This window comes from Onthophagus taurus, chromosome 1, assembly GCF_036711975.1.
Source record: "Onthophagus taurus isolate NC chromosome 1, IU_Otau_3.0, whole genome shotgun sequence".
NCBI lineage: Eukaryota > Metazoa > Arthropoda > Insecta > Coleoptera > Scarabaeidae > Onthophagus > Onthophagus taurus.
Genome location: NC_091966.1, coordinates 26,973,393 through 27,033,943, shown reverse-complemented (window position 1 = coordinate 27,033,943; position 60,551 = coordinate 26,973,393). Strand labels below are relative to the sequence as shown.

The following is a 60,551-nucleotide window of genomic DNA, read 5'->3' as shown; positions in this document are numbered from 1 at the left end:
TAGTCACTATTCTACTTGTAAAACGTCTCAATATCCAATCTCTTGTATGTTTTTGTTCTTCAGTTTCTGAAATTAAACCGTTGTCAACATACAACACGATTATGCCACGTATAATCTACATAATACTCTTTTCCACCTACATAATACAAAAACGTCGTCGAATGCACGAACTGTTTCGTATCGTGCAACAAGGATAACAATTCGCTTTAATGATTCCTGGTATCAAGTGACAGTAAAGTCCAGACTTCTATATTACTTTTGATGTGGAGTTCATTGAGTTCATTGAGGTTCATCGAAATATAATTCTTTTTAATATGAATGAGTATTCTGACGAAAGAAAAGATTTTTTGACAAAAGATGATTTGCATAGGACGACTGTTGGAAACATTTTCGCGCGGGTTTCTATTAATCAAAATATTTCACCGAAAAAGGTCTTTCGACTAGGTATTTGTTCAGTAAGTTCAAAAGTACCGAGTAGGTATTAAAATATGGCACGTTTATCTGAATGACTGCGATAAGTGGTTAAGGATCAGATCAAGGTTGCTTGCATAAATTATCTAGATAATGATGGACAGTTAATTGCGACTGATAACAAAAATGTTTGATCAGTTAATGGGCCAAAGCGTATGCCAAGACGTATGCCTAGAGCCATGAAACTAAATGTTGTTGTGTTATGGTGACCCAATGATATCTGTAAGTATTTGGCGATGACTTAGAGGGGTCGCTGTAATATTAGTGGGCAGTCCGTGATTTGGAGAACAAGATGACTGCTTGTCCTGATCTGGTTCCTGCTTTTTTCTGATGAATTGTTTTCCGATATTTTCTTATCCGCTGTCGGTGAATTATAATTTATCTATTACTAATTGTAAATTTCCAGAAAGATGCTTGCCATACATAGCCCAGAATTCAAGGGTGGTGACTCTAATAATGTCTCCAATTAAAAATGGATTTTGATAGCTCGTGTAAAGTTACATCTCTCTATCACAGCATGTGGAGAAGCGGTCACCCGTGACGTTATGTAAGAAAGGTTGATACAGTTTACACTGATATGTGTAGTTTTAGTACGGCTTTGTCATGGCATATTGCTGGACAAACATAAATAATGCAGAGGTTTCAGCCAAAACTTACTAGCTGTTATGAAGTGCTACGTGGAGAAGCGGCAGTTCTTCTTGTGGGAGTTCTTCAGAAGTCCAATCTGAGATACTTGTTATCTTTGGACTATGAGTTTTTGTTGATGACATAAAATTATTTGAATGTATTGACTCGGTTTTTGGTTATAAGAATCTACAGATCAATGTTGATGTGTTTTGAGGCGGTCGTAAAAACCACTTTGTTAATATAGCCAAATAATGTAAATTATAGTCGAGTGTAATTTTAACCAGCGATAGTTTAGATAAACGCTAGTTTCCTAGGATAATAGGATTTGATAAAGACAAATGTTTGTTATTCTGCCAGACAGGTACTATTTGATTAGGAAAGTTAGTTTCGGAGAATTTCTTGTTTAAAATTTATCTAGAATCTGAAATTTAACCTAGATAATTTTTTCCTAACTTAATTTGATCTCTTAGATTAAGTTTGTATAAATCACGTCCTTATTCTTATTTTCAAATAAATTATTTTAGAGTACTAAAAAAGCTGTTCTTTTTTTAATAAAATTGTACGAGTGATCATCTGAAAATTTCAAATCATCGTTTTTAAACGATTTTTTTTAATAAACTGGGTGTAGCCGCACATGCGATGTAATAATACACTGTACGATCGAGTATTAATTCGATCGAAGATTTATTTCGCCGATTCAACGCCCAAGTTGTCCGTTGGACCGCCATAAATAAGATTTCCTGCTGTACAAGCCTGTTTAATATCAATTTCGCAACCGGATCGCTTATGATTCCGTTGAAAACGCATCTCTTTAAAATAATTAAAGCTATGGAATTAACGTTGATTGAACATTGTGTTGCAGATAAACAGGCGTTTGTGCGTCTACGAAATGAGAGAAAGTGAGCGTACGGATTAAAACGCAGGTGGTATTAGCAATGTAAATTAATGCGCGGGCTGTTATTTTACTTCCTGATCTTGGCGTGAGTTTCTTTAGTGGTGGTATTCTACCACCTATCGGTTAATATCAATTAGTAAACGATAAAATAAAATGCAATACGATTAACATCTTGTAAATTAACGCGATCATTGCAGTGTGGTGTAAATTTATTGTGACGTAGATGTTGTTACAAGGAAAACCTTTTAGAAATTTGTAATTTAGGTTTTTGAAGTTCTTTTATTCAAACCTTTTTTCAACTGCGATAATTAAATCTTAGCTTTATGTTGATTTACTTTAACCAAATAACTTAATCTATTTTTTTTTGAAAGTTAAATGAATAAATTCATTGCTCATTAATAACTATCAAGTTGGTAACGTTCAAAGTTAATTTAACCATTAAGAATTTGTCACGTACTCTTAATGGTTTCTTCTAGGGTCACTGGGTGTTACATTTCAAAATCGGTGTTACGCCAATTACATACGATATTAAAACATCAATTAACGTGTGTTGGTCGAGCTATTGGCCTACATTATTAATTGTCAAAATAGCATCGGACCAATTATGGGTCATTATTTGACGCAAGCCACTTTTTTTCTCATTGCTCAACGACCGGATTAATAAAGTGAACTCGGTAAAACTCAAAGTCTAAGTAAAAATTTTCCAACTATTAATCTTTTTTTTTTAATTCCTCACCTTACAGATCAACAACTGTAACTATTAATTACGCACATGGTTTAATCTTGAACAATTAAATCACTTTATTTTTTATCTGTTGTAAAAAGGTCGTTAAAATTTAATTTTTAGTAATTAAGGGCAAATTAAACATATAAATAAATTGAAACTATGTTTTCAAGAATTCAATAAGTATTGAGATAGTTAATTAAGATTGCATTTATTTATAGAAATCAAAGCAATTAGTGAAATAAGACCACAATACACTACAGAAATTTTGATATGTATAAACACTATTACTGTAAAATGGGGTGAAATTGTGCCTCCTATGGTGAGAATGTGCCACACGGTTTTTTAATGTTCCAAAGTAACATTACTTTCTGACATTCTTCATTACTATCTGACAATATCATGTCCGAGGCGCTAAAATCAAAGATATGTAAAAAAACCGTGTGGCACATTTTACGGTATAGTCTTAATAAAATTGTTTTATAAGAATAAACAGACGTTTTGTTACATGCCATATTTTAACATCTAGATCATGAAAAATCAGGACATAATGGCAAAAACCATAATGGAATATAATTAAAAAGAATAAGTTAATCTTCTTTGATGCTCGAATAACACTTGGTAGCGTTAAGATACTGTAACCACATTTTTTGGACCTAGTGCTGTTTTGAGCTCTACAGTTCCAGATATTAGAGGAAGTATTGAAACTTAGGGAAACTTCCCTGTTGACCATTCTTAGACACATAATCCAGTTATGTTCGTGACATATCAGCAAATCACTAACCACTTTTATGTCATTACATCTTCTTAGAAATTCATCGCATGACCAATTGGTGTTATATAACGAACACAAGAAAGCTTCCGACTATTCTGTGGGATGGTACCGAAATTGATACACTGACATGTGTAGCCTCATGTCAAGCGATCTCAGCTTATTTTAAAGCAGTGAAACACTAAATACCTAATTAAGAGAGATATCGTGCCAACAAACGAATGCTTTATCTAATGTTTTTTTTCATATATCGTTGAGGTTAAACTTTAGCTACTCAATTCTGGTAGATTCAATTTCTGAACGACTGATAATTGTTCGATATAAGTCCTTAAATGTTGTTCTTGTCATCTTCAGATAAGAATTAAAAGTTACAATCGGAAGTTCTTCATAAGTAGGAGTAGATCACTTTGCAGAAAATATACTAGCATAGGAAATTGATAACCGCTTTTCATTCCGATATCAAAACATTGCTATTACCTGTGTGATGTAGGATCTCGCTCATCTATGAAAACATTTCCTTTTTTCTAGTCACGTTGCTAATAACACAAGCTAATTCATTAGACAATAGTCACTTTTGTTGACGATCAAATTAAAGCAAAAGTTGCAATGTGCAAAAATGTTTTTTAATTTTGTTTTTAAATATAGTTGTTTTGCGATATTGCATACTTCGAAGAGAAAACTCACCTCTTGTATTTTTGTGTCTTACTTTTGTAGGTATGTGACGGTATTTGTTAGCAATACCCAAGCAAAGACATTTGCAAACACATTTTTGAACAATTTCCTCAGATTTATCAGTCTTTATCAACAATATCATCATAAAATCTATCTCATAATCATTGCCTTCTAGATCTTTCATAAGTTCCATTATTCTGAAGTTTTTCATAAGATAGACATCATCCGAAAGTGATATTGTTTGATAAAAGATCGCTGCTTCTCGTCGATTTACCTCTCGAGTTGCTAAACCATATTTGGATTAATTAGTATTTAATCCTTTGTAGTATTTAAAGCATCAAATTATCTCTCCATCGAAACCTGACGACCATAAAAGCCTTCGCAGAGAAATCAGTAAACACTTATCAGTATGTAAGTTCTTCATTAAGTATAATATTGGCGATATATGGCTACACTGCTAACTGTAGACCGTTGAATCTATATCTACTACAGCATTTAAACAGTCAGCGGCTAAATTATTAAAGTTCAAGATTGAAGAAATAAGGAAAGATAGCCACAACTCCTTGAAGTTGTAAACAGGATCAACAATAGTTAGAACTAAACACGAAGTTTATCTGAAGAAACTGCAAGAAACCCACAATATTAAAAAATATATTCGACATCGCACTGCGTAATCTTTCGATCAGTTTTTTTGCGGTAACAATTTACCCACCCTTTATTTTCTTTAGTATTAACATTTTGATCACTACTCTTCAGTCATGCCTGATTGAAATCATTGTTAATAGATTGTAAGCACTAATTTTGTATTTTAAAATAAAGACTTTTTGGTGGTTTTCAAAGAATGTATAAACCTTTGCGAGAAACACAGTCAATATGCCTAGTTAATGTACCATTGGATAACGTGGATGATAAACTGGACTTACTGATTTCTTTTCGGTATTTATTGGAAACTGATCTGCTGGTTGAGTGAACCACAAACATTTCTGAGACATTTCTAAGAGTTATTTTAGAAGAGTTTGACTACCCTGACTGTATGATGTGACTAACGCAACGTGATTGACCTTTGATATTCCCAAAGTAGACGTTGGCTTCTTAAAAATAAAAGACACATCCATACAACTCCAGGATATGTTTTGGCCTTCGTAATCCTGCACAGTTTTGTTATCGAACAGCAACGAAGTATTGCAACGATAGAATTTTGCTAACGTAAATATTGATATCATTGTGGCTTCGACTTACCCAAACCGATAAGACTGCACGAAAGTATTCATGGTTCATTGGAATATCAATTTGTTAAGGCAGATCTAGAACGGTATAAAATTCTGAACTACGTAGGCAGTCGCAATTGCAAAAGAGCTCTGAACAAAATAATAGGCCTGCATATGGATATGGGTTTGTTGGAACAAGTTGATGGAATATAACATATGGGTTTTGCAATACAAAGCAAATCCTTACTTTCGATACATGGTATCAACTTTCAATTTACAATAGATGTACGTCATGCAGCAGGAATAGATAGTATCCTGGCTAACTCACTGTCACGAATCAAACAACTATTATTGGAATACAATCTTCGCGGCACTGTCTCGAGCCCAACAAGATGTGATGAATTAGCTCGATTTCCTGAAATAGAATCGGTAAACTTACCAACGTATTAATTCTAGGGACTAAAGAGAGTTTGTACTTCGATATCTTCATTTCCAATACATCTTTTGTCATGAAAAAGCCTATTTAAAAAAAGGCTTCAGAGTGTCATTACAAAATTATATTCTATCGATGACGATGAACTTTTTGCGCGTTTTTTATAATATACGTATTCCAGATGGAGAAAATCTCTTTCACTAATCCCGGAGGCGCGGTAGTGGAACATAAAACTATATGCAGGGTCTGGAAAATGATTGAAAATTGCTTTATTTTAGGCAAAACAAGTAGGTATTGCGTCATTGGGCGCCTTTTTGTCCATTATTTTTTGCATCTGGTTGCAGATCTAGAAGCCTTTGGCCTATTCTTTTTATAGTTAAATCTGTAGGTAAATATCTATTATTCAAGTTATCTGGTTGGTTGTAATGAGTTTGTCTGGTGGAAAACGTCTATTGAAAATGTCTGGCGATTTTGTTTGATCGGATATTATATTTTCTTCTATCATCTTTACGAGACCTAATGAGATTTTAGACAGGTATTCAAAGTAAAATCTTTTCTACATCCTCGGCTACATTTTGGACCACTCCGAATTAGATAGAGAATTGAAAATCTTTCAGATGTTCAGATGAAATGTTTACTGTCACAAAACATATTCCATTTGAAATATTTTCCAGTAGTACGAGTTGGTTATTTACTGATGTTAATGCTTTCCTTTCACACCTGAATTTTTTCGAATGTCTCTTTTCCAGTTAGCTTCATTGGGCACTTTCCTTTTTCGCAATACTTTCTTCACTTCTACCTTCAGTTTCTGATTCACTATTATCCTTGTCTATAGTCGGATGAACCCGAATTATTTTCTCTTTATTCTTCAACTCCTTATTTTTTAACACACCTAATTTTTTTATAATCTTTTATCCAGCTAAAACATAACCTCTACAGCAGGTGGTATCGCCAGGGTTTTCAAGAGATGTCTTGTTCTTGATCCTAAAAAGCTTGTATTTTATTTGTGAAAAACGTGGGCCTAGTCCAAGATTTAAAAAAAGTGGAGCTATCTGCATTGCTACCGATCTATCAATTGTAGAACATATATTCAAGGGTTGAAGAGTGAATATTCACTCATTCTGTACATAGAAAAATAAAATTAAACGATGATATTTTAAAAAGAGAAATTAATATTATAAGCACACTCTATTTAATCCGGCATAATTAAAAACGTTTAGCTTCCGGCGATATTTTCTTTTTATTTCTAGTGGCGTCTGTTACAGATCGTGATAGTACACAATTGTATGACGGCTACTGTAATTCATCATTTCGATTTTTTAATGGAGTATCGTTTTGGGTGGTCCCGACTATTTAATTGGAATGAACCGAGTTGTTTGCACTTCATTAATCTCGTTCGTAGAAATAATAAAGAAAAGAAACCGATCGGTAATTTCGACCATTTTTAAACCGGTCACGACCCGTTCCCATCAACATCCTTAACTAGTACGACTTTATGAAGAAAGTACTCATCTCTCTCGACAAATTTGATTCGGGTTCGAAAGCCTTCGAATCGAATAGAAAGGCATAATATCCTCGTTGCAATTGAATTACGGCTAAGGTGCAAGATTGGCGACGGTAGCAAAAGTAAATTAGTATCCGAGAAACACGATTACTTAAAAAAATTGTTGTATCACGAACGATAAACTACAAAATAATATGATATATACTCAGGTGTAAAGAATTCTTCTGGAAAGTGTTGTACAAGAGAAATTTATTGCAAATGTGTGTATACAACAGATTATGTCAACTCACGCCTGTACAAGTGAAAATTTTCGAAACTACTCTGACAAAAAGGCCGATGTGCTTTGCTCCACAATAGAACGCAATCTGTATCAACATTACAGATGTGTGAATTGTAATGTTTACTTTGTTACATCATTTAAAAAGTCGACCCACATTGGTTATATAATAACATTTGAGATAACGAAATGATTTTACTTATTGAGAAACTTACCTTTTTGAACTTAGAATAAAATTAAACAGATGCTAAGAATATTTTTTTTTAATAAAAAATTTCATCATAATTCATAATATTACTTAAATGTGTAAAGTGGTGGATTTAATTTGGTGTATAAATCGATTCTTAATTCCAACAAATAAACCGATAGTAATATTTTAATTTTCCTTTTTTTTTTGTTAATAGGTAGAATGTCCAAGTAATTAAGGTATACTCAGAAATTATTATTTATTTTTATTTTCCTTAAAATTTGTTTATCAAATCTCAAGGTAATCATAGGTTGGGCTTTAATACGATCTTTTAGCTTTAATTTAGTGTATAAATTATTTCCGTATGGTATTAATAAGCAAACCTTGAGCGATTTATTTTTAATTCGCACTTTTTTTGCAGGATTGAAAATCTCTTTATCCTAAGAATATTGCCTGTATATTTATCCTTCAAATTTCTTCTTCAATAAATCTCAAGGTAAGTTTGTAAATATTATTTTTATTTGGTAAAATTATCAACTCTATTTGGGAAAGAAAATACATCGAAGAATGAAGAGACAATTCAGCCAGAAACAGATGGAGAACACAGAGGCGCTGAACAATCAATATGGAATGAGGAAGTTTTTCAAAGAATTTAAATCTAGAATTAAAAACTGTAGAGGCATAGATGACAGTATAATGAATCAAAAGGTTTCAATTCTGAATAGATGGGCACACTATACAAGAAAAGTGGAGAAAAGTTGGAAACGATACATCGTTTTCATATCGATATAAATTGATCAGATCGATATCGGATAAGGAACAAATGCCTCAAGAATGGCGATGTGGAATAATATGGCCACTACACAAAAAGGGCAACCTTTTCAATTGCGATAACTACAAAAAATAACTCTTCTGGCAGAAGCATACAAAATAATAGGCAATGCACTGTAGAACAGACTTCAGTCCTATGCTCAGGAAGTGGTCGGCGAGTGCCAGTGTGGATTCGCCCCCATGCCGCAACGATACAAAGAATATAAATTTGGGTGCCAAATCCTCGGAAGATCCATATGATGGTTACTGTATGGTACTACACACGAGAACATGGGGAACATATCACAGTCCGGGCAATGGTATCGTGTTTCGCGTCTAATTTGATTGTCACAACTATCGCGCATCATACTGCGCACCACACACTGTCTAGTGGGATTCTATTTCTTTTTAGTTGCTGGAAGATATTCAGGAAAATGCCGTCCGATATGTTTCTGAGGAAGAAGAACGTTGGAAGTCGATCCACCCTAGTTAGGGATGCAGAATTGTCATGCTCATTTTTGCATGGTTTCCCGAATTATATCCATCCTATATTCAGTGGCGGTGTCCCCTCTCCTTTTCGGTAAATTACAAATGAGTTCCATAACGCTAAATGGAAGAAAATCTTCTTGTACTACTTCTTGCGCTGTTTTTTTGAAATTGGAACGAGTGACTTTGAGCTTAAACCAAACGGAACGTAAAATTTAGATTTACCCAGCCGCTGAACATATTCTGTGTGAATGCGTTGCCAGACGCCGCCTAAGACATAAAATTTTCGGAAAGGTTCGCCTGACACATACTGACATAAAGAAACAAGACCTTGGAGCAATACTAAGGTTCATCAAAGACTTAGATTTGCCTTAAACCTTTGGAGGGCTTAAGTTACAATAGATCTTATAGGTCGCTGTGGCGAGAGAGGCCGCTCCCCGCAGCCCGACAGCAATAATAATAATAACTCAGATAAGCGCCAAAAATAAAATAAAATTTGTCCGTACGTTTTTAATGCTATGATAGAATTTGGGATACTAGAGAATCTCGCACGTCTAACCCAAATGACAATAACAGACATGACATCATCTATTAGTATATAAACAGAAGTCTCCAAGAGCTACCAAACAATGCATGGCCTAAGTCATGTGAGACAGGGAGACTCACTGTTATGCATACTGTTTAATCTCGTACTGGAAAAGGCAACTCGAGAAATTGGAATAAGAAGGTACTATCTTTTATAAATCAAAACAACTGCTAAGAGACCCACCAAGTAACCCTTTGCTAACAATTCAGTTTGGGGAATACTTCTTCGAGCAACTTGATAGTTTTGTGTACCTTGGAAATCAGACGACGTATCAATATCGCAAACTGGTGTCTTCATGGTCTTCAGATACATTTGCACACGAGCTCTCACTCACGATATAAAGATAACTATATACGCTAATAGATAGGCGTATGATTCGGCATCAGGTCGATTCTCACATACTGAGCAGAGTGGTAGACATTAAGTTAAATGATGAAAAATGATGAACGAGCACTAGATGTATTTGAATGTATTGTCCTCAGAAAGATTTTCGGACCCGTAATCTAATAGGGCTATTGGCATAGATAATATAATTTGGAGTTATATTCGATTTACGAGGACTCCGATATAGTTAAAACCATGTAGATAGACTTGTGATAAGCGGGTTATATGTATCATATACCAGATTCGGAGGTCACCAAGATAGTCACGACAGGCAAATTGGAGGGAAGAAGAAATGGAAGCTGCCGTATGCGCGTTGGTTGGATGGTGTCGAGTATTACCTTAAGAGTCTGATGTTCTACTTAGTCATACCTTACAGTCCAGATGATGGGAGGTTGCTAGAGACAGGGCGAAATGGAACAAACTTTTGGAGAGCTTGCCAGGACCCATAATGGATAATCGAGCCGACTACCTCAACTAAACTAGGAAAAACTGCAGCATACAAATTACTAGGCAATATATTGTACAACAGACTTCAGTCCTCTGCTCAGTAAGTGGTCAAGTACCAGCACGGATTCGCCCCCGAAAAGTCGTCTATCGACAAAATTCCTTCATGGAAGCAAATTCTGGAAAAAACTTTGAACATAACATCTCCACGCACCATCTATTTGTTGACTTTAGAGTAGCGTACTACAGTGTCACTAGATTCGCCCTTCCTAAGGCGATGATAAAATTTGGGATAGCAGAGAAACTCGTACGTCTAACTCAAATGACAACAATAGACGTAACGTGATCTGTTAGGATACAAACAGTCTCGGAGAAACTTCCAAATAAAACAAGGCTTGAAACAGGGAGACTTATTATCATGTGTACTTTTTAATCTCGCATTTGAAAAGACAATCCGAGGAATTTTAATAAGAAGGGTCGGCACGATGTTTTATAAATAGAAACAATTGCTAGGATATGCCGATGATATTGATATTGTTGCAGTAAAAGAGACGTGGAGGAATGCTTCTTCGCTTTGGAACCAGCTGTAAACAGAGTAAGTCTGATTGTTAACCAGCAGAAGGTAAGATACTGGCGAATACTACCTCGAACAAGTTGATGGTTTTGTATACTTTGGATCTCTCATGAACACTACCTACAAATGCAGGAATGAAATCAGACTATGCATCAATATCTAAAACAGATATCTTCATGGTTTTCAGACACACTCCTCACGAACTCTCCCCTGCATGACAAAGATAACAATATACAAGACGCTAGTGAGGCCGGTCCACACATACGGATAGAGATAGGCGTGGACATTGAGTCAAAACAATAATCTTTGCACGTAAGACCCTCAGAAAAAATTTTCGGAATAGTGATCAAACAGGACCAGTATCTTGGTGGTGGAAACCATGAAGGTAAGTCGCTTAAGATGGGCAGATCATGTACATATATCGTATACCAGATTCAGACGTCACCAAGAAAGTCACGACAGGTAATCCGGAAAGAAGAAGAAATGGAAACCGCCCCTGTGCATGTTGGATGGATGGTGGCGAAGATGTCCTTAAGACCCTGACGGTGTCCAGATGGTGAGAGGTTTGCTAGAGACTTTCAAGAATGGAAGAGACTTTTGAAGCAGGATCCACAATAGATTGTGGAGACGATGATGATGATGAAAATTTTCATCTATATCAACACTTACCTTTTAGTCAACTAAACTAGGAAAAATCCTGAAAAATTATTAAATAAAAAAAAACAATTTTATATATTTTAAAATAATAAATTTTGTTTATTTTTCTCTCTTTTCAATACACGTTGATTTGGATTTTTTGCATTTTTCTAATGTGACTTAATATCGACTGGCCTATTAGTCCCTCACAAGAGGAGCATCAAAACAAAAAAAAAACTCTAACAAAATACAATAATATTATTAATAATAAAAATAATAAAAATCATATTTTTATAATTATGTACAACGTCTCGTCAAAGTAAAAAGTTACCTATACACTTATTTAGCGGAACTCTTTCAATTATTGAGTACATTTATTGTTCATCAAGCGTAGTATACACCTTGTAAAGGATGATTAAACGAGCGGTTGTATACTCGATTTTTTAAGGCACGTTCATTCACACTTTTTTGACTCCGACAGAATCGAAAAAAAAAACGAAAACGCAGTACGGCGAAAAGAACTATTAATTAAAAAAAAGTACTAAATATAATAAATAGCGACCATATCCACAAAAAAACGAGAGCTATCTACAAAGTGTAAAAGGACTATTTAAATTATTTAATAAAAAATAGATGTTATTAGGAATTTCTTTGTAACTGGCCAACGAGTTCATTAAAACAGTAACAACAATGGAGCAGATCACCTATGAAACTAAATTTTTTATATTACAGGTTTGTACAAAACTTTAAACATAAACAAGGAATAGAAAAATAGACTAACGACGTAGAAAAATTATTAAATATTTTATAATAATAGGTTCTTTTTTTAATAAATCTGTTTTTGTTTTATCGTATGTTCAATAAAAGATATAATTATTTTATTATCTTTTTATTTAAGTTGGTATTAATTGAGATTCTTTTATTGAACATACTATAATATACGATATGTATACTGAGTACCTTTAGTTCATACTCTTATAATCGTAATGGTAACATTTTCATACAGTAAAAAGAATATTGTACTTAAAAAACCGTTTTATACACTTCATTATTATTTCATTTAGTTTGGGTTTCTGTTTTCTTAGGGGTACTCAGAAATTGAGAAGAAATGATTTATATTTCGAAAGGAAGAACACAGTGGTGGTTGATCCAGGTTAGTATCACACCTTAGTGGTCAAATCCAAAGGATTTAATCTAACTAATTTGATCCTTTTAATGGGTTTTTCAGAATCACAGTCACTTTCGTCGGCTTCACTTCCGGCTCCTCGTTCTGTACTATCCGAAGCCGATCTATCACTCGGTACTGGTGACGACCCTCGGTCACTGGCCGGTTTCATGCTTAAGTCGATAGGATCTTCTTGTACCGCTGGTATTGAAATGGGCGAAGTACGTTGAGATGATTTCATAATGGCTTCAAGTCCAAGCACTAATCTTTTATTCAAAGCGTCGGTATCGGCGTTATGGTTCGGTATTAATTTGTTGTTATTGTTAATATGAGGTTGTAGGAGACCTGGATAAACGGGAGGGTACCCGGAAGGAAATAATAATCCAGGAGGTGTTAATAAAGGATTATGAAGAAGTGTATGAAATAAAGGTGGAAACCTCCTTGCTTCGTTTACTTCAACAGAAGAATCCGAATTATGAGATTCCGGTGGACTAACAGACGGAGATGCTGCATGTTTATAATCATCTAAACCTAAGAGCATTAATTCCTCTTTCGTTTTAGGTAAGTGGAGGAACGAAGTATGGAAGGGTTGACCAGGAAGTAAACTGAGCGGTAAGGGTTGTCTTTGAGGAGGTGACATTCTATGTTCCGGTTTCATTCCAACACCCGTCATAGAACTACTTTCGTTGTGTTGAGCTTGTTGTTGCTGTTGCTGTTGTTGTTCTTGAAGTAAACAGTGAATTTTAAACCAATTTGATCTTCTACCATATCTCGAACCGCTTTTTGACATTCCCACAACCAAACATTTTTTTAATCTACATGCTTTGCATGCTGTTCTGTTCTTTTTGTTGATGACGCATGTTCCGTTATTTTTACATTCAGATATCGTACTTAAATTGTTGTAGGAGCGCCCAAAGAATGACTGCAACAAAGAAAAAGGAGGAATTAATACGTTTTTAAAGACTTTTAATTTTGTAATATAAAGCAATAAAAGAATTATCTTAGTGAATTGTCAGTTGGTTTCTAGACCATCAAGTACATAATGGTAATGTTACTAAGAGAGGAAAATTGCAGAACAATGTCGGTTACGTGGGCATAAAACTTTGTTTCGCAAAAAAAAACTGTTACAATGTCACTTCTTAGCACAGGCCAGTTAGAAAAAAGTGAAAAGGGCGGCATTGGAGCTCTGGTTAGTTGGGCATTTGGTGCAGTGGGTCGGAAGCAGTGACGTAACGTAAAGAGTCGGGTTCTTTCGCGCACTTAACACTTTTCCCTCGGTCTTCGCATCACCGCCCAACTGTGTAATCGCCGGCTAATTGCATGCAATTATATTCAAATGCGGCTCGCGTCCCCAGAAGTTATGCAAATCGGGCCCCGACGACACAATGCCCGAAGAACACACCGCGAACCGCTCCGAATGTGGGTACGCTTCTCGGTTTGAACGAGTAATTTATGTCCCGTTTTGTAACGTCTAACCTTTTATTTTAAGCCGTTAATTAATTTAATCGGGAACAAGATTTATGGCCTGTTAAGTAAAAAACGTTGTGGCCAATTATATTTCCCCTCTTCTGTCTCTCTCTAACCACGGGTATTTAACAATTACATGCTTTGTTAACCGCGTGGCCTATATTACCTTTTTTAGTAGCATATAAAAACCATACGGAATGCAACAAACATTATTAAATTATAACCCATTGTTAAAACCGCGAGAGAATCGTAACATTTTGCATTCCATCGATGATTAATTAAATTTATCCTGAACGCTTTGACGTCACACAACTAAACTCAGAATAAAACCAAAACCAAATTTATTCCAATCGCGCATCCTTATGAATACCGGCGATTATACACTGGTCATACACGTCATTAGGTGCGGAAAACGATCAATTTACATATATCCAATTCAAATAAACCGGAGCGATCGATGTAAAGGATCGGCATTTAATCGGAACTGACGTGCTTCAATGCAACCAAATCAACTTCGATTAATAAACAACGCTTTTTTAAGGTTTACTAGCCGACAAAATGAATTCGTCATGCTTAGTTGCCAAAGAAAAATGGTCTTTACTCGCTCTAGATCCGAAAGCTTTATTAAAAACTTATTTATGTTCAATCATATATCGTATTATAGTATTTATTCTATAAATTAATTAATTGAACAACTGTTTAAGTTATAGTAATTCAAATTTTCAGTGTCTGAAAATTACGTCTTTTAGATGTCATTTAGATATGCATTTCTTCAATCTGCTGTTGAGGTTTCAAATTGATCGTTCCATCATCTCAGCTGAAATACCAGTACTAATTGGGTGATTTTGTGGACAGGAAATGTTATGGAATCCTGTTGAGATAATATAGATACTCAACAATCCTCTTACAGTTACTACTGATTCACCACTACTGTCTTGAACTGTGCGATATCCATCATCCTATTGAAACCATATTTTGTGAAATTGTGGTCAATGGTTTCATGTAGGTGCAACAAAAATATGACAACATCTCAACATACCGTTACGAAATGATAGTCACTAAACTACTCTTCATTACCCTGGTAATTGTTCACGTAGCCTGTAAGATAAAAATGCTCATCCACAACTTGTCTAGCAACTCATTGACATCATTTATATTGCTGACAAAATTGCTGAAGCTCTTATTGCATATTCTGTTGCTTGTTTATGGAAAAAATTTTAAATCAAAGTAGAGCAATAAGCTAACACTGTTAAGAAGCATCATATTGAACACCTGCTTATTTCTATGATTCGTTGTTAGGTTTTCTAGCTTCCTTCCTTGACATGCTACGTTTTTTTAGCGTCAACTTACTTCTAAATGAAACACAACCAGAAGGAAGGACACCTTTACACGTTAAGGACAGGAATAACTGAAAGGAAAAATTAGCAGCGCCGGGACTCGAACCCAGGTCTCCCGTTTGCCGGACGGTTGCACTGACCTCTATGCTACGCCACAAGGTGTAGGGAAATTAACAGACAAGGATTCCTTTCAACCTGTACATTTCTGGACCGCATTAATGTCATTCACATGCACAATTAAAGGACCAACGTCACAAGATTTTAATTCCGGAAAAGCCGGTGAAGCCAAATTATTTAAACAATAAGTGGAATTAATATAAACGTGTATGTAACATATAAATGAAACACAACCAGAAGGAAGGACACCTTTACACGTTAAGGACAGGAATAACTGAAAGGAAAAATTAGCAGCGCCGGGACTCGAACCCAGGTCTCCCGTTTGCCGGACGGTTGCACTGACCTCTATGCTACGCCACAAGGTGTAGGGAAATTAACAGACAAGGATTCCTTTCAACCTGTACATTTCTGGACCGCATTAATGTCATTCACATGCACAATTAAAGGACCAACGTCACAAGATTTTAATTCCGGAAAAGCCGGTGAAGCCAAATTATTTAAACAATAAGTGGAATTAATATAAACGTGTATGTAACATATAAATGAAACACAACCAGAAGGAAGGACACCTTTACACGTTAAGGACAGGAATAACTGAAAGGAAAAATTAGCAATTCCTGTCCTTAACGTGTAAAGGTGTCCTTCCTTCTGGTTGTGTTTCATTTATATGTTACATACACGTTTATATTAATTCCACTTATTGTTCAACTTACTTCATTTGTTCATGTTAAAAATGTGCGGTTGATATTTTGTAGCCAAATGTTACAAACATTCCACGCAGCATTTCTTCTTTAAAATTTAGATGTGGTAAAATTATCAAATCATAATAACTTGAAAGATACTGCTTAACATCATTTGTCCACTGCAATTTTTGAGTATATTCTGCAGAACTTTAGCTACATTATGTTTCAGTTACAAAAGGTTTATTTGCGTTCCTCATTTTTTACCTCTTTTCCATTATAACAAAAATCCTTACTGTAGGGTGCAAAATCAATTAAATACTTGGCTGTTTTCGTATGACCGTCACTATTATAACTTTCATATTTCACATCGTATTCTGTTTTTATCTTTGAAATATTTTATGAATTATCAAGTTATCGTCATCAAGTTTTGTTTCGAAATACAAAGAAATTGTGCTCAACGATTCATTATCATAAGAAGAACATAAGCAAAGCAATATGATTGAAAAATGAGTTCTAATTCGATCCCCTACAATATTGCTCTCATCTACATTTACTCTAAAATGTAAAAGAATAGAATTGTTAAAGATGAAAGGTTCCCAAATTTTGCAACATTTTGGCAAGAAACGAAAATTCATCTTTCCTCCCTAATAAAGCAATATTCTTTTAATATTTAGGGAATGTTCTATGTATTTAGCAACACTAGCGGAGTGGTATCATCAGTAGAAATTGTGTCAAGTCACACTCAGTTCTAATATGCGAAAGTTAATCAATTTTATGATTCATAAAAATTCTTACACCTTTGCGTTGGAGCATTCACTATTTTTGTAGCAATAATACACATATACCAGTATCTTTTTATATAATATCAAGAATTTAAACAATCCTAGTTACAGCAATATTTATACGTTAATGCATTTTTCTTGATTACTAGTGCATTTTTGTTTAGACTGTTTTCTTAAATTACTGCAACTTGAATTTATCATGTACACTTGTATAAAAGCTATGGCCCATATTCTTGTAATATTCTTGTTAAAAAGAAACATCTATCTATACTAAATTATATGTCAAAAGTAGATTGAGTGATAGAGTGCCGCATCAAAGAGCATAAAAGATTAAAACCACATAAATTAGAAAATTGGAATATTCGATGTACGCAAACAATATGATACCTCAATCTGTGGTTGATTATTGATTTAATATTACCAAATTACGTGGTTCTGGAGTGTAAATGTTCTTGATGAGCTTGGCGATTGTTTGAGAGCTGTTGTGGCTGTGCTGACACGGTTGAGTAAAATGCATACGCATTCAAGCATGTTTAATGTGTTGAGGTGATTTTTCCTAATGAATAGTTTTAAAATCAATTTCCTTAACTCATAACGTTGTTAGTATTCTAAGCATGACAGCACATTAAGTTTTTAGAGTAAGCATATGTATTGGGTTCAATTTTTGTATTATTTGGTCATGACGAAATATGAATGGTTTTTGATGAACGATTATGATCAAAATAGCGTTGATGAAATACAACACGAAGAGCATACAAGAGCAAAATCACCAAATACCAGTAAAACCAGCATTTCTGTCTTCTTAGAAATGCCTTGTATGATGCAGAGATTATAAGATTGCACTAACAAGAATATCAACAACGCTGCTTTACGCAACGGAATACAACGATAAATTTAGGATAGTAATAGCAGCGCAGAAAATAAGGAGAACTTATTTTTGTATACCTTCTAGTAATCTTAGATGTGGAATGCAAAATTTGGTAAATGTCAAAATATTTTACGATACATCACTACTCCAAGTTTGATAGAGATCATACTAAGTTTCTACAGAGTTCGAACAATGCAAGATATGTTTCATGCCTTTGTCGGTATTAGTACATTATTCTCTCGAAATATATATCACCAGTGTCGAGATACTGTAAGCCGTTAATGATTTGTGTCCAGATGAGATTAGAGTTTCTAAATCCGTAAGGACAACTACCATCGTAAAACAAGCTGAACTAAGCAATATTAAACTTTCCAAACTAAATTGTTAATGTAATAAGCGAAGTAAGAGTTTTACTATTTTTGTGTTGAGCTTTACCGGCACGTGGGGTGTATACTATTTGAGATATATCGGATATATTTGTTGGAATTTGCAAGGTACATTATTGTCTCTGTACATAATCCGTATTTTCACGTTCAATATCAATGCTAATAGAGTATGGCCATAAAATTTATAGTATGGAGAACCATTTTTTTTACAACTCCAACTTCCAAGGGTGGTCAGTCAGATTTACCTTTAGCCTCCAAGGTGAAATGATTACAAGTTTATAACAGTATTCAAAATGTAACTTGGTAGTCATAGGATAGAATTTTTTAAATTTTGATTTTTTTAGAATTTTCCTAATCAAAAGTTTGGCTACAAAAAAAGCAAGATGCTTACTACTTGAATAGCCAAAAAATGTAAATGCATCATAATCTCGATAAATTCACCAATAAGGAACAAGAGCCTGATACTTTATACGATCAATCTAGAAATTGTGTTAATACCATTATCATTTTTTCATTCATGGTTTCGTACTATTGATATTTTCAGAAATAGTGGCCGACGAGGTTTTGCTATATTCTTCGCAATACATTCTTTATAATACAATTAAAGTTCAAAAGAACAGAATGAGCAAATTTTATTGGGAACATATCTGTAATCCCATTACTATTTTGTAGTAATGGTGATTGTAGAAAATTCATCCGTATGGAACGATTAATTCTAATATGCAACCAAGATGTCAAAAGTTTCGAAGGTATGCAAGAATAGTGCATGGTTAGGTGTTATCATTTATGCCAAATATTGTTGCTTGTGTTACCATATTTTGATAACATTTAAAATAGTTTTTGATTATAATTTCACTATAAATATAACTGGGGTACAATAGATGCCAGTGGCAAGAATTAAGGAAATTCAGAACAGAATTAGCGATACTCTGGCAGTGATTGGGTTGGGTTGTTTAAAAGACTATTTGTGTTGGCGTACTCGTGGAAAAGTTTTGTTATAGCTATTGAAAAAACTCTACGTTCATTCAAAAAATGTAAACAAAACTACGATAATGAATAGCTTATCTTAGAATAAGAGCACATTTGTGTTCTTATTCCTTGGTTGAAAAGGAGATGTCTGATTATTTTCATGTTGCGGATTATAATAAATAATTTGTAAAATGACTACTTGTTTTATAAAATGTCAAATAGGTATATATAAATGTTAATATAAAAGAAAACAACTTATAAAATAAAATATGAAGTAACAAAATGGATTTGAGTTTAAGAGAAAACACGCTTATGATCAAAGAACACCAGAGACTTAGTTTATTGAACTGTACAACTTGCGCTTAAAAATATCTTGAGGTTCATTGATGAGATGACATTATTAGCATTGTTTTATATTTTTGTGCTAAATAAAAGTTAAGAACATCATTAAAACTCAAATCCAGAAGGCGATACGAATGTGACACGTAAATAATAAATTGACTTCTTAATTAGACCTATTTGAAGACGATTTACTTAAAAGGTGCTAAAAAAAGTAAATTTTTTTAAGTGATATTATCGTAGACACGTATCGTGTGCGGCACGCGTGACGAGTGCCCCATTTGGAGACATACACATAGAATTACGTCATACGATTCGATTTCCGACCTGCTGTTGCATGAAAAGTCGGTCGGATTACGAGTTTTCAGACGATCCATTGTGTCCGAGCTTCGACGGCGACTAAAGCAGCGCTTCTTCGCGTCCGTTCCTTCGTCCGTTGTTGTTGTTACGTTGACGAGCCACATCGTTTCGAATTGCGTGCTCCGTTACGTAATGGGACGTGCCGTTCGATAAAGGAAAAGTAATCAAAATTTCACGGTACTCATTAATGGATTACCGTGGTTAGTTCGTTCGATAGATGATACGCTTTGCAATAAGAAAACAGGTTAATTGAAGTGTTTTGCATGTACCTACTCTTATAGAATGAATTGATCCGGTTTTCAAATCGGCAACTCTAAAAGAATCTCTCCTTTCTATTTTATAGATAGTTACTTAGATTTATAATCAAAATAAATCCTGCTGATTGTTAGGGTTTCTCCTCAATTAATCACGTTTATTGAATATTAAAGTCCTACTACAAAAGATTAAAACACTCTGAGTGATTCAAAAAGGGTTTTGTTGGGGTTAAGTAAAATGTTTTGTTCAAAATAATATATTTTCTAGTAAAAATAATGTTGATGTTAGTCAAGTGACATATACCGTTCTAATTTTTTTTCTTTAAACCGTATTTCAACGATTTAACGTCCGCTTTTCATTAAGTAAATTTACATCAGAATTTACTTAAGTCTCAAATGCATTAACATAACTTTTATTTTAATCGCTGTCCATTTGCAGTGTGCTCGAATAGAGGCCGATCCGAAGTTGCTATACACGTTGCGTTGTTGTCGGTCTTCGCGTCCCCGTTTAATTAATTAATTTTGGGAGCGGTCGGATTCGTTTAAAAGACGAAGAAGAAGTAGATGAGAAAAAAATCTTTTGCTTACCTTGCATCCTTCACATGTGAACGCCCCAAAGTGAAAACCAGCGGCCGGCTCTCCGCAAACTTTGCACTGTTGGTTCATCTGTAACGTAAAAGAAACAAAAACGTTACTTTCGACATGTTACGTTCACTAACTAGCGATGATATTTTTTGTATTGATGTATCGACTTTGCCTAATACTAAGTTACACAATAAAAAAAATAAAAATAAATTAATGGTATGTTTGTGCATCGTTTTTTTTTTCTATCTGAAATTATCTTTGAAAATTGGTTGAAATTGTGCTATATAAAAAGGTCGTCAATCAAATATTTACGACTGGTTGTCATCTAATGGTCTACAATTATGCCACTACTTAACTGGGTTTTAAGTATTTACAGTAAAATTGACGTTTTTACGAGTATTGAGTTTATAAATTAGATTGAATATTGATGGGTAATGTTCTTGTCATTACTGATGATGTGGTTATTTCCGAGAAAATCCTATTAAAATTTCCTTTAACGATTTAGGATTCCCAAGTTACTTAACTGTTCATTTTTTTTCAATGCTCACGGTTTTATTATAATAAAGAAAAACAATTTGGAATTTTAAAACAGCAAAGTAAATCTAAACAAACGGTGCCATAAAAACCAAACACCTACCGTAATTGCGAGCCGAGCATAATTGCAAGTAATTGTGCCGCAACCGCTATTACCAACAACGTTTTTCCCTCCTTACTGTACCTTTTGTGGACTCTCGTAATAAAACGTTAGATAATAGCTCTATTGCCACCGGCGGAGATCCCGTACATAAACATACGCACACTCCATCATTATTGGAAATTCGCAGCAGAACTAATTCGAATCTTTGCTCTTCAAAATGCTTAAGTATTCCTTTATTGTTTTGCATCCGGGGTAAAAAAGCCCGGTGCGATTCCCGTCGTGTATACCAAAGCAAATCTCCGTTACAAAAATGAATTAACCAAACGCAATGGGACACAAAGCTCCTCTTGGGACTGCGACGTGACTTGCAAGGTTCAACTCTTTGTGAACACTAACGGGCGTGATGATACGTGTTAAAGCAAACATCAAACTATGTAATGCGTCGTGAAATCGCGACACGAGATACACACCACATCATCTAACAGATGAGAAAGTAAAAAATGGAAGTGTGTGTTTGCAGCTGTTCTGCTTAGAAAAGAAAAAAAAGATTTATAACGGTTGATATGTTAAAAAAGTTAAAAAGGTTTAGTGGAAGAAATAGGTATTGTTGTTGAGTAATTGAAGACAACACATTATCGTTCGAAAATAGTACGGTGTCAACACAGAAAATGATAGGTTCTTAAGAATCCAGTGTAGCGGAACTCCACATGGTTGTTGCAATTGGAAAAATAGGTAGAAAGACGATATACAGGAAAATGTTGTAATCGACATTATCGGTTTGGAAATCAGTGGGCCACCAGATGCTTCGCCGTACTGCCACAGTCCGAATGATACATAAAACAGTCTCAAGGAAAGTGAAACCCATTGTTTGTTCTGGTGACCCAGCTGGTTGTTGCCGCCGCCGATGGACGTCGACGCAATTTCCATGCCGGACGCGTACTGGACGCGACCAACATAAACTCCGTCATTATCGCGTTTGCAACACGACGAAGCCGCCGCGTCGCCCGAAATTAACCTAGTGCAACCGCGCGTTATTTTGCAACGATGACCGAGTATCTTTGACCGATCGACGTTTAAGTCAATTGCTTACGGGTTAATTGATAAGGATAATTGGTAGGCGATTCGGGTAATCGGGTAGGCCTTGGACCAACTTAAAATTAACTTTATATGGAACGAATATCGAGGTTCAATTATACATATTTTTTTATACCTCGCCTATTCAATGTTAAAAAACGCAATTTATTTCAAACTCACGATTTTAATTGTTATTCCACGCATTTATAATATAATTGTTTAAGTAATTGAAACTAATTATTATTATTTGCTTACAGCTAAATATCTTTGAATATTCCTTTTATCCAAAGAGAAATTATGTTGTAGTATACGGTAAAAAATCTCTGAAGTTGCATTTTGTAATTTAGATTTTTGTCTGATCGTACTGAAAAACATTACCGAAAAAAAGGTACCGCACCGCATCGAATTCTGCACAGATTCGTCGGAGGCCGAAGAGTTGCCCACCTATCACATAATGAGGAGATCAAAAGTCGCCGAGGCGGCGATCGTAGCTACGATCAAACGACTAAAGGTGTTGAATTGAGCTTTCATGACGACGAAGGAGGTGGAACCGCTTAGTGGTCCGCGAAGAGAGGCGTCCTCGTCGGGCCCCATCAATCACAAAGCACCTGATATTTCGATCCAGATATCCCTTTTGTGCGTGCCGCCTCCAGATGCATATGTGTGCCGCCCCAGACACAGCGATAAACGCTTGAAGAACTCGAGGGCTGGAGAATCAAAAAAGTAAGAAGAAAAAATAAAATTGTTATTTTTTTGAAGTCTTAAGGTTGTTTTCATGCCTCTCGATTTTCTCGTACGGTAAATCTAGTTCAAAGTTAATCGGTGTAATACCGTGAAACCGCACTTGCTCTTAGTCATTAGAGGTGAAGCGTGGAAATTAAGCAACGTATTGTGTATAATTTCGCGAGGATGTTGCATAATTTTGTTTGCCGGCGAAGAGCATGGTCAAGAACGCCATTAAGAGATACACGAATAGGGACGTTCGACCCATTTAACAAACTTTTTTAAAAATAAATCTTATTATGAGCTAATAATCTCTTTGTGAATGAACATTTTATCGAAAAATTTTTCGTTGAATACAAAGTACCTTCGTCTTTAATTAAATCAAACTTGGACTTCCGACAAACTGACAATGGATCAATTTACTCTCGGCCCGAACGCGTCAGTGAAGTGGATTGACGTCTCGCCAATACTTAATAGCGCGAGGCGTTATATTTAAAGGCATCGTCTCCATCACGGTCGATTAATAGACGTGGGTGCAAGAATCAGACCGTCGATGACTAGAATCCTGATACCACAATGGCAAATTCCTAGACGTTCTTGTACCGTTCACTTCTTCGGTAATACCGCGAAAAGTACACCACCACCACGTTCATGTCGATGTCGTTTTGTATCAGAACCTTCAGCCACATGTTACCATTGTGCGGTTGCGCTCGTTGTGTACGCTTCGGCGCATAAACGCTTTTCATCAAACTGGCAATTTAGAGTGATTTATAGCGGATGGCGCCTACCACACAAAAATTGTTGAGTCAGGCAAATTGACATCTCGCTGGAAGTCTTCGTCTGCGACCTCGTTGCCGATGCCCCGTAATTGTAACAGTGTTTGCGAGATTACGGTGTCAGTCTGGCACAATGCCGTTTAATCAGCGAGTAAATCTCCTCCTCCTCCTCACCATCATCATCAATTTGATCATCATCATCATGGTCGTCGACAAAATTTTATCGCAATTAATAGGAAACGCGTCGCTCGAAGAAGAAGAAGAAGACGATCGGCGTCGACCACGATGCTCGCAGCTGATGAACCTTATGGGATATTCAGGTCGTCTTTGAGGTCATGACCCGGATGCTGGCTCATCCCATTAGATTCACACGTGGTTTAAGTAGCGGCTATTATTTTGTGTTTTCTACCGCGCCGCGATCTTCGGTGAAATTCGATGTTAAGTCGATTGAAGAACGGTGTAAGTCGTAAAAACGATTTTAGTACCGAATAAGGACGTTTTAGTGTTTCTATTATTTCAAATCGAACAGAAAAATTCATTTTCAAGATATTCTTATACGGTTTGGTTTCTAAATGTTAAAGTGGGAATGAAAAACGAATTGGGTAATTAATTTCGTGGTGTAATGAAGAGAAAATGTGGTATCTAAAGATAGATTAATTTGCCGTTTGCAATTTAAATGAAGAAACCAAATCCAGTCATAAAATTTGTTAATGAAAGTTTTTAAGATATTTTATTACACGATTTCTTTCTAATAACTTGAATTAACCTCCTGTTAGTATCCAGCACCACTAAATTAATTTTTTTTTTGACTCATGACTTCCTGTAAGATTATAAAACAGAAAGCAAGTTTTTATGACTTGACATTTCACTTCTAAGACCTATTGTCATCATTTCGCATGAATTTACGACCACAAGAAGACGTCAAAAAAAGAGAAAAAAAATTAGTTTACCGCCGGTTTTCACACGTCCCATTTGCCAACTCGTCGAATCAATAAAGCGTTTAAGCTATAGAAAGTTAAATTTGGGAGAGAATCGTAATGACACACCAAGTTCGCCGGTTGTTTCTCGGAAGCCGGGTTTATAGCTCAACTCGCGGTACTCCTATTCTAATAAAACGTTCAAGTTTACAACGAATCGCCCGTAAAGACCGCTTTTAGTACGGTCTGGGTTAACGCGGCGAAGAGATCTGGTGCGAACAGACCGCGTTCATTAAGCAATAAAGTGCTTAGGGTTTGTTACGGACAGCGCGCGGTTTTCAGTTTTAATTTTCCGGATGGAAAAAGTCGTTCGGTTCGAGACCGTGTTCTCGGTTTATGGTACCGCGGGAAATTTCGCGCTGCGAAACAAATTCGTCTTTAATAGACACGTAAGAAGCGAACGCTTTTTGCAATTAAACTTCACTAGATTTTATCGTTCTTAATTCGAGGCATGTCGACGTTGAGATCGTCGCAATTACGCCGTTCGACCGCGATGGAACGCAACATTTGGGCTACTATTTCCTATTTAATTTAATAATTACAACTAGAAACTTTCATATCAATGCTTGTCTGTACTCTTCGCAATTTCTATATAGCACGATTGAAGAGGATATTAAAGAAAATTGTATTTAAAGAAAATTGATGAAAACGTGGGAACTAAGATTTTAAACGGTTTTAACAGAAATATCAATTTTAGAGAAACGGTATTTTTTTTAACATTAATCATAAAAGATTTGATGTTTAATGTCAAGATTCTTTATAAGTATGTTCCCAGTATATTTGAACTGTTTTGTTATGACGGAACAAAGATAGTATAAAGGAAATACTTTAGCTTAATTATATGACGTAATTACAGGAATCAATCTTCGAGGTGTTCACATTCAAAAAATGAGCAACCTGCTAGGGAAATTATTAATCAATTTGGAAGGTCTGCTAAAAGGTCTACCACAAAGTTTTGTTGCGTATTCAATCACAACATTTGTACCACTTGTATACTCCTTGAACTACATCACAATAATTAAAGCATAATCTAAAGCAATTCAAACATCAAACCAGTCAGTTCCTAATGCTTAGCTTTGACAATATCGTTAATGATAATACTCAATCTTTTAAGTCGTCCATGATTCAGTCGCTTACCAAGTTCTGATTCTATTGATTAAGGTGGTCAGGGTGGTATTGTTTAGGTTTCCACAAAGTCAGACACGAAATCAAAATACTACTTAGTGTTGTTTACACATAAATGATGCGACCAGCTCTTAGCCTTTGAGAACAAATTAGAGTCTTGTGGTACTTGTGAATCTTTCAACTTATGAAAAGGCTTGGGTTATAAATAAAACTTACCAATATGGACTTTTGATATCATGGATAAGAGAATATGCTGCACAAGAATTGCAATGGCAATATTCAGGGAAGTGTGGCTAAAGTCGTGGAAAGTTACGATCAGGTGATTGCGAACAAATGTTGTCCATATAAAAGGCGATGCCACAATAACTTTTCGTTTTTTTTAAGACGAATAACACTTTGAATTTCTTTGAACGCAGATTATTGAAACTAATATTTTCCTAACATTAATAATAATCTACGGCAGAGTTCTTTTGAAAATTGTAACATCAAATAAAAAATAGAATTTATCCAAGTAAATATGTTCAACTCTAAATATAGAAAGATCGCAAAAATTACCAGGTAGGTAGAGGAACAAAAAATAATCAGACTACAATGAAATACAAATAGATTACTTACAAAGTTGAAGATCTTAGAAGGAACCCCAACAACATTACGCAGGATAAAGATTCGCGACATTTAAACAGAAAGATTAGACAACAATCATTAACCATGGCGGTCTCATAAACGAGAGGATAGACTTCGACGAACGATGTTGGGTGTCTCAAGATATAACTTCAAGTCAAAATTCGGACAGGATTCCGAGAGTTGCGTGTTATCTACTAAATTTAATTAAAAAGGCAAGAAGGACTAGAACCTACACCTAAGTTACTAAGCTACTTCTAACTGAGTTCATGTCAACATGCAGAAAACTTGTACAGGATTCCGAGAACTGTATGTAAAATATTAATTTCAACTGAAAAGGACAACAGTTTTCCAGAATAATGTATCTTAAATAGGAGATTTTTAGAAAAACCGCTAATGACCAGGTACCTACAAACTTTATCTCAAGCCAGATGTTCCAGATAAGCTTATAAGCAAAGGGTATAAAGGGTAGGCAGTGTAGCACAAGTCTCTGTAGTAATCAGCCAGATGGTTGGAAAACTCGCAAGATATCTCAAAACGCTTCTTAGTGAGTTCCTAACGTGATCAGTAAGGTTTTGCTATGACAACATCGATAATTCATAATCAAGTTCTTAAGTAAGTCTACCACTCACTTGCACACATAGCATTTTAATGTCAATATCATTCCCATTAGCAGATGAACAACACTTTTTATTAAGTAAGTTGCTAGGGGTACAATCAAGACCTTGAAGAACTTAGTTGATTGTAAATCAAAATACATATCTGTATCGTTAGCGCGTAAATGGCGAAAGACAATTATATTCGACAATATATTGTCGAACATAAGGTATAATTTTGGATGTTTCACAAAATGTTGTAACTTCAGTGTCAAAACAAAGATGTGGCACAATGAGTCAAATAATAAACATAAATATAACGATGATGATGATATATTCGCAAAATATTCGAAGAATTTCCATCAGAACCAACACCAATGAAGTGTACTGTAATTAATTAACACTTGTTCAACAAAATGCATAGATACGCTTCTAGGTCTATTAAATTTGTGGTCAACTCGGAGAACTGATGCTATTTATCGATTAGTTATTTCAACAGGAAAGGTATCATTGGTACATGAAGTTGTTCGAGGAAGTTGTATAAGCGAAGAGACTCTTGAAACCCAAGTTATGGATGCGACATATTTACCATATGGAAACACGGCAATCGACTTCAGTATTTGATGTCGAATGTCAAAGACAAGAACATGTAAAGTATATCAGAATGGGAAAAACAAGTAATCAGTGGTCGCAAAGCATTACCAATGTGGAATTTAACTTGTCAGAAGCCGTTGCGACAACTAGAAGATGATCACAGAAGCAATTAAAATTTATCACTACAAGATTAACATCATAAGAGAGAATAGCATAAATTTCAACGGAATCTTAAAAAGTATTGTCAGACTCGACAAAGGAAGTTGCAATTAGCAAATAGTAAGTCATTAATTAGTTAATAATTAGTTAATTAAGTAAATATTGCAAACTCTCTACCACTTCTTGTCTATCTCTACCACTTTTACTTGGTTCTTTTACTTTTATTGATGTGGTTTATTATAAAAATCGACCTTACATGTTTCGACTACAACTCAGTAGTCATCTTCTAAGGCTCCCGTCATTATTCAAAGAACAATCAAATTAAAATAGTCATTACAAACATTCTATTTTGATAATAAAGGCATAGAGCATGAAATTAAATTTGGAGTTTTTATCTGTTTTCTTAATCACTTCACACCCTTCATTTAATATTTACTTATCTTATTAATTTTTATTTAAATCTTTTTCCTAAGATCATATTGTACCAAACATTTATTTATATCTCTCACATTATTTTTAATAATCTTACAAATTCATTGCCGATCCGATTTCTCGAAGTTAATACATAAAAATACATTCAGGGATAAAAAATAAAATTTGTCTACAAATAATTTTATAGGAAGAATTTCGAATATCGTAAGAAACAATGAGTTTTATTAATGTTGGGTTTTTCCAAAAAACGTTATATTTAAAAATTGCAGAACGATTTATATAGATATAGATTATTATTAAAAAATTTAAATTACACTGCTATTAATGCTAGTAGATTTCAATAATATAAAAAAAGCAGTCTAAATTTTTTTGAGTCCATAAAATAGAATAAAAAGTTGTTAAACTATAAAATTCATTATAAACCGGACTGTTAAAACAGTTTTCAATTAAAAGATGCAATCAAGAGATTCGACACGTTTGGAGGTCGTACATAGAGAACAACTCGTATATGTGCCGGTTGTTTATACAGTTGGTCTGTTCTCGGTATGGCCGGTAGATGGCGTCACCTGTATCGCCTTAACTTTAATTCAACATCCTAAGACGGTTGTGACATGTTTACTCTGCGCACTCTTGATTAAATTGAATATTTATCGGTTTGGCTGCGCCTTTTGAACGAAACGTTCCACGTTTGTTGGACGAAATTTGTTGATCATCGCTACCGTGCTGGCTACTCGATTTGTTATTTAAATAAACAGTGTCCGTGGCATGAGGAACCCCCCAAGGAGGGGAAAAGAGGAGGGTTTCTACCTTCGAAATCTCTGCACTTATTTTCTCTTGTGTCAACATTGAGAAGATGGTTCTCGGGATTGGATTAAATGGAATTTCTTCTCGGGTTCGACAAAGTGTTTATTTTGGGTCTCCTTATTAAATTTTCGTTGTTTGTTTGACGACTTTCGATACGAAAGAGTCGTTCAAGAGACGTCGACGACGCGGTAGAGAAAATACCCAGAGAGTACGTGTGCCAATTAGCACATTTTATTCGGCCTCGAAACTGGGTTAAAACTGTTTGCATAGGCGTTAAATAAGTTCTAAATTAGTCAGGCCCACATTAAGTCACGTTTGGAAATTACTTTGTTTAGTAACTAGTTGTGTGGCGACTTTGCGCTGATTGGCACGAATAAGATTTCTAACGGAAATTTTTTTAAATTATTACCCATTAGTAAGAATTAAGTCTTAACAAAAAAAAAATAGAAAAAAGTTAGAGTTAAAATTCATTTTTAGATTATTTCCATACAAATTGCGGCTTTTGAGTTTAGAAAAAAAAATTAATTTGAATAATCTGAGAAAAGAATGTATAACATTGCAATCTGAGTTATTTATGGGTATATTAAACGTAAATGTTTATTGGTTGTAAATCTCCTTTTGATTATTATTAGTAAGGGGAAAGTTGCAGCTTCGGTTAGATTAAATCCTTAGATCATTATTTTTTTAATCATTGCGAAAAATCGATAAACGTTTTATTAATGTTGTAAATATAAGATATGCTTTGCAAATTTACAAAATTTGTTAGGTAATAATATTAACATTAAAATCTTCGTTTCAATAAGCTAAACACGGTTGCATCGAAGGATTACAATTCATATCAGATAGAATATCTTATACATACATTTCATATGATGAAGCCGAGGTCGCTTGCGCCCGAGGCGCTGCAATTGATGTAATATATAAATATTGCCACAAGCGATTTCGGCTTAACTTGGCTCATCAAATATCATCTAGATATAATATTATATAATACATATTGCGGCTCCTTGATCTCAAGCCATCTAGGTTCAACTCGAAAAAAGACGATTTCGACTAATGAAACCGAGGTCTTTTGCAACCGAGGTATTATGATCGATTCAATATTGGACAATACATGTTGCGGTACCTTCAACGTTGTGGCGGTAACTACTTAACTAACTTAGAGCTGGGAATGTACCACATTATCTGATTGAGCCGTGATTGCATGTTGTATTGTGATTTAATATATAACATAAAGAAGTTTCATATAAGTTATTTCTCTTCAACTGGAGTTTTTATTCATTCTATTATCCGATAATAATTTGCTTATCATATGCTGTATTGGTTGCATCTACGTTAACCAGACATTCCAGATTCCAGCTGTTTTGTCGTTTCTAGTTATTGATTTATGATTTCAAGAGTGGAATTATGACGGTTTTTTACGATATTTTAATTTAAACTATAAACCGTTTGAATGAAGTAATAAATTTAATGGGAAAGTCCCGAGTTTGGCACTCAATCTGTGTTGCACGCAATTTCTAAGCGCTGACATTTAGATTTATATACATTTATATTAATAAATAATATTAAATATAGGACTCAAGATTTTTTTTTGTTCACTATATCTGATGATCTGTGTATTAATGTTTAACTCTACTACAATTTTCAACGTTACAATTAGGCGCGTTAAAACTTTCAACTCTAGAATCATAATCCACCGCGGTTGAGAAACTATGATGACTAATTCAGAGTTTATCTAAGCAACAAAAATAGAAAAAAAAAGTAATAAAATATTTTCTACTACAAATTTTGCGAGAGTCAAGTGATTGAAAAAACACTGTCATGTTACAATATTTGTAATGTTCCTAATAATAAAAAGAATATGAATTATTCTTGTTATTATTACTCTACATCACGCAACAACGTTGTTTTCTCCTCTATCATAATGAAATTTGTTGTAAAATGAAGTACATTGTTTACAATTACACCTCATAGAAATAACCTCTTTTTGTTTTCGAATATTTGTGTTATTATTTTCTGTTAATTATTTAAATGTTCGGGTAGAATTTGAACGTGTTGTGTTAAATCAGGTTTTCTATTTACTATGTAATTATCATGTTATATTAAAAAAAAGAACAAATACATTCTTATTAACAAATCTAGTAATTGATTTCTTTTCAAATTATTCAGATGAAATTTAAATAGAGTTAGCTTGTGTTTGGAAAAGTTTTGAAAGTGGTACACCGATTTGATAATTTCAATTTATACTTCTTGGTGTTAACGTATTTATTTGAATGGGTAAGAACCATAACGATATAAGTGCATTTTGAGTCAAAAGGTCTAGAGTTTTGTGCAGATTTGGTTCATTTCTGAACCATATTGCGTTATTTATCATTACTAAATATACCATAGTTTTTTGGATATTATTATAAAGGAAGAACTTTAAATCTGAATCTTTTCACTTAATCTTCTCTGCAAATGTACCTTCTTGTTTTTGTACTTTGATTTATGTTGAGAAAAAGACTAACTTTATACAGGATCTATAATGATTATAGTGGTTCCAAAGGCCATCTTCGTCATTACACGCAGGTAAGACCATCCTTCAGCACTACATAGCTTTTCCTTTCGCCGCAAACTTCTTCAAGAGCACGAACAATCTCTCCTTCCTCGTAACCTTCCACCAATCTATCTCCTTTACCCTTATCAGTTCTAGCCTCTCCAAAAACTCTCTACTGTATACTACTGCAATATACAATCCTACACCAGGTGCACCAGCATCTCTCTCTTCCCACAACTACACCTATTCATCTCCTCCAACTCAACCCAACTCCACCAGCTTATGAAGACTGGGCTTATACCATGGCGGATGTCTTTCCTTATCAGATTTCATCCACCTTTCCTATCACAACCTCCTCGTTAGGACTTTCATACCGCAGCTCCCTTCCCTCCGCATGACCAGACCAATGCCCCAGGTACGCCCTCGGAAGAATCAAGTCTATCTGTCAATCTGTATCATTTGACACAGTTCTAGTGACTGGCAGCATCACCAACAAAATCATCCCTTGTGTGGCAAGCAGCTTCCGACGGAAATGACTGTTTCGAACTCGAACTCCCCACACCTCACACCCGTACAACCACACACCCATTAAAAGACCATCATATACCTTTCATCAAGCTAGCCATCATCAGCTTTATCAACTTTTTCGAGGCATACCTTAAATGTTCCATGTATATTATCTTATTGTCAAGCACCACTTCCGGGCTTTCTCACTGAATACCATAGGCACCGTCCCATACGTTATTACCTGATCATGCTTTAAGTCCAATCATCAATATCATGCACGACTTCTCCGCCGTCATCTCCATCCTCGTATTCATCACCCAATTCCTTATCCTTCCCATCACTCACATTTTACTTTCCTATAGCTTCGCCGTCATGTTCCTTTAGCTTTTTCAAGCAATAAGAAATCGTTTCCTCGCTTATTGTTGTGTAAGTCGCAATGACGAGATAATTTCTTTGCAAAATTTAAGGCGTTTTCCTTCAAGTTCTTGTTATCACTGTTTTAGTCATTTTTCCAACAGTTTTTTTGAATCGTTTAAAATTCAAACAGTTGATCGTGTGACACCAAAATCTTTGATCGATTTTTAATTTGTTACTAATATTCAAACTTTATTTGATGATCTTGCAATTCGTCAAAAATAATCTGTTTATACTTGCACAAACATGTTTGAGAAGTTATCATATTTTATTATTTTCACTTCAGCTTTACCACCTAGCAAATAATTCCGAATTTACAAATTAGCTGAAAAATTGAGTTCTAAAATTGAGATGGTTTATCTCGCTCTATCTGGAATTTTGGTGGAATGAGGCTCTGGTTTCTTAGGGGCATTTATGGCTGGAGGCCGTAAATCGAGTCCAAGATAGAGGTCGCATTTTATTACTTTATAACCAACCCGAGATATATTTTAGTCGAATTAGTAATTAGATGGCGATTTAAGTGGTACATGATGATTTTTGTATTTGAGCTAACAATTCATTACCAATTTTCAAAAATATTGTTCGAGAAATCATAAACTGTCATTGTGAAACACATTAATTAAGTTAGAACGGAATTTTTAATAATAAAATAAGCCGAACAATAAAGTTTTTGAAGTTAAATGAAATTGAGGTTTGCGAGATGAGCGGTTATTTAATTTTCAACGTACGCTTTGTGTGATTATAGCTTTGTTTTCTCATCCTTATTTTCTTAACGTTTTTGACGATAAGTCGTAATCGTTTTATCATTTTTTTATACATCTTTTAAATAGTTTCTTTTGGATTTATTTAGTTAATAAAAATATAGTGGTATAGAACAATTATTTTCTCCACAGTTAAAGGCTTAACTGAGGAAAACTGACACCTCAATAAAATAGTGGCGCCTGTGGTTTTTATTTATTTCCTTTAAATAAAAAGTACGTCACAAAAAATTGTAATATAAATTTTATTGTCATCGAAAGTAATTTGGACGACACATCATGTGATAACCGTGATAATTCAAGAAAGACACATTTCGAGAAAACATATCAATAAAGTTGTCATGTAACGACGATGTTTGAAATGAAAATAGTTTCCTTAAAATTTTAATGGACATAAAATTAAAATTGTCAATACTTAAATCAATTAAACCATTGGAAATGTTTCTGCAGGAACGTTTTTTCTGTTAATAATGAGGTAGTTTTACTAAATTAGGTATGGATGCTTTCTAATTCGTACTTTATTTCCCTTAAGTCTTTTTTAATTAATTCTCTTCTATAACTCGACTCAAACCATTCTATAACCATTTTTCCTTAATTATTTCCTAGGTGTCCATAAATTCTTGTAAAAATAAAAATAACCATGTATAAGTTTGAAACGCAAGTTCTTATCGTAAATAAATTCCCCGATTGGCACCTTTTTGCATCCAGTAAAAGCTCGACTGACGATCACCGACAGCGATACCCGTCGATATCTCCAAATAAGATTAGAGACGATCGATGGATCAAAAAGTCGTTTAACTACCACGGGTGTCATGAGCACACGAGCGCCGACTGTGACGTCTCCTTTTCGGGTTTCGCAATGGAATCGCAAAAACCGTGCGTCGCGTCTGGACATTTTTCTATGTATGCGACCATCATCATGATGACGACGACAACTACGTGCGTTATATACTTATGGCGGTTCGATAGATGATGGCTCGTGCTGGTTAATGAATATGGATTTACCGTCCGAGTACAAGTTGAAAATAAAAAAAAATTTTAAATGAAGAAGAAACTCATCTTTCCAACTCGGGGTAACAAATACAAGAGAAAGAGAGAAAGAGAACGGATCATCTTAATGGTCAGGTGAACAATGGTACGGATGATTATTGTATATAATCGTTGCAATCACGGCGTGTTCCATATTCGCTGGGGAAGGTCAACTCCTACACTGTTGCCGTCGTGATTGATTATTTTTCTAATTGATACGCCGGCTCGCGATATTCCCGTTGCCCAAGCACACCTCCGACGTTTAATTTTCCCAACGACTATGACCGGGGCCGGAGTCATACCCGCGGTCACGGTTCACTGGAGATTCCCGCAATAACAGAAACGGGGCTCTTTAAAAAAAATAAAACGAACGAATTGCTATTCTAATAACCTGAGCTATTTATGTCTTATTTCCCATTTAACCCCATAAACAACACCTTTAAGAAATCACCTTACATTATCATTTTGAAGCATAGGAATTTCTCTTCGACAAACCTACATATTCTAGCTTGAATAAATGAATTTTGTTTTGCTTCTAGCTAAAATGTGTAACGCAAACTAAGTAATTAACCGTTGGTCCTCGAGGAGTTTTGTTGTTGTGTGATGGAATCGATTCCTGAGAAGAGAAGTCGACGCAATTTCAACGTTAATTATCAAGCGCGAGAAAGTAATTAAGAAAAATGATATCGCTCTTGGCGAAGATGGCCGAAACGTTGTTTCAACGCCCGGCACCCCAAAAAGAGCTTTTACGCAACGATTGAGTCGATCGCCCCGAGATCTTTTTAATTGAGAACAAATTGACTCATTAACTTTTTTCTGTTCATTTTATAGCACAATTGGAAAAGTCAGCATCAAATCGGTAGTCAAGTAATTAATCTAAGATATCCCCTTTGGGGATACCGTGTGATAATATTTTATAGTTTTTATGGACATATTAAGAAATATTAGTTAAAATTGATATTATTATTAGATAGGAATTTTCCAACCAAAATTGCAAGGGGTAAAAGCCTAGTCGTCCATAATTGCTAAAAATTATTTTTAATGCTGACCATTTATCAAATCGAGTTAATACTTTATCTCTAAACATTCATATTTTGAGCCCATTTAACTGTAAAATTGTAAAAATAAATGAGCTTTTAACGGTTCGCTGATAGTTCCGCAGTGACACTAAATTTAGATTTGGTGGTAATTTGCAAATTAAATCTCTATGTAAGAAGTAGTAATGCGTGAATGTGAATTTGTGTTCTTAACTAAATACAAAATCTTTAATCTTTAGGAAGCTGTAACATTTCTTTTTGTCGTCCTACATGTTTAAACTTTTGGATCTTCACATGGTTCTTAATTCTTGCGATTAGCATTCTTTCGCAGATTATCCTTAATTTAAATTTTAGTACAGTTCCACATCGTTACCCTAAGACTTCAATTTACACCTTTACATAATTTTACATCTAGTAAGTACTATAATAACACGCAACACGTTTTATTAAGTACACGACATTCCAGTTGCTAACAAAATTAAAAAGAGTAATTTAATTATATATATATTTATATATATATATGTAAATATTTGAAATACTTTAAATAATTTTGGTACCTTTTGGTTAGCGTATTGCAGTTTAAATTAAGAATATCATGTGCACAAATTGAATAATATGTTTCAAGAAAACATCTCTAAAGATATCAAATTCGTGTTCCACAATGAATGATTGATTCCAGTAAAAGAATTAACACTCACTATTTCTATTTGAACTGTTATTGATTAGGTAATAATGTAGGATGTGTGTTTTACGTAAACTCGAAGATAAGTAATTGGTCGGTTATTCCCCTCCTTCGATCAAATTGTATCATAACATTTCTAGCTTGTTCACACCGGCTTCATAAATCATTCAAAGTTGATTAACCAGTTTTATAAAATGTGTTTTTAATATTCTTTTAGAACAACGTAAGTATTTTATATTATACATGCGCAAACATTAGTTGAAATCTTTATTTATCTTTCTTTCATATCATCAGATTGTTTTTGCGAAAAAAAAATCGTGGAATGAAAAAACTATCGTTTCTGCGTTCTATTACTTTAGGAAGGCAAGTCGATTGCACTTTTAGAGTCATATGATTAGGAGGTTACGTCAAAAATTACTCCGATTGAAATTGAGTAACAAAATGACACTGAAGCAACTGATCTCATAAAATCGTCAAATTTAAATGTTTATTTTAATGTTGCTCTACGAATCTTAGGTTCAATCAAATATATGATTTAAATATGCAATTTATAAAAAAATTGTTGTTTTATAGGATTTACTAAATTAGATATGTGTGCATTGTGTTCTACATAAATTGCACGAAACTTACGTAATTTTCGATTTACGTTGTATTTATTGGCCCCACCTAATCCGTATCTTCAGGGTATTACTGCATATATGTAATGCTTACTTGAAAACTTTATATATTAAGCTCTATCCGTACAAATTCGTATAGAATATAATATATTGAATCGTTCTAAACCTAAATTTATACTATCAAATATGGCATGGTCTGTTGTGCGTTTAGTGAGTACGCCGAAGCATAACAATTTTATTATTTCACGTTCATCAATGCAATAAATACCACTAATTGGGCATAAATCTTTAACCCAAAATTGCTATCGAGTTTTCCTCTTATCTGAATCATCAAAAAAAGTTTCTATGCAATTTTATTAAGGTAAGAATTTATTAATACAATATGCGATTTTTAGTGCAATTTTTTAAAATATTCTCAATAAACCCTGTAAGGTGCCATTCCGCTGTAATCGTTCTTGTCCTAAATTTATATGCTACCGCTGCAAGGTTAAATTTTTTTAATATCCGAGAAATCTGCTCCTCAAATTAATTAGTATCACCTATTCGATGAATTCGGCAATTAACTAGAAAGGCAGGATACAGCGGTCCAGAATTTGAATATTCATAATCCAGAATGTTCTGGATCAAATGTCAAGAAGATCAAGAATTAGTGTTTACTTAATAATAATAAATAGGTGGAACACAGTAGTTCTCATTTTTAGATTTGCATAGCGGTTAATGTATAGATAAGTAAAAAAGATAACGAGAAAACCGCATTTATTTTATACACTGCTTGATTGTAATAACAAAACATTAATTGGTATAACCTTAAAAAAGTTTTTTTGGAAAATAGTTTTTGTTTATCTGGCGATTTCACTATTATTTGCTGAATAACTTTTGAAAAAGGAGTTATCAGACTACTAATTGTTATAGATTAAGCACACAATTTAAATCATTGCATCAGTGGCATAAGACGAAATTACATTTACTCACTGAAATAGTTGTATTAAAAAAATTCGATAATTTAAGACATGTCGTAATATTGACAGAGTCCCCGCGGAGAGAATGTAGTTGCCAACAGATCGGGAAATAGACAAAGTCGTATAAGGGAAAAAGTTAGACCAATGAAGAAATGTTTCGCGTACTCAAAAAAAAAGTGGCACATACCAAGAAAGATATAATTATAAACGACTTAATTTAAAAATAAAATATCTCAGTCTAAAACTATCATTATAACGCGGCCTGCTTATGAGAAATAACCAAAGCCAAATTGAACTAATTGACCTAAAATAAAATAGTACAATGTAAACTAAAATTAGAATTTTAATTACCTACAACAGAATATACCATGGAAATTAGCTGCTGCTGCAATAATAACTGGGAAAGCCTACGTTTAAACTGTGCATACGAGAATCGTTTTATTTCGCCATCAATTTCATTACATATGCAATAAGTTTAATGTACAAATGCTTTTTGAAAATTTTAAAGCTGTAAATAGGGGAGAAATGAATCTCCCGAATCAAGTGTTAATCGCAAGCACAATCGTCCCAAATTTAATTAGGTTATAAAGATATCAAGCACCTTAACAAACAGTGTAATTTCCAGCTATTGGGTATATTTAGTTATGGAACGTCTTTTAATTCATAAAACACTGTTTCAATCTTACGGCTCCCATTTTCTATGGTAGGCAAGATTTTCATCCTGTCTACACTCTGATTAGATGAGTACCATTTATACATTTATCCTATTTATAGAAGTTATCGCATTTATATATAGTTATATCATTTACCCTATTTATCGCATTATATACAGGTACCATATAAGTAAATTGCGATAGTACAAGTAACTTGTAACTTCTAAAAGAAAATAACTTTCAAACTTTGCTTCAAAATCTATTCTTACATGTTCAGTCACAGCTGACCTGCCAGCTTTAAGGCTAAATCCATACTTTTATACAAAATTATTAATATTATTCAAGTCTTCTTGCAAACTTGCAGAAATCATCTTCATATTTCAGATTCTTCTAACAACCCGACGAATGCCTGGATTGCGACGTGCAACTCGAATACAGGGTCAATTTGACCCAAATCAAATAATTTGTTTTAATAGGAGGATAACGAGATGTTTCTTAAGAAAAATGTTATGAACAAGTGTATTTATGTTGAAGAACAAACCTTATATGAAATACATACTAATCAATTATACAAATAAATTTCTAATTTGATGGTATAAGGAGTCATAATATCGTTTAACTATACCAGGTAAAATCTGTACTCGTTATGACTCGGTATTCGACGGGCGACGGTTAATGTGTTTAGAAGCAGATGGACAATTGAAAAACTTTACGACCTGGTTTCTATCAGGCGGTAATCTTCGAATTAATGATTGGAATTCACTTCCAATCCCCAAAACACCGTAAACCTGAACAAAACACACCTTGATCGATAGTGTTAAAAGTTCTATTAAAAACCATCAATGCTAAAATTGAATGTCATTTTAAATTAAAAAATCATTGGTTATTCTGTACTAAATCCGATTAATTAACCCCTTCACGTGCACACTCGAATTATCTCGAGCCGAAACCGGACTAAATGTGCATGCGCGAGACAACTTGAGCGACGTTAAAACCCTAAGCAGTAATTAATATAAAGACACTAATTACTTTACAAGTTATCATGGCATTAATTGAGCCATTTTCAATCACCACAACTAGCTAATTTTCAATAACAAATAAAACAAATACATGGAATTACTTCCATTCAGACAAAAAACTGAAAAAAGGTGAAATAATAGTTGCTGAAAAAGAAATGTTATGATCCTAAAGTGGCAAGATAAAAGCTTTGAAAGACCAACAAGTAAAACAGATAATACCAGATAAAGACATTATTACAAAAACAAAAATTGTGAGAACGTTTAGATGACTTTTGGAACTCTTATGTAAAAAGAATGGAGATGAAAGAACTAATTCAGATTTTAGAAACAATCTAGTAAAAAGACTTATCTAAAATTATCAGTGAATTAAATGTAAAAAAGCAAGTAAATAAAAATCATCTGCCATATTACAACTAACGGAACGAAATGTCTCTACTTTTATTCCTCCTACACTAAACAAGGAAGCACCCACAAGATATTGCGCGGTATGTTGTGGTAAGCGACATAGGAAAAGAAGAAAAGGAAAGAAAGCCGCTATATGTGCAACATTTTATTTTACTCGCAAACTACCTCCGTAGTATTCGCAAATTTGTAGTAGAAGCAATAGCTTCGATGGTATAATCTTTAAGATCTTTAAAATGCAACCCGTCCGAATCCAATTTCGTTCTTTGAATTTTAATTTAGCATTGTCTTTGTCTCGTAAGTATTGCTACTCATCCACAGTTAAACTGTTGCGCATTCCTTCAATTTATTATTACAAGTAGCGTTAACAAACATTCTCAAAATGTCTTTATTTATCTTAAGATATTGGTTGTATTTGGAACAATTTTAATAGAATTCTTCTCGCTAAGATGTTTCAATCATGAAGGCTTGTATTCATTTAGTGGTTGCATAACAAATTCGTGTAGAGAAGGCTAAAAACGGAAATGCTTCTGGTACCATGGTACATCATTTACACAAAATCAAATAAATATAAAGAATTAAAGGATAACAACGATTTTATCAATTCATAAAATTCAGTATTGTTTATAACATATGTTGTTTATCAAAAAACTTTGATTTTACTGCAATCGTTTATAAATAAATAATTCCTAAATATTTTTAATCATCCACGTCGTGTAACTCCCAATTAGGATAGTTTTGTATTAAAAGATTTTTATTAACAACGTTCGCAATTTACATTTATTCAAAAAGAGCTTGTAGAAAGAACCACGAGCGGCGGCATGCGCAAAACTCACGAATCGAGTCAAAAGTAATTTTTGTTCAACCCAATAACATTTTCCTCATTTTAACCATTGAAAGCTGAAACATCTTGAGATTGAGATCTCAGATCAGATAATCTAATCCATCTTCGTTAAAAAGGTTCGAGCTTTCTAGTTTTAAAGTGTCTTCTTAGGTGTTGTTAATTTTCATTTATGATAAACAATTTATATTTAACTAATATTTCTTTAACTATATCAGTTGAAATCTCGCGCTAAATAATTCGTTGAATATTAGTTTACGTTAAGTACCACAAATTGATGGTTAAGTTAATCATTTCTTTTGGTGCAGACACTAATAAGTTTACGCCTCGATATTTATACAAATATAATAAAACTTTGAATAAATTTCAGTTAAAAGGAAATTATGATGATGTTATTAAAAAATGTTGTAAACAAATAAATTTAGAGATAAAATTTTATATAATGTTATTTGTCTTATAATCCTTGTAGATGATAAATATGAATATCCCGCTAAGTTTATAAAAAGGATTTAGTTGCATTTGACACTAAGGTACTAACGAACGAAAGTTAACACTCAACACCTGGTCAAATAAGTAACTGAAATCGATCAAGACGTGAGTACTCAGTCCGAAATCCGAGAAATGGTCGCGAAAAATTTAAATTGCCATGAATATTGCATTAGATGTCGTCGTCCGCGACACTGTTTAAACAAAATTTTGACGACCGCCCGAGAAACCGACCCACAAATATTGGGATATTGAAAGAACCAACAACGGAGAGAATGCCGGACCTCTCTTATTGACAGTCGCGATTAACGGCATACGCGACTTTAACGTTTATTCTAATTCCGTTTGCCGCCTCTCGTGAGACGGAGTACCACTATCATCAATTATTAAAGTGATAGATTCCCACAGTATATTTGTACGGATGTGTACTGGAACGTTCGCTCGGTTGGACGGCCGCAATGCCATCGTAATGCACGATTTCGTAAAATCATGGCTTGAGGAAGGAATAACTAAAGTTTGAAGTTGTAGGGACATAATAAATAAATAGATCTATTTTAATAAAAAGTTACAACAAAAGTTTTATGGCTTAATAAGTATTTCAATAAATTTATTTTAATGATAGCTCCTTTTGACACATTAGAAAATCAATATTTTCGATCTAAATCTTAAGTTTTATTACCCTTCTTTTTTTAAAAATAATTTATGAACGATTCATTCCTATAAATTTTAAATAACTTTTATGGTTTTCTATTGGATTTTTTCTATTAAATTTCTACTGTCTGTGTGTCTTGGCGGTTTCACGTTTACGACTGAATAAGGTAAGTGTGGATTTTCGCCAAAACGGGCCCGAAAGTCATTAAGTGGCCTGTCGCGATATCGCCTTCTTCTCAAACAGCGACCGTTCTGTCGGGGGGCATCTCGTTAACCGGCCACAATGGCCGACAATAATGTCCGTGAAATTGCGACTGTGGCTGCCCCCTTCGGTTTTCAGTTTCCTCGGCAATTTGCCTTAGTCACATCAAGGTTCGTCATCGTCGGTTTTCTGAACGCGAACTTTATAAGTAAAGTCTTCATTATCTTGCGGAGCAAATAACATTTTTTACAATATTAAATTAAAGATTAAAAATTACTAATTAAAAAAAATAAGCTTCCTAAAATATTACTTTAAAATTTTACGTTTAATAAGCGTAGTAGTTTTAGAAAAAGAACATCTGTCACTTATGGTTTTTCGATGATAAATGGTTTGGTCAACCCCTTTATTAACCAAAATAACGCTTTTAAAAGCTATTAGTTTTCTGGGAAGGTTAAATTTTCCGTTCATTTCGTAGAAGACAAAACAAGAGTAAACTACTGGTTTTCCATTGTGGTAATCACTCAATAGAAAACAGGTAAAAATCGCTTATTACGGTTTAATTGTAACCAAATTTTTTACGGCGGTGACGGAATAAAATGTTCAATTATAAGATTGTTTTGTTACTGTTACTAAACTGGGTCTTTACTTATTTATAGTACAAAATACAGTAGCAACGAACGTATTTTATATTAATATATTCTTGCTTTGTTATAGGCTTAAAAGGATGATGAGTTCATGCTTGTTGTGACTTAATCACTTTATGCTCTGAATTGTAATTATTCTTTTCCATAGGATCATAGGGAAAATTTCTTTAAATTTGTAACTTAAGATTTTATTTAAGTTTAAGACATTTTTAACGTTAAGATATCAAATTTTTTATAGACAATGTTTTAGATTTCATTTATAGAGGCTACTTTATGAGTTTTAACAAAAATTAAAATAGATATATAATTCTAATGAATTTAATTATTTTAAATAACTAATAATTAAAAAATAATGAATATAAATTGGTTCATTTATAATTACTGTAGAACTATTAAAAGTTAATTTTAGTAATAAAAAATTAATTTGATTTTATACTTCAAGTTTATTAAGTTATTTTGAATAAAGTTCTTGTTCTTTTTTGTTAAATAGGAGTAAAAAAAAATGAAATATTTAGAAACAATTTAGGTGTTTCCTGTGTCTTTCGGTAATATTGCTTAACTCGTCACTATTGTTCCGAGGTGCAACAATTAGGTGTGCGGAATTCGTGAATAAACGAAACGATTTTGCCGCCGGAAAGCGTTCGTTGTCTGGCTTGTCATTGAAGTTACCAAACGGGAAGCTCGCTCAACTGCCCATCGAGTTCTCCGCGAAAAAACCGATTGCGTAAAAGCTCCGCCGGTTAAGAGTTAAGAATTAAGAATTGCTCTCAAAACAAGGTTTTAGTATGATGTAGTGACTTACCTTTGGATTGTCGTGGTCGTAATCGGTGGAAAATTGTAAATTGTCCAGGTTCCGGGGGTGTCCTTGCAAGGACCTCTCATCAACGGCGCACAGCATGCAACATTGCGCGTGCACTGTCGTCGTATATACCGATGATGATCCAGTTCTTCACTCAACGTGTTAATAACAGAGATCACTTTCACTCGGGGAGGTCCGCGGTGCTAATTTTGAAATCGCCGCGGTATTTAATATTTTGATTTCGGTCGTTTACTCAAGCACTTATCACTGATCGTTCGTGTTATTTGTATGGGTTTCTAGTTCACTTAGTCGCCGGGTTCTAATTGGGTTCGATTTTTTTAATGGAAACGTATTCGGGTCACTCGCGAAAAATTTAATATTAATTTTCTTTTTTGGGGGGGTATTTTTTTTGGGGTTTTTATAACGTAGATTTTCGGTACGTCTCGGACGGTATCGTGAAGGTGTTGTGCGAAACGTACCAAGTCAAGGATCTAGCAGCGAATGACTACAGGAACTCCTCGGACTTGAGATACCGCGGTCTCTATAGGAGGGGATGTGTTATACCTGCCACAAGATCACAGCGCCTGGTTGGTGGGGCAACAGTAGGGGTAATATATTGATGTTTGAATTAGTGTCGTATAGACAAGCATCTTCGTTTTTATTTCATAAGTTCGGAGTCATTGGCGGCTGGGGAGGTAACGGTGGCGGCGGGGGTCGAGGGGCGGTAACTTTTTTCACTACTCCTCAGTGGTTTACTCTTCGTCCTTTCGATAATGTTCGTCCTTTCGGCTCGTTCTGACATTCGGATCGCGAACCGGTTAAAAATAGAGATTATTCAGGATATAACGCGCTCGAGCACCGAGATCGATAACAACTTCAAGGAATCGACTCGGGCGGCAGCGCATTTGCATTTTGAAGAAGAACGCAGCAATTATATTGAAATTTTAATTGCGGCGTTCTCTCGTACCTTTCATACATCACCTGCACGATACCGTCTCTCCAACTTTTCTTTTCCTCTTTATACATGTCATCGACGAGGGCGTTTTTATCTCATTCTCATGAAAAATTATCATCAATATTTATCTTCATAACAGATATATTTTATTGTTTATTATTATTTTGAATCTATTTAACTATTTTATATAATTAGAATAACACTCAACCTAACCCCAAACGAACCCAACACATAAAACAAATTAATGTTTCTTATAACGATCTCTTCACCTTTTATTTTTAATACCCATAGATGTCGATATTTTTTTGCGATTGATGCGCCGTTCAAATTTACTGCTGCGTATATGCTATAATTGAAAATCTTGTGAGTGTCGAACGTGAGGATCTCATTAAAAAACCGATAACCGCGCGAAAAATCGATTCGATTCATTTTTTAGTGACATCTTTCGCGACTTGTGTAACTCAAACCGTAATAAATTTTTCGATGGTTTCGAATGGAAAGTAGAACGGACATAGAACCGGCGCATTATTATGTTGTTTATTATTTAGTTATTTACGTTGATGACGTTTCGAATCTGGATGTAGTTTCGGATTTGAAGAGGAACGAGAAACATCCCGTTTTAACCATTAACTTTATTACTATTATTATCGTGTTCAGATAATAATCCGGTGCATCTCGGCCAATTAGATTTGAATGCTGAAATCGTTTTATCTGGATAAACTGTAATTATTATTATATTTTTTAGTAAATTGTAGATTGGAAATATCAACGTCTACACAACATATTTATTGCAGTATAATCTCGATATAACGGATTTAATTGTTATTCAACACTAGATTATTGTATATTTTTATTGAACGAAAAGTAAAACTAACACTAGACCTAGAACTAGAAACATTCGGGTTTAGCCGTACGTCTCTTAAGACGGCTAAATCCGGATGATTCTAGTTCTAGGTCTAGTTTTAGTTCTAATGCTATATCATCAGTACTAACTAAAACTAGAACTAACACTAGACCTAGAACTAGAAACGTTCTGGTTTAGCCGTACATCTCTTAAGACGACTAAACTCGATCGTCTTAAGAGACGTACGGCTAAATCCGAACGTTTCTAGTTCTAGGTCTAGTGTTAATATAGCACTACGTCTCTTAAGACGGCTAAACTCGAATGTTTCTAGTTCTAGGTCTAGTGTTATTTCTAATATTCGTGTTAGTTCTAGTTTTAGTTCTTATTCAACTTTGGATTGTTGTATATTTTTCATTGAACTAAAACTAGAACTAACAGTAGACTTAGAACTAGAAACATGGTAATGATTCTAATTCTACGTCTAGTTTTAGTTCTAATGCTATAGCATTAGCACTAACTAAAACTAGAACTAACACTAGATCTAGAGCTAGAAACATTCGAATTTAGCCGTCTTAAGAGACGTACGACTAAACCCGAATGTTTCTAGTTCTAGGTCTAGTGTTAGTTCTAATGTTCGTCTTAGTTTTAGTTGTTATTCAACTTTAGATTGTTCTATATCTTTCATTGAACTGAAGTTTCGGCGTGCGTCTTCAGCCGCACGGCTAAACACTAGTTTTAATGCTAGTGCTAAAATGTGTTAGTTCTAGTTTTAAAAATGGTGACAGTTAATTTATATAGAAAGTGTTTCAAAGCTAATAGGAAATAGAAAAACCAGTACCTGTAGTTTAGCAGTTAGTTTTGGTTGTTATTCGGCGTTAAACAACTTCAGACGTTCTCAAGTTTAAAGTGTAAATTAAAGATTTTTCATATAAAGGACTTTTGTTTTACTGTAATTTATTTGCACCAATTTTTATTCAATTCAAATACTAATTTTAAAACCTAAATAGACCAATTCAATTTAAAACCTTGAAAAATGCTCCAATTACTCCTAATTGTTACACACCGCCGTTTTGTATGAAAATAAAAAAAAAACTCGACGTAAAATGATGGCGAAATTTGTAGCTTTTATAGAATGAGTCAGAAAATTAACGTAAAAATGCGAGGTTATAGCGAAATTGAGGCACAGTAAGCACGAAACAGAAAGTGAATCGGAGCGCGAATGTTTACAATTGTTTACAGTTGTTGACGTGTAGCGGTTACGGTTTGTTGGGCACGAGAACCGATCCTCTTCTTTTTATTATAAAGAGGTCTGATTTATACCGAAATAACTTAAATTGTAATTTGTCCCGAGAAGACATAATAATTTATTAATTTTAAATTGCATTCTTTTTTTTTGTGTCTAAACACAATCTAAAAATACTTTCTTGGAAATAATGATAAAATCTAAAAAGAAAAAAAAAGCAGGAAGTGTAAAAGGTGAATAAATTTATGACGGACCCTCCATAATTTTTGCGTAACTTTTCTTAGAATAGTTTCACCCTTTTTACCTGTTTTAATAATTTAAATTTTCTAAGAAAATAATCAAATCTTAGGAGACTTCAATACTAAGTGAAACCACTAACTTCTCAAATAACATGAAATAAAATTTAATTAAAAATTACCTATAATACAATCCTATTGTTTTGTGAATGTGATTTTTAACAGTTAAGAAATCCCATTTTCAATTTTAATTAACCCTTCACATCTTTTTTTAACACACCACTCGACATTTCATCGTATGTCGCCGCCGTTGCTCACCACTTAAACTACTTTTCAAATCGTTAAGCGAACGTTGTTCAAGAAACGCAGTCAAGAGGACTACGAACGGACACCAAATCTACTCGTTCTATACGTCACATTAACATACACAAGTGTTTCGAGGGCTTTGTCTTCTTACAAACTGCGTACCGATGGAAGAGTTCTTCTTCTGGTTCTTCTTCTTCTTCTCCTAGGCAAGTTATTCGGGACGACCATTACCGGACTGCCGTTCGAGTGCTAGTTAAATATTGTCGAGGCGCAATGTTGTAAGCTGACCGTTTTCTTTTTCGTTCAATCGTTGAGTTCGGTGTTGGGGAGTCTGTGTGGTTGCGAAATTATATTTCAATACTTTTTTTTGGTGGACGGGCGCTCCTTTTTCTTCTTTACTGAACGGGCGGTGTTTGTTTAAAAGATACCGTTTTGAGAGCAAACTGGACCGGCCTTTGACAAACATTGGCTTCTACGGTGTCAACTTGTGAAAATTTAAATTGCTTTCTTTCAGTTTTAAGAGTATACTCTATATTAAATAAAATTTATAATAACTATTACATTAATTATTCAGAATTAGTTTGATCTTGATATAATTTGATTTCGATTAGTTTGATATACAATGTTTAAATTATTTGCAAAAGTTACAAAAGAAGACATTGTTGATTGCACATTTAAACTCTGAAACCAATGCTACTTCTTATTATGAATAAATGAATAAAATAATACGCAGTGTTCCATTTCCAAACATGTATGTCCCGTTCTTTCCGATTTGCATCTACAAACACTTCAGGTCTTAAGCTAATAAATCTGGTAAAAGTGAGGAAATCATGTTGTTAGAGTTTAGTTGCATTCACTTTTTTTATCTCAATTTAAACGTGTATTCATCCCGATGTGTATACATAATTGTAGTCAAGTGACTTGTCATTTACTCCAAACTATACTCCTAAACATTTTTATTGCGTACCTACTACTTGATGGTCATTTACACAATGTCAGGGTGACTACTATGTTACACCTTGTATGGCTAGCTGCCATAGAATCTGTGCTCTGATGCAATAAATCAAAACATGAAATTTGATTAATAATTTGATAATTTGATTTGCCTTCAATCCATATCAGTGGTAAAAAGGACCATACACAATTATTCAGACTGTCATTAATTGCAAATACTGATGAAATGATGAAAAGACTGAAGCAAGAATATTCTGCAACTAGCTATTCCATGATATGATTTCTTTGCAGTGAAAACCACAGAAATTGTCATTTTCAGGTTAATAGAGACTTATAGGTGACTTCACTGCTCTGCTGGAAGCAGCTCTAGCAAGATAATGTGATTATATGTAATTAAGGGCACCTTCTATAAGTGGGAAGGAAAGGTCTAATGTTGATATCGAAGGTTGTGAGAAATTTGCAGTGTGGGACTAATTCGCATTGACATCATGCTGATCACCAGGTTACTTGGAATGTAAGTCTTCATTTGATGAAGTCTAAGTGTAAAAATTTCAGTCCCAAATCACGTCCATTATCAATTTTTTTACTTTACGAAGTTTTCGCCAATTTTTATTGTTCCACTATTTCATTTGCTAAGGAACTTCCCTGAAGGAACTGTTTTCTGTTATCAATTCTTACTTGGTAAGGTTCACTACAGTAAATCTTCAGCAGGCTATGATATTGTTCCTTATCTTCTCTTTCAGGCTACATTTCCAACTTTTGAATATATCAAGCTTAGGTATACGCCAAGTAAAAAATTTCTATTTCGTGTTTACCCGTATTGAGTGCGCTTAATATTTTGTTAATTGTAACACATTATACAGAATCTTGTTTTGCAAATAAAGAGTTTTGATTTATGATATAAATCATTTCCTCAAACAAATATATCGAGTTAATAATTAAATCATTGGCTAAATAAAAACATTTCTCTGAATTAATCTACTCATGCATGCATCCATTAAATCAACATAATTCATTCTTATATAATAACTATTTCAATATACGTTTTCATTACGTTAACCAAAAATTATTCAAATTATTCATTGCTTTAATGTACCATATTTTTCAGTGTGTATTTGTGCCATTTAATATTATTAAATGTCTGTTTGAAATCGAATTTTATTTTATAAGTAACGAGAGCTTTCATGAATAATTAAAATATGATAAGGAGACATCGAGTATAAGATTTTATTACGCGACATCTTCCTCGGAGCGTATATACGGAGATATGCGATCAGATTTTTTTAATACCAAGCATAAAGTAGGCGCAAGAGTTCTGAACTTACTAAAAGTTTCCCACATCATTTCGATCATAATTAGAGATAGAGTACTAACGCATTACATAAGTGAATTCGTAACTGATCGCGAAGCTCTGATCATGAAGTTATAGAGTTATTGCTGGAATTTCTGCAACATTTTTTTCATATTAGATCGATGATTATTTTGTTTATATTCTTGTACTTATGCATCATGTGTCAACTACAATGTAGCACAATTCATTTGATTTAAAAAAGCATTATATAAATACGTTAAGCACTCATATGTGGAGATTGTCGCATGAAACTCAACAAATTGTTAAATAAAAATTCTTCATAGGAATTCAACACAATTTATTAGCTGTAATAATAACATTACATAAATACGTCAAACACTTGTGTAAATGTGTAAAATGTCACATTAAAGTCAAGAAACTGTTAAATAAAAATTCTTTATAGTAGAAAAATGCATGTTTAATTAGGAATTCCTTAATTTTTCTTCGAAATAGTTGTCAACATGTATTTTCCCCTTCTTTAGTCTTTTATTATGTGAAGGTCAACTAATCTATCTAAAAAAGTAACCATTTTTCGCAGTATCTTTCTACTACATGTATAAACGTTCAGAATATGGAAATAGCTAAGATATTTACACTTACCCTATGTATAAATCTATTATCTCTATTATCAAAGCATCTCAAATTTCATAGAGATACCAAGATATTTCTAAATAAATGGTAGGTTTACAATACAATAAGGTAGGTTTAGACTATGTGTAATATACTTGCGCAATTACTTTGGGAAACAACTCTCCACTCTAAAACATGTTGGGCGAGACCTCACGACGAATCATAGACCAGTCATAAACACAAGTTGATGTGTTTGGCATTTTTTCAATTTCCAATAAAGTAATTTCTGATTTCTGGCGAAATAATTCCATGATGCATCAGTAGATGCAGTAGCCTGAGACACAACAGATATGGTTATCTCATTCAAACTGACTGTTCATTTTCATTCGCGCCTTATTCGCGCATTTCTTTGTGTAAAAGAAAAGGGCGAGGTAACCGTTAGATAAAACATTCCCGCAAAACAGCTGGCCAAGAATTTTGACCATAATTTAAACCCACCTTAGAGGGTTTGAAAGAGGCTTTGAGCCTTTTGCTCCAAAACGATGCTTGGAAGTCTTTCTGTAGGAAGTATTTCTAATATTAACAATATCTTTTTAATATCTTTAGTATCATAGAGATCCCAGGCTAGTTTTAATATATCTCTTTGTTGTTCTCATCTATAGCTGAAATACCCCTCTATTGGTCTAGCTGCAAATTATTACATGACACATTTTTAGTATCAAAACATTCCTAGCAGCATAGAGATACCAAGATTGTTCTGACATAACTGGTTCATAGATATGCTTGCTAATTTTTGACGACTGTGTACATGGTATATTTCTAGTTATTTTAACAAATTTTTTGCATTTTAATTTTAACCTAAAAGCATATTGAAACCTCGAACATTTGTCTACAAAATATTTTTGGACCCAAAGAATCTTTAACGTCATAAAGTTAGCACGATGGTTTAACCTTTCGTGATCCCTTTTATGATTCATTTATAAATTAGAAGAACTGTTATCTATACTTAGCAATCACTGAGATCTCTCTACGAAGAGTTTTTCGAGTATCAAAGTATCTCCAGCATCTTCTTCTTTGTAGTTTACAAATACCTTAAAAGCAAGTCCAATGCTAAAATTCATGGAATTTTTTTTTTATTTTACGGTTGGATAGAACAGACTATTCTGGATCCCGCCGTTTGATCTCCATATATTATGTATATATTTGTATTGTAGTTTCTTCTTTGTAATGCAGACAATAAAGTCATTTATTATTATTATTATTATTATTAAAGAGATTATTTTATTTATTTTATTATTTATTTGTCTTGATATCCAGTTTACAGAGAGAAATTATAGAGAAATTAATAGTAAACCGATGATTGGGAATATCTGATATCTATCTATAGGAAGCATTTGGAACATCATAACACTTCTAGCATCTTAGATATACCAAGTAATTCCAATATCTGATATTCAGATATAATATTATTAATAAAACATTCCTAGTATCGCAGTATAAGATATTTCTTTCAGTCCATATTTAATTTAAAGCTATTTCCAGCTCCCTCCGCTACTAGAAAATATTTGGAAATCTCTGGAATTTCTTCACACAGGACATTTTTTGTATTAAACCATCTATAGCATCGTAGAGACACTAGAGCAGTTTTTATCATCACACTTTGTGGTTAACATTTAACTTGAAGACATTTCCAGCTTCATAGAGCTGCTTTGGAATCTTTAGCATTTCTCTAAAGGAGCATCTCAAGCAATCTAAGAGGCTTGAGAAAAACTCTTTCTAGTTCCTCTTTAATTCGGAAGCACCTCCTGCTCTATAAAGAAGCTTTGTGTTCTCTGATATCTCCCTACAGGAGGCATCTTTAGAACCAAAGTATTTCTAACTTAATAGACATACCAGGATGGTTTTGACATCCTGGTATTTATTTTCAACATAAAAGGATATCCAGTTCCAGAAAGATGTTTCTAAATAAAATGTTTTCTAATTTCTAAATAAAACATTTTCAATATGAAAGTATCTTGAACATCACAGGGACATCAAGAAAGTTATAACATCTCGCTCTCTCTGTAGTTCATGATTATCTTGAAAACCCGTCAAACTTCATGGAGATGTTTAGAAATCACCTACGTCTCTCTATATGGGATATTTCTAGGAACAAAAGATCTTTGTGAGACGTTGAAGTATCATTTCAACTATTCATGTCTGCTGTGTTAAACTAAGGAAAACAACTTCATTATAGTTTCTAATTTTAACATCTATCTTTAAGCATCCGTATTTTTCTAGACATTTGAGATCTTTAATGGTTTTCTAGATACAACATCTTTATAAACCCATTACTAGCATCATAGGAATGCCAGGGTAGTTGCAAAATAATATTAGGGAATCCCTAACAACTTTCTACATAGATCATCTCTAATTATCAAAACATCTCTAGCTTCATAAAGATAACAGGGTAGTGCTATACAATAGCTTAAGCACAGCGCTTCTATTGTTCAGCACCAAATTTATCAATAGCTATAATTTTGTCATACGGTCGATTAGTTTCGATTAGTCGATGTCATAACTAAAATCTATTATTATTATGGTTTTATAACTGCTATGAGTTACCTTCATTTTTTGATCGCCAGGCATAATTTAATTCAGAAGAGATATTCATATTTACGAATACTTTGATTAATTCGTGCGAGTACCTAGCAAGTTAAGCACGCCAAAAACCAGCTTAAACTTAACTACATAGCACTTTAAATTCAGCCCAATAGCCTAGACGGTTGTTAAGACTATATAATTTGCAATACGTTTCGTTATGGTAAAGTTTGATCTATTAAGCTTGATGAACAGAAAATATTACTACAAATTTTAATTAACTTAAATTATCTTTTTAGGATTACTAATTATTCTAATAAATAATTTTAACGTCTCTATAAAATACAAGATAAGCAGTTCTAGACTTGTATACCTAACTGCTTTCTACCTGTGAATAAAAAATCACCTGTGAATAAAAATGAATTTAGTACTTACTTTGGTAAGTTGAAGGGTGATAAACCATAAAAATATCCAATCTTGGCGTCGGTGAATTTGTGCGCGATTTTATTTGCAATTATGGCAATAATCCGGTGATACACGTTTATGGCGGTTGTTGCTAGCGCAATAATGTGCACGCGTGGAGCCATAAACGCGCATTTAATCGAATATATTGGGTTTTCAGGTTACACGGGAACCTGTGTTGCCGTCGCACGGTTGATATACAATATTGGAAAATTATTCTTACCACCTTAAGGGGTTGGGTCCTTGCGGTCGCTACTCAGGTGTCCCGTCAGATCGACTTAATTAATTGACCAGGCGCGCAGCTTTCTTAGTGCACCTCTTAAATTCGTGGATGATACTAATAAATGCGACCAGGCAAACGTAAATATTACTGATAATACATTTAAATAAGCGAAAATTACTCGGCGTCTGAGGTGGGCTTTTAAGCAAATTGTTCTCTTAATTCGTTCTCTGATAGGTGTGACGCGGAATACAATGGTCTCGTTTGATGGCATCCACGGACCAAAGTGGATCCTTTAACTAGAACGCGTTTTACTACCTCTAGTTCAATGGAAAGAGAAATGTTTTATTGTGTTCTTACCGCAAACCTATAATATCGACACCCAGGTTCGCAGAAGTATAAAGGCTCGAGCGTTCATGCTGGTCAAGGAGGTCAACGTGACAAAAGGGGCCTTAACCACACTTGAACAAACCCCTAATGTGCTGGTTTGGCTCTCCACAAAATTATGGATTAACTTTATATGTATCTTATTTAGGAGAGATTTAGATTTCTTGTTATTAATTCAACACAAATTTAATATAATTAATATTCTGTTTATATTGAATTACTATAAAGCTATCTAACTATTAAATCGAGTTTATTCGATTAACATCGGTAATTACATTCTGGTTATCACATATTTCTTAAAGACGATAAATTTTATCTGATGCGTACTGAAATTGTTGCTACCGGAATACAATTTCTATTTCGTTTTAGCGACTACCCATATACGGTTTTGCGCCATTAGTACCAACAAAATATTCGTTTCAAAGGTCATATTAGTAGACGCATGAAAGTTAGTCGCAAAGGTTACAAATTAATGTCACATATATCCCAACTTTCTCCGCCGTGAGAACGATATCATCGATAGTTAATTGGTCTCCTCTTCAAACAGATACGTCACAAATACCGGGCTTATTACCGCTAAGTCTTCTTGTAGAGAGATCCGAGATCTCTTTCGTCTATCACCAAATCCGCATTTTATCGTCTTCGCGATCGTCCCATTTTCGTCTATCTCTCAACGTCTCTACGCAGCGTGTAGATTATTGCTTAACCAGAGATGGCTTTTTCTTATTATTATTTACAGGAGGTGTGTTTCGTAAGTGTCTTTTTTCTCGAAGACCGTTAACGGCGCGCGCGACTAAGACGATCGATACATCTATATATTGGAAAATAAGGACTTACGGGTCGGACGGTTTAATATGTTATAGGAGGAGATGTGCCGGCACGCTGTTGACCAATGCGCGAGCCGCTTAACATTTGCAATTCAAACGAGGCTTTGCGGTACACGCGTTCGCTCTCCGCAAAATATGCCTATTTGCCCGCACAGGTGTAAAGTAAATACGAACCGATAAACGACCCATTGCTTACGCCTATCTTTATATTAATGGCAATCGTGTTGTATCCTACTATATAGAGTGGTTGATAAAGAATTTTTGTAATAAAAAGAATCTTAAATTGTGAGTGAGTATACGTAGTTTTCAAACAAGCTATGTTATAGAGGGTGATTCAAAAAACCGCTGACAGACTTCTAGGGCAGGTAATACATCAAAAATTAAGATGAAAAGTCTTAATATACATGAGGTCGCAAATGCCTCCTTAACGAGATATAGCAGGTCAAAGTTTCTTTAAAATTAAACATTATCTGTAATAAAAAGCCCTTTTTTAAAAATATTTTCAACGCCACTGCTAATTTTGTCAATCTATCAATTGGTCTCTTCGAAAATTTTGATTAAAGCAACCGTTTTTGATTGGATTAACAAATTTTCTACAAACGTGTTTTTCTTAAAAACTATTGCTTTGATCAAAATTTTGTAAGAGACCAATTGATAGATAATTGATCACTTTACCCGAAAATACTGCCCATTTGACAAAATTAGCAATGGCGTAGACAGTCAGCGATTTTTTGAATCACCCTGTATATCAGTTTCTAGTAGTAGTTAAGAAAATAACAAGTAAAATCTAAACTTTTTCTTGTCATAAACCAAAATCATTATAAATGACTTTAACAAAGTTGTTAGAATATATGTTAAGTCACATGTACAAGCTTTATATTTTCTTAGTGCTAATTATCGCGTTTAAAAATTCTTTTTTAAAATATTTGGTTTGGTTCTCCTGGGATGGAATCAACAAATCCTTAAAAACATATAAAGAGATATGTTAAAAAATATTTCTTGTAATTGTAATTCAAATATCAAATCTTTAAACATTCCTCAGTAAATACATTTTGTAATTATATGGAAATGTATAAATCGAAATGATGAAAAAAAAAGGATTGTAAAGTATACAATAATGAGAAATTATATATTCATTATGCAATTTTTTTACATTGTAGAATCTCAATAAAAACTGCTATTATCTACTAATAGCATCTAGCTTGTTGAGATGTACCAACAGAAAATCCAAATTAATTTATAAAATTTTATAAGAAAGAATATTTTAACATTGATTGTAAAATTTCTCTTAGAAATGGGTAATTAGCATACCGATGATGCAGTATTAGGAGGTGCAGTATTCATTTAATCAATTAAAGAATGTAATATCAATTACCTTAAACACTTCCGATATCCAAAAATTCAATGTAACCCTAATTGAAACAATTTTCTACGGTATGGGTTTGGAATTTGAACTACCGGTTATTTTCATTTTGAAAGACAGAAGACATTCACGAATTTTACAAAATAGAACGGTTTAGGTTTGAACAAAAATGGAAATTATTGAAAACCTACTTCCAAAGTAGGTTTAAGATTTTGCATAAAGACCTTTGTATGAAGGCTTACAAAGTTCAATTAGTCCAAGTGACCATCCGATGCGTTTTCGGTGCGCCCAATGAGCTAAAGATCGCTTAGCCGAAGAAAAGCATTTTTCAGATGAACCCCATGTCCTCATTGGAGGCCATGTCAAAAAGCGTCTTGTCACATTTAGTGCTCAACAAATCCAAATTTCATTACTGAGAAGTCGATGCACCCACAACGAGTTACTCTTTGTAGCTGATTATGGCAAACTGGCATCATTGGGCTATTTTTCTTCGAAAATGAGGCGCCGTCGTTACGGTCAATGGCGAGCATTACCGTACTATGCTCAACAAATTTTTGTTTCCGAAAATTGAAGAGGATGACAAAGTCAACGTTTGGTTTCCACAGGACGGCGCTTCTTGGTACTATTTTCATAACTTTGTGCCTACATCCACATGTCTGGGTATGTATTTCAAATTCAAATTTTTTTGTGATAAAATTTACGAGTACTTTTTGCTTTTCTAACTTTTATCTACAGTTAAAACTATCACAAGTGCATAGGTAACAATTCCTCTTCTGCTTGATTCTGTCAGAATTGTCACGTTCTTCTTGAGTATGTACTGGCTGATTTTCAGTAGGTGGTACTGGACGGCCCAACATGCTTTCAATTCCACTACGTGACAGAAGATTTCGCATGATTTATGGATTTTGTGAATGATTTTGGATTTTAAGCATTGTTAGTTGTTCAATCAACAGTTGTAGGCACAATCTTCTACAGTTTCTTGATGGCTTCATTCACGAATGGTGCAAATACAGCCAAAGGCGCTCTATATATTCTTCTCTTCGTTGTATATTGACCAAGGTATGTAAAGAAGCACAACTGATTTAGTCTTTCTTGGAATATATGAACATTCTTATGTAGTTGCTAAATCTGAATATTGATGATTCAACTCCTCTTCTTCATTGGTTGAAAATACGGATGGTGTGTCTTTTGTTGATAGACAAATTGTGGTCTAACATTAAAATAAAGAATGAAGAATTTCCTTGAAACAGCTTGCAACACAAATCTTTAACCACATGAATATAGATTTGTCTTTTAATTGGATAAAAATTAATAACTCAACAAATCCCCAAACCTTAAATCCATATTTCGCCGGATTTGATAGTATATATTGAGTGAATCCAGTACCACCACGAAAAGCGTAAAGTTGCTTGTACAGTGACGTTGGTTCCAGCTATATGTATAGTTGTCATGAAGAAAATGTCAGATATACGATCAGATATTGTTTCCGGCATGAGTTTCCATTATGAGATCTGATAAAACAACTGACAGCCCAAAACACAGAAGACCCATTGAAGCACAATACAATGGAAGCGAGTTAGTTTGCCATAGATTATTGTGTCTACATAACTAGTACGTTTGTGACACCAGCAAGCAAAAGTATTCCCAGATAAGTATGTAGGTTTCCATATACGAAGTGGCTTTATTGTCTTTTTTTGCATGTTCGCATTCGTAACACTGGATTGCTTTTCTATTGTTTTCATGAACTATTACATCATACATTTCTGCTGATATCAACATTTTGAATGTATGTTGAATGCTAAGATCATCTGTTCTACGCGCTGGTTCAGTGTTATACTATAAGAGAATATTACGTGAAAGAAATCTGCGAGTTTGTAGTTTTGCTGTATAATTATTTGCAGAACATTCAATTGGATCTACTATCAATTTTTCATCTGCATCACTTTCATCAGCAAGATTTAATTCTGATAACTGTAATTCCTCTGCATCTGCTAATGAACGTTCATAGTTTCTAAAATTTCCTCCATTTTTCGACTTAGGTACTGTTCTACCGTCAGCCATGATATAATTTGCTGTATTATTATTAATAAATTCTTAAAGTCTAATTTATGGATAATAACAAAATATATATATCTATAAAATTCTCCTCATAAAAATCTTCATACAGTTGTAATTTAGTACACAGTTTTAATCACATGTAAATTTACTTATTGTTATCCGTGCGGTGCCTATTGTTTCTCCACGAGCTGATCAAGGTAGTTTGTGCACTTTTACTTATCTTCATTTATAGCATCGACAAGAAAATGAATAAACGTAAAGAAATAACTACTGAGGTACGAACATCTATTGTAAATTTACAACATAATGGAAAAGATTATCGTAATGAAATCTCGCGGTGGACAGTTCCACGAAGTTTCATTATTAAAAAATAGAGCTAAATCAATAGAGAGATTCTATTAAATTCTCGTGTTCTATTAAAAACAATAAAGAAAACTACTATCATCAAGTTTTGCTACTGAAATCACTATAAGAACTAAGATACCAATATATCGTCGCTGCCAAGCCAAAATGCTAAAATGGCATAATTTTTACTTACTACACCGTTGAACAGGATTTTCAAATCTGCATCCAACTATTAAAGCAGGATAACCACAAATTACCTTCAATCGCTACAATATTGGTGTAAAGTTTGCGCAAATTTATATTTGAATACGACGCGATGAAAGTTTTTTGTGTTTCCTGGCAAATCAAGTAAATATCGTTGATGCCGTCTTTGCAACGTCGATGCCTCGAAATCGTTAGAAGAATGTTAAGAGGGAATAAATACCATATAAGCACGCCAAGGCGTAAACCGTTACTATGTAAAATTGTGTGGAAGTAATAGATGGATAAAAGTTTCGCGAAAACCTAACGAAGAGATACAACAGGAAAATATAGTAAGTACTGCAAAACGTGGCAAAAAATTCTAAAGGATTAAAAGAAAGAATTTTTAATTACAGCTTTGTAAGCAGAATCGTAGTAAATGATTTTCTTATCATCTGGTCAGACTTTTCTATTAGAAACACTTGATTCCGGAGAAGAAGCTGTCTTTAGAATCGGTAGCTGGAGAGGAAAAGCTGTTGACAAAAGTATTTTCCCATTGAAAAAAGGTGTTTTGACAAATGCTACATTAACAAATAAATGGGATGAATTTGTTGATTACTTTCTGAACGAGGGAGTATTGGCACGGCAAGACGATTAAGCCTAATACTTTGTAATTTTGCGTGTGTCTACTAAATTTTCTTACTGTACTTAATGTTGATCTCGTATTGTTCTTGTCTAATTGAAATTGCATGCTTTTATATACGAACCATGAGCAATTGTTATACTGATACGTAATGACGACACGATTTGTCGATATGCAACAAATGCATACTTTTCTGAAGTGTTATGGTGCAGGGCGTCATCGAGTTAGGTAGGAAATATGATATTTCTTATTTATTGAAGATGTTTCCAATTGATTAGTGTCATTTTAACACACACCAACAATTTTTTTCCGTTTCGTGATATGAGATACACATCCAGGTAAAGCCAATTTTATTATATTTTCTTCTTTCTTGATTATCCTAAACATGTTTTTAATCGATTAGTACAATTTTAACTCACACTAATCAGTTTTTTCCACATTCTAAGGTCATTGAATGTTTTGGAAATCATTCCCCTTTACAGATCTGAACTTGTCTTGCCTTTAGAAAATAAGCAGAATGTGTTTCCAATTGATTAGTACTATTTTGGCACACACCAATATGCTTTGTCTATTTCCTGGTATCGGATATGGTTAAAAAAAATGTTTATTCTTTTATCTTTCTTAAATGCTCTAAGAATGTTTTGAATATATGGATCATAGAAAATATATCGACAATTAACACGATAGTTTCCTGCCAAGTGTAGGTCGTCTTGTTTTTGGAGAAAACTGGATCACGAAAGCATCTAGCTATAAATGTGAAGTATTGCTTGGTTGCTCTATAGAATCAATAGGCTGTCTTACGTAACTGGTTCGTTAGAACTTTTTTAGGTTCCACTATTCGTACAGTTTTGAAATTTTGGTAGCATGGGTTGTTCATTCGGAACTTTCGATCTAAAATAGTTTCAAGATGGCTGCCACTTCCGGTCTACCGGAAGTAGACCATAACTTCGTTATTTAAACAAATTACAATCTTAATTCTCTTGGATTTTTCTAAGGCATTTGATCGAATTCATCATGAAACTTTATTGGCCGTGCTGCACTACATTGGTTTATCTGAAGAATCTATCCAATTTATCCATAGTTACTTATCTAATCGAAAACAGTCAGTGGTACTTAATGGTCAAACATTTGGAGCTGTAGATATTGTTTCTGGTGTCTGATGTTCAGTCTCTTCTACGGAAAGCCTATGCTACTTTAAGGTTGCTTTATAATAATAGGTACATCTTAAACCAAAAATTGAAACTACAGCTTTGCGATGCTCTTGTTTTGTC

The 60,551-nt window shown here is 33.9% G+C and overlaps 1 protein-coding gene across 1 annotated transcript; it reads right to left on the bottom strand.

The window, feature by feature from the left end:
- Positions 1-11,780: 11,780 nt before the first annotated feature.
- On the bottom strand, positions 11,781-44,272 carry LOC111415966 (knirps-related protein-like). The gene is made up of 3 exons (XM_023047875.2): positions 43,760-44,272; positions 21,006-21,083; positions 11,781-13,777 (listed from the first exon to the last, which is right to left on the bottom strand). The coding sequence occupies exons 1-3, from the start codon at positions 43,853-43,855 to the stop codon at positions 12,851-12,853; spliced, it is 1,101 nt and encodes a 366-aa protein (XP_022903643.1). The 5' UTR covers positions 43,856-44,272; the 3' UTR covers positions 11,781-12,850.
- Between the last annotated feature and the right edge of the window lie 16,279 nt (positions 44,273-60,551).

Excerpts from the sequence above, each read along its gene's own strand:
- LOC111415966 (XM_023047875.2), bottom strand. The coding sequence starts at position 43,855 with ATGCTGTGCGCCGTTGATGAGAGGTCCTTGCAAGGACACCCCCGGAAC. Across the intron at positions 21,084-43,759 it reads ACGACCACGACAATCCAAAG|ATGAACCAACAGTGCAAAGT; the intron begins GTAAGTCACTAC and ends TTTACGTTACAG. Across the intron at positions 13,778-21,005 it reads TCACATGTGAAGGATGCAAG|TCATTCTTTGGGCGCTCCTA; the intron begins GTAAGCAAAAGA and ends TCTTTGTTGCAG.